Source organism: Ranitomeya variabilis, chromosome 6 (genome assembly GCF_051348905.1).
Source record: "Ranitomeya variabilis isolate aRanVar5 chromosome 6, aRanVar5.hap1, whole genome shotgun sequence".
Taxonomy (NCBI): domain Eukaryota; kingdom Metazoa; phylum Chordata; class Amphibia; order Anura; family Dendrobatidae; genus Ranitomeya; species Ranitomeya variabilis.
Window position 1 is genome coordinate 541733785 of NC_135237.1, and position 72089 is coordinate 541805873.

The 72089-nt window shown below is 45.5% G+C and overlaps 1 protein-coding gene across 2 annotated transcripts; it reads right to left on the reverse strand.

Moving 5' to 3' along the window:
• Positions 1-12035: 12035 nt before the first annotated feature.
• TBC1D31 (TBC1 domain family member 31) lies at positions 12036-50219 on the reverse strand. 2 transcript variants are annotated; one of them, XM_077271181.1, is made up of 22 exons: positions 50029-50219; positions 49170-49284; positions 48058-48204; positions 47198-47313; positions 46044-46222; positions 44664-44815; positions 43904-44063; positions 36924-37124; positions 36635-36826; positions 35902-35981; positions 35016-35162; positions 33304-33437; positions 26746-26879; positions 25584-25763; positions 19507-19739; positions 18902-19054; positions 18204-18432; positions 17916-18050; positions 16567-16761; positions 15541-15694; positions 14357-14482; positions 12036-12317 (listed from the first exon to the last, which is right to left on the reverse strand). In XM_077271181.1, the coding sequence occupies exons 2-22, from the start codon at positions 49244-49246 to the stop codon at positions 12175-12177; spliced, it is 3267 nt and encodes a 1088-aa protein (XP_077127296.1). In that variant the 5' UTR covers positions 49247-49284; positions 50029-50219; the 3' UTR covers positions 12036-12174. The 2 variants fall into 2 exon arrangements, with proteins under 2 accessions (XP_077127296.1, XP_077127297.1); XM_077271182.1 differs by having other exon boundaries at positions 49827-50035.
• Positions 50220-72089: the final 21870 nt, after the last annotated feature.

Consider the following 72089-nt stretch of genomic DNA (forward strand, 5'->3'; position numbering starts at 1 on the left):
CTCCCCCAAATATTGTATTTATTTCTCAACCTGTCTATCACATTCCCCATGAAAATACAATCCATTATATTAAAATATGTATGGCAGGAAAAACAACAGAACGTTAAAGCAGACACTTTATACATCCCAATAAAAAAAGGAGTAGTAGAGCGCCCCTCAGTGGTGAGATATTATAGAGCTGCCGTATTCCAACAATTAAGGTTTATATGGAATAATAAGGATAGACACTGGATAGAAATCGAAAAAACATTTCATAGGAACCCCAAACATTGCATCTTTTTTTATTCATGTATAGTAGAGGGGTCTATTAATAATAGGAGTAAAAAAAAAAAAAAGTGTTTGCCACCGACACTGGAGGCTGCTTTGGGGGTGTGGAGTACACGGATTAATAAGTGGAGGTCTATAACAATGGCGCTCTCTAAGCCCCCAATGAGACTTTGGAGCACTGTATTCTGGACCGCCAATATCAGAACTGGAGATCCCTGGGAATCATATTGATTGGTGATATGTAAGAAGAGGAAATATGATCCTCCTTCTCGTCACTTGGAGAAAAATACGACATTCCATATAATTATTTTTTTATAAATATTTACAAATAAGACACTTTCTACATGGGAAAAAATAAAAAAAATCTCACAACCCTCTAAACTACATGTAATGCTACTCAATCCAACATGGCAGGTGAAGGCACTGTTCTTAGGTTATAATTATATGCTTGAGGGTACGTTCTCCTCACTGGACTCCTATCTTCACCACACAATCACCCCGGGTCGATGGCAGACGTCCTTCTCAAAGATAGGTACACACTAAGTGTACAAACCACTGGAAAATGCAAAAGAAAAAAAAAAACAACCCTATTGCATTAGGTGGCATTTCACGCCATATAGACGGTCGCAACTCTCCAGATGTGTGATGTGGAGACGCTAATGCAGATATGTTGCATATTTGGTGGAATAGTGATAAAGTAAAACAACTACCCATCTTCTGATTCAGACCAGTAACATCCCACTTACTAAGGAGCAGGCACTTTTGGCCATTGACCTGGATTTCATTCCGCACAAGTTTCGGTCCAAGATTGCGCAGATCCTCTTAGCTACCAAAATCAATATCGCAAGCTATTGGAAAAATCCTAGGTGTTGGGTCACTGGCTGAAATTATAGTATTTGCGAATAATTGTCTCTCGGAGAAAATAATTGCTTCATCTGCTAATAACTATCATTCCTCAAAAAAATGGGACAGTTGGCCATCATTCAGACTAAATACTGTGGATGCAGAGATGTAAATTGGCTCTACTTCTAATACATGGATATACATGATCTGTTTGCATCACCCTTATTTCCTGCCCCGGTAATTTGTTATAAGAAGTTATTATTACTGTTTAGCTGTTAAACTACAGCGGAAAATAAGAGAATATGAGGTCATGAGGATGTAACATGATTGATTGACACTATACTGTAAATTATGACAGTATATTTTAATTGAAAAGGTTATGGTTAACAATAAGGTGGAGATAGTCACTGCAAGATGGCTTTCAAGCTCCTGTGATGATTCTGATACCAAGAAGAGGTCGTCTAAAATATAGAATGATTATTATTCCTTTCTTCCTCAGAAAGGCAACTATTTCAATTACTAATTTTGTGAAGATTTGAAGGGTAGACGATAGACCAAACAGGAGGCACCGCATTGGAAGTGATAAGATCATACCCCGATCCTCTATTGCAAACCTTAGAAACTTTTGACGAGAGGGGTCGATGGCCACATGGTAATAGGTGTCTTTTAAGTCCAGAGTAGACATTATTGAATATTTCCCTATGAAGGGAACTGTTGATCTTATTAACTCCATCCTGAATCTTTTGTATGTGACCCACTGGTTTAAGGGTTTTAAGTTTATTATGGTACAAAAGTCACCTGAGGGTTTTCTTATGTAGAAGAGACCTAATTGCGGAACAGGAATAACTGTTTTGGAGTTTACTAGTTTCCCAATGTCTTAGGAGCCATTGAAGGGTTTCTGCCAACTGAGTAGTCGTTAGCTGAAACTTCTCTGGTGGAAATGGAGTAAATCCTATTTTGGAACCCTCTGCAATAGTCTGAAGCACCCACAGATTCTGAGTAATTTTCTGCCAACCCCTTAGAAAATAACAAATCCTCCGGCCTACACTTCTGGCTTCAAGGTTTCCTTGTGCTACTGCCTGAACTGAATAGAGAGCCTCTACCTCTACCCCCTTTTGGGTAAATCCATCTGCCGGTCTTCCCTTTTATTTTATATTACTGTCTTTGAGAAGGACGGGACTTAGGAAAGGACGGGAATCTTTTTGGTCTTTCTTCCAGACAACCTCTCCTATTATCAGTGGCCCACTCTAAGATCTCATCTAGTATTGGGCCGAACACTTGGCCTGAGAAAGGAATTGAACATAGCTGGTTCTTGGTATGGTTGTCCCCAAACCAGATGTTAATCCAGATGGCCAGCCGAGGTGAATTTGAAACAATAATAATTACTGGCAGCTAATCTGACTCTGTGGATGCACCCACTATAAAATCTGTGGCCTACTTAACCAGTGGAAAAGATTCCAATATGGCCGCTATTGATTGTTAAGTGGTTCTCCAATTCATCAATCCATAAATTCATAGCCCTGCCACGAAGGTGGCTGCTATATCGGCCCCAATTATAGCTGAATAGGCTTCCCAGGCTCTTAAGAAACTGGCCCGCCTTCCTATCCATAGGGTCTCTAATGCTAGTGGCACTTTGCCACTAGCTACTGGGACATCGATTAGACCTTATCTTCTTCCCCTATTACTTTGGGTCCTCAAACCACCAAACATTTCATTCTGAATAGAGTGGGCCCTCTGAGTCTCCTCAGTTTCATGGTATTTCTAACTGCCTGCAGGAGCTTGTTCGTATTTTCTGATGAAAAGTAGTACTTTTTCTTATCCTCTGGAAGAACTTAAGTTACTTCCACTCCACCGCGCACTATGGGAGGAAGATGCAGGGAGCCCGACAGCCCACCATGAAGGGAAGCGGCTGAAACCAGGAACCTCGTCTTGCTCAACTGGCCTGGCTGAGGGACCTGTGCCCAGAGAGGTGTCAGCTACGGGCCTCTTGACACAAAAAAGGAATTGAGGCAGAGGTGTATCTAGCCTTTCCAGCACCCGGGGCAAAGGATCAGTTTGGCCCCCATATAGTGCTGCACAAACATTATGGCCCCCATATAGTACTGCACAAATATTATGGCCCCCATATAGTGCTGCACAAACATTATGGCCCCATACAGTGCTGCACAAAGGTTATGGCCCCATACAGTGCTGCACAAAGGTTATGGCCCCCATATAGTGCTGCACAAACAGTATGGCCCCATACAGTGCTGCACAAAGGTTATGGCCCCCATATAGTGCTGCACAAACAGTATGGCCCCATACAGTGCTGCACAAAGGTTATGGCCCCCATATAGTGCTGCACAAACGTTATGGCCCCCGTATAGTGCTGCACAAACGTTATGGCCCCCATATAGTGCTGCACAAAAGTTATGGCCCCCATATAGTGCTGCACAAACATTATGGCCCCCACCGCCATGCTTCACTGTAGTAATAATAATAGTGCTGAAAAGGAGAGGACAGCACTTCCAAAATTCATACATTGATCTAATGCCGCTAGGCAAAAATAGATGTAACTGAACATGAGGTTCTTAGTTTAACATTCTGATCAGACTGTATGAAGCCCACTGCCACGTCACGGCAAAAATCGTAGTGGATCCCTATCGCCCTAATGGAGCGGAGCCGTGGGCTGACCACCGCCACATCAGCAGTGCACCAGCAGTGCAGACAGTCTGGTGTCTCTAGACTGCGCCGCCAGCACAAAACCACATGTGTATGGGGAAATGGAAGGAACTATACTTAACCCCATTAACTTCCACCTAGATCTGAATGATAGGAGCAGAGATACTATTAGGCTGTGTGCACACGTAGCAGATTTTTTGCGTTTTTTTTGCGGTTTATCGCTATAAAAACGCTATAAAACCGCGAAAAAAAACGCTAACATTAAGCATCCTATGTAACAGAATGCAATCCGCATTTTTTGTGCACATGCTGCATTTTTTTCCTGAGCGGAATCGCAATCCAGAAAAAAACGCAGCATGTTCATTAAAATTGCGGAATCGCGGCGATTCCGCACACCTAGGAGTGCATTGATCTGCTTACTTCCCGCACGGGGCTGTGCACACCATGCGGGAAGTAAGCAGATCAAGTGTGGTTGGTACACAGGGTGGAGGAGAGGAGACTTTCCTCCACGGACTGGGCACCATATAAGTGGTAAAAAAAAAAAAAGAATTAAAATAAAAAATAGCGATATACTCACCTTCTGGCGGCCAGACCTTCTCAGCGGCTTCCGAGGTGTGTGTGAAGGACCTGCGATGACGTCGCGGTCACATGACCGCGATCACGTGACCGCTACGTCAATGGAAGGTCCTGAACACACAGCATTAGGAACGGAAGCCGCTGAGGTCTGCAGGTGAGTATAACCTTTTTTTTTATTTTTTTTAAACATTCTATCTTTTACTATAGATGCTGCATAGGCTGCATCTATAGCAAAAAGATGGTCACACTTGTCAAACGCTATGTTTGACAAGTGTGACCAACCTGTCAGTCAGTTTTCCAAGCGATGCTACAGATCGCTTGGAGAACGCTAGCATTCTGCAAGCTAATTATGCTTGCAAAACGCTAGTTTTCTGCGGGTATATGCATGCAAATTCTGCATGCGATATACCCGCGGCAGGAGGCGCAGAATTGCCGCGGATATTTTGCGGCAATTCTGCTACGTGTGAACTCAGCCTTATAGTTGTGTGCTTGCTGTTCTCTGCTATTCAGTTATAAGGACAGCATATGCACAGAATGTTGTGCAAAGTGAATTTAGCCTCATTCCTTTGATAGCAGTGTGTTTTGAGCTTTTTTTCTAAGTGTCTAGTTTTTTTACACTGGTTTAAGTCAACGCTATATGGCGATACATGATGCGCAATACGAAATTTTATTATTATTATTATACATTTTTATAGCGCCATTTATTCCATGGCACTTTACATGTGAAATTTGGTGATTTATAGTGTCTGACTTAGAGCTCCTTCTCACTTGCGAGAAATACGTCCGAGTCCCGCAGGTGAAAACCCTGCTCTGGCACTCCAGAGCGGAGCGTGCAGCTCCATGTATTGTTGTGCGGCCGCACGCTCCGCTCTGGAGTGCCGGCGCGAGAGCTGGGTTTTAACCTGCGAGACTCGGACGTATTTCTCGCAAGTGAGAAGGAGCCCTTACTAGTGGGCTAGTGTGCAACCTATCTAGTAACCCTAGCCGGGGTGGTTGACATATTAACCCAGCGAAGGCTAGATCTGATGCAATTCTATCTATGCTGACCCCTTGTTTGGAAACGGAGGTGTGGGTTTAGGGCATTAGTGCAATACTGAATTGAGGATCTCATTAAAGAGCCCTAGCTCAATGTTAACAAACATTCCTCATTCCCATCTTCTGGGATGGTTTAACCCATTCTGTGTTGTACCAGTTTCTGGTTATTTATCAATATCCACTACTGAAAATTAAAAAGTGAATAGACTGTACACAATTATTGGTGGTCATAAAATTACATTTTTATCTATACTATTAAAAGGTTATATTTTAGTTATTGTTTGTCCACCACAGTCAGTGAATTTTCGGTAATTTTGGTGGCTTTATATCGGTTTTTGAGGGGAACGTTTCAGTGACATTCTTATTTATTTTTTTAACCAAATGAAAAGAGTCTGTATCGCCCCACCTGATTTTTGGAGGTGCTGTCCACTCGCTTTTCCAGCAAATTGTATGTTCTATCCTTTTTTTCCTTTGGATGTGCACTCCTCCCATTTGGCACAGCTGATTTTATTTAGCAGCAGACTGCAAAGTAAGGGGTTTAGCCCATTTCTGCTCTCACTGAAGAGCTTGAGGAAGGAGAGTTCCAGTGCTCCTTTCATTTGGGGTTGGTGCTGTGTGGCAGCCATTGTTGCTGTGGTTTTGTGCTGTGTCATGGGGACTCAGTCTTGCAGCATGGGCGCTGTGAGGCACCGGGCTGGCACTGGACCTGCCGCTGTGGTCGGCACGAAGCTCCACTCCTTTGGGGCGACACAAACTCCTTTCATAGGGTGTTGGTCATACTTGCTGTGGTTATGGGCTGGTGGCGCGGCACGGTCTGGAGACACCGCTCCGCTCCCTTGGGGACGACATTGACTCCTTTCATATGGTGTTGGTGCTGTATGGCGGCCATTGTTGCTGTGGTTTTGTGCTGGTGGTGCTGCGCAGTCTGGAGACACCGGGCCGTCTGTGTTGCCGATGCATTGCCGCGGTGGCGGTGGCCGGCGCACGGCTCCGCACCAACCAATATTTGTAATGGTTTTGGGTGCAGTGAAGTTTGATGGAGAGTTAAGTTCAGAGCAAAAGTGAATGCGCTCTATATAAAAAGGACTTTGATAATGGAACATGAAAGGCAATCCTAAACAAATGCGTTTTTAAAGAGACTAAAACTGAGTAAGCTGCGGTTAGTCCTAATTTCTTGGGGTAGAACATTCCAAAGAATTGGTTCAACTTGGAGGAAGTGGTGAACCTGGGTGTGGGAGGTACAGATTAGTGCGGATGTTAGTAGAACATTGCTTGCAGAGTGTAGAGAGCGGGTGGGCCGATAAACAGAATGTATGGGGCCCACAGTGTGGAGAGCTTTGTGGGTGACAACAAGCAATTTAAATAGAATCCTATGTGCCAATAACTGGCACAGAGCAGTTAGGCATCACCAAGCCACCACCATGCTTCACTGTAGGCAGCACAGAGGCACCGCCATGCTTCACTGTAGGCAGCACAGAGGCACCGCCATGCTTCACGGTAGGCAGAGTGTACTTTTCATATACCCATTATTTATGGGAAATATAAATAACAGAGAGAATACTGCTGCTTCAAATAACACTGGGTTTCTGTCAACCTAAAAATGCATTTTTAAATGAAGGAAGGTGCCTGCCGTCCAGATGCTTGGGTTTGACAAAGGATCCATCAGAAAACTTCCAATGCCTCAAAGAAGAGAAGGATCAAAACACCTTACTAAATGCTGGAGGAAACAGAACCTCTCATGGATGAGGACTAATTGTAATCTTGATTCAAGGTATCCTGCAAGGCCACAATCTGGCTGCTAATCTGAGATGATTCCCGCTTGGCAACATCCTGTTTATACTGTACATTGACAGCCAACTGCCAATTAGTGGCGATTACACAGATTAGATGGACTGTTGTACACAAGACACCTAGTCCTGCAGTGATAATCTCCTGCTTATAAAAGAAAGATTGCATTGAAACAGCCAGCTGCTGAGCAAGTGACATCCCTGGAATAAGGCTCTATGCCTCTACATCATGCTGCTCTCAGATTACATAGCAAAAACTGCTGACAGATTCTCTTTAAACCGAACCTGAAGCAAGAGCTAAGTGAGTGGCACAGTTGATGGATGTCAGACCAGTTTAGAGATGGCATGGGAATGGGCAGGGACGATGCCATGCCTTAAAATAGGCCAAGTGCAATGCGCTGACACAACCAAGTGTGCTGGGGAGTAAAGTTACCACAGGGAGGCGTAGCAGGCAAGGATAAAGGGGAAAAGGTGTGCAGGCATCAGTGCAGCCCAACCTCCCAGAGCAGGATGGTCTGCCTCCTACAGACACAAAGCCAAAATGGATTCAGCTCAGTGCCTGCAGGGGTAGAGCTGGACTGAGGAGGAGCAAACAGAATATATATATACTGTATTTTCTGGCGTATAAGACTACTTTTTAACCCCTGAAAATCTTCTTAAAAGTCGGGGGTCGTCTTATACGCGGGGTGCTGTCTTGTACGCCGAGTGCAGACACCAATGTGTATATGGTGGGTGGGGGGGGGAGTGGTCCCGATGACGAAGAGGGGGCGTCTCACAGGAAAGTGTGAGTGGAGTATCCCCCATTACCTCATTGTAGCTGCAGCATGGGGTCTCTGTGCTGGGGAGAGGCGGCAGCTGCTGCTCCTCTTTGTGCCGCATGGGTGCTGTGGGGCGGTGGCCGCCGCCGCTCCCCAGCACCCCACACTGCAGCTACAATGAGGTAATGGGGGATACTCCACTCACACTTTCCTGTGAGACGCCCCCTCTTCGTCATGAGGACCACTCCCCCCCCCAAAAGGCACATTAGTCACCGGCCCTATAAGACGACATACGGCGTATAAGAAGACCCCCGACTTTCAAGAAGATTTTATATTTTAACTGGAAAAGTTGGGGGGTCGTCTTATACGCCCAGTCGTCTTATATGCCGGAAAATACGGGTATATATATATATATATATATATATATATATATATATATATATATATATCTAATATATAAAGCTGAATGTGTGTGTGTGTGTATGTATGTATGTATGTATGTATGTCCGGGATTGGCATCTGAACCGTAGCAGCTACAGCCACAAAATTTTGCACAGTCACACGTCTGGACCCCGAGAGCGTCATAGGCTATGTTGTGAGGTGAAATTTTAACCCCGCGCTTTCCAATTCACCAAACAATTTTGCCCCTATCTACATAATGGGGAAAAAGTGAAAGGAAAAGTGTTGGAGGCGTCGCAGCTACAGGCACAAAATTTTGCACAGTCACACGTCTGGACCCTGAGAGCGTCAAAGCTATATTGTGAGGTGAAATTTTAACCCCGCGCTTTCCAAGTCACCAAACAATTTTGCCCCTATCTACATAATGGGGAAAAAATGAAAGGAAAAGTGTTGGAGGCAAATTAACAGCTGCCAGATGTGAACAAGGGGGACTTAAAGAATGACAGCGATGGCACCAAAGAGTATATACTGTACAGTTGCTAAGGTGGGGCCCCAACATGGGATAATCACACCACCACGGGGATATGAACACACACACAAAATGCGCCACACACTACCACGTGCTCGAACACATATACCACCCTCAGTGCACATTTCACCACACATACACCAACCTCGCCACATAAAAGTAGAAACACAAAAGTCGCCGCTCAAAACTCGCCACGCGCAAAACTCTCCACATGCAAAACTCGCCACACGTGCAAAACTCGCCACACGCAAAACTTGCACACGCAGAAAAATTGCCACACGCAGAAAAATTGCCACATGCACAAAAGTTGCAACACATGCAAAAGTTGCCTCACACAAAACTTGCACATACTCAAAAGGCACCACACATAAAACTCGCCACGCGCAAAACTCGCCATGCGCAAAACTTGCTGCACACAACTTGCTACACTAACCTGTCACATGCAACTCGACACACAAAAAGTTGCTACACGCATGTCGCCACACAAAACTCATCTCACAAAAGTCCCTACATGCATGTCGCCACACGCAACTCAACACACACAACTTGACACACGAAACTCGCCCTAAAACACACACAAGTCTGGTATCCTTCAAAAATAAAAATCTGATTAATAAGCAGACAAACTACAAGAGCAACAAATGTACCATATAGGAAATACGGCAGCTGTCAGTCACATGACCAGTCTATTATGTGTATGTGTGAGCTAATATATACTGCCAGGGGGTGGGCTTACTGTTGGCTGGGGATTTATCAGGCTGCCATTTTAGCTTACAAATACTGAGGTAAAAATACTGACCAAATAACGTGTGAACGAGGGCTAATACAGGAGGAGATGGCATACAGCTATATACTATATACAGGAGATGACACACAGGTATATACTATTTACAGGGGAGATGACACACAGGTATATACTATATACAGGAGGAGATGACACACAGATATATACTATATACAGGAGAGATGACACACAGGTATATACTATATAGAGGAGGAGATGACATACAGGTACATACTACATACAGGAGGAGATGACATACAGGTATATACTATATACAGGAGGAGATGACACACAGGTATATACTATATACAGGAGCAGATTACCTACAGGTATATAGTATATACAGGAGGAGATGACACAGGTATATGCTATGTATAGGAGGAGATGACATACAGGTATATACTATATACAGGAGATGACACACAGATATATACTATATATAGGTGAGATGACACACAGGTATATACTATATACAGGAGATTACATACAGGTATATCTAATATATAAAGCTGAATGTGTGTATGTATGTATGTGTGTATGTCCGGGATTGGCATCTGTACCGTCGCAGCTACAGCCACAAAATTTTGCACAGTCACACGTCTGGACCCCGAGAGCGTCATAGGCTATGTTGTGAGGTGAAATTTTAACCCCGCGCGTTCCAATTCACCAAACAATTTTGCTCCTATCTACATAATGGGGAAAAAGTGAAGGGAAAAGTGTTGGAGGAAAATTGACAGCTGCCAGATGTGAACAATGAGGACTTAAAGAATGAGAGCGATGGCGACAAAGAGTATATACCGTACAGTTGCTAAGGTGGGGCCCCGACATGGGATACTCACCACACACGGGGATATGAACACAAACACAAAATGCGCCACACACTACCACGTGCTTGAACACATATACCACCCTCAGCACACATTTCACCACACACACACACCAACCTCGCCACATAAAAGTCGAAACACAAAAGTCACCACTCAAAACTCGCTACATGCAAAACTCGCCATATGCAAAACTAGGCTCACGCAAAACTCGCCACACGTGCAAAACTCACCTCATGGAAAACTCACCTCATGCAAAACTTGCACACACAGAAAAATTGCCACATGTACAAAAGTTGCACCACATGCAAAAGTTGCCTCACACAAAACTTGCACATACTCAAAATGCACCACACATAAAACTCGCCACGCGCAAAACTCGCCATGCACAAATCTTGCTGCACACAACTTGCTACACTAACCTGTCACATGCAACTCAACACACAAAATGTTGCTACACGCATGTCGCCACACAAAACTCATCTCACAAAAGTCGCTACATGCATGTCGCCACACGCAACTCAACACACACAACTTGACACATAAAACTCGCCCTAAAACACACACAAGTCTGGTATTGTCCTTCAAAAATAAAAATCTGATTAATAAGCAAACTACAAGAGCAACAAATGTACCATATAGGAAATACGGCAGCTGTCAGTCACATGACCTGTCTATTATGTGTATGTGTGAGCTAATATATACTGCCAGGGGGGAGGGCTTCCTGTTGGCTGGGGATTTATCAGGCTGCCAATAGCAACCAATCACAGCTCAGCTTCTATTTTGCTACAGTTAATTAACCTGAGCTCTGATTGGTTAATATAGGCAACAAAGACATTCTCAGTATAACAAAGCTAATATATGTTGTGAAATGCTTCTATTTGCTTAGTTTTTGCCTTTTAATAATTACATTTCTATCTATTTGTTTTGTGGTTTTTGTGTGCAGAATAAATTTTTGTTAACACATTCTATTTTGCTAACAGCAGTCATTAACCCGGGCGAAGCCGGGTAGTACAGCTAGTATATATATATATATATATATATATATATATATATATATATATATATATATATATATATATATATATATATATATATATATATATATGTATATATATATATATGTATATATATATATATATATATATATATATATATATATGTATATATATATATATATATATGTATATATATATATATATATATATATATATATGTATATATATATTTTTTGTATTGGTATGTATATATATATATATATATATATATATATATATATATATATATATATATATATATATATATATATATATATATACCAATACAAAAAATATATATATATATATATATATATATATATATATATATATATATATATATATATATATATATATATATATTTTTTATGCTAGACACTCTGTAATTGGTCCAAACAACTCTACATTTCCTTTATCCGGGAAGCCAGCGACGTCTAGTGCAGGTAATCCATAAAACCACGTTGAACGTTATACAATCCTCCCATTCACTCATTTTTTGCTGTCGTAGTCAAAATAAGCAACTTGTAAAACATAATGAAATAAGTAATAAAATTTTTTAATGATCATATACATTTGGAGAGGATTCAACTTGCCGTACAAAACAAGGTAAGAAAAAGAAGGAATGAAAATAAATAAAATAACCTCCACCCCCAACTCCCACCCCGTGGTAGAAGTCAAGTCCACTGTGTGCCCGGGTAGTGTGACGTGGGGTATTTCCTCCGAGCTTGTGAAGCCAATTTGTGTCTGAGTTCTCGCACTTCTGACATGAGGGCACGTTCCTTATACTCCAAGTTTTCTCTTCCTCGATCTAGAGAAACTAAACAGAGACAAAAACACATATAAACCTAGAGACTTCATATAGGTGCATCCTGTGGAAATGTACCAATGTCATCAGATGTCCTCAACTCTGCCATGTTACATTTGCGCTGCGGACATGCTGCAATGAAGGTGTCAATGCGAAAGATCGTTGCAAAAAAAAGTCACCAATTTCACCATTTGTATTGCAGAAATGCACACAGATACCTACAGCGCAAACCGACATTGAGGATTTTATGGTCACCGCCGCACTGGTCAATTTTCCCCTCCAGAAATTATTTGCAGCCTGTGCACGTGACTTGTGCTGGATTTCAACCCAGTAATAGGTGCCGATTGACTATTGTATGTACAAGTCGATGCGGCTCATTTACTGGTCTGTCACACAGGCGGACGAGCAGTGATGGGTACAGAACGAATGTTGTGCACTTATACAGAGTGCAGGTTGTCGCCAGCAGATGTCTGGTTTATGAAGGACAAAGTACTGCTGCTAAGGACTGTTGTGCCGGCAAAAAGGATCCAATCCATTTTACTTGCTCTTTAGGTCATCTCTGGGCCGATAATTGGGAACAATCGATCTAATGGAGGCTCATTCACCGATTCTCAGCCCGACTAAATGCACCTTATAGAGTTATGTGCCCGATAACGCTTTACATCTGTGTGGCATGGAGTCACCGTACATCTGCGGACAGATATTCCAGCCCGCGCTGACTGCACTACATCCCACACTTGTTTTGCATTCTTAGGTTTTGTATCAATACCAGCATTGTTTTATGTTGCTCCACAAATTCTTTATCAGATTGAGGTCTGGTGATCGGGCGGCCACTTCATAACATCAATCTTGTTCATCTCGAAACAGGATGTTGCCCGATTGCTGGTATATTTGGGGTCTTGTCCTGCTGAAAACACCCATTTCAAGGGCATTTCGTCTTCAGCATAAGGCAACATGATCTCTTCCAGTATTTCGAACTATTCAAACTAGTACAGGTATGCGATAAATGGGGCCAGCTCCATGGTATGAGGAACATCTCCATACCATTATGCTTGCACCTCCATGTTCACAGTGACCTTTGGCCTGAATTCAGTGTTTATGGGTCGTCTCACAATCCAATCCGATCTTGCTCTCATCTGTCCATTGAACGTTGCGTCATTTCTTTTGGCCGGTCAATGTGTTCTTTGGCAAAATGAAACCTTTTCAAAACGTCTATTTTTCAGCAGCAGTACTTTACATAAGTGTCTTTCACATAGTTTGGCATCATGTACAGTATGTGTCTTCTGATGGTTGCAGGACTCTCGGGTAACTGAAGATCTTCATTCATCTCCCTGGAGCTGATTATTGGATGCTTCTTTGCCATTCTTGTGATTCTATGATCTGGTAGTATTTCTTTTCCTACCATGTATTTAATTTGTCATTTTAAAGCATTGGAAACATTTTTTGCTTAGCAGCTAATTACATTCTGCACTACTTTATATGTTTTTCCTTCTCCAGTCAACGCCTTGATCAAAGTTCTCTCCTTCGGGACAATGTCTGGAACGACCCATTTTACTCACTGAACAAGGGCTGAAACCAGCTGGTACAATATTTGTTGCCCTTCTTCTTTAAATAAGGGACATAATTGACACCTGTTGCTTCACAGAATGAATGACCTCACTAAGTGAACGCTACAGGGTTATTAATTAGAACACCCCCTTTCAGTAAATGAGTCAATAAAACCTGCATGCATGTTACAACTGCTGGTTGTCCATGGCTCTCGAACACCCAAATCATGAATTTTTTCCCATGTTGTATGATCTTTTCAGCCAAAAACAGTGATTAAACACATTAGTAATGTTAGACTGCTATTATTTTTCCCATAACTTCTCCTGGTTGTTACTGGAAATAGTCAGCTTATTGTCATACTGGTCCCCAACAACCTACCTGACCTCGTGCAGTAGGAGTTTTACCTTGTCCTGCGTCACCCCTCTACATACCCATTATTGAGCAGTCTGAATCTTGGGGTGACGGAGATGAGTGCCGGATGCCTTTCTAATACCAGGACTTACAGTGGGTTGATGAGCTTGAGGACGAGACGTTGTTGAGGCAAACATTGTGTGGTTTGCTCTGAGTTTCCTTATCCTCCTGTGTAGAATTCTTCAATTGAGAACTTTGATTCAAGTCGTGAAGTCTGTCTGTAAAACAAAGCAACCCACACTGGTCCTGAAATCTGCAGCTTAGGGGTTTAATGGAAATCCCTTTAATTAGGGGTTTGTATGAAAATGAGCTGATCACATGGTTCACAACTGCTCAGACCCCCCAGTGATCAGCTATAATCTGTGAGAGACCCAGTAAGGAAGAATGTAGTCTCCCTGCAGTGCCTCCGCAGGAGAGGTGGAGCATTACATAATGCCCATCGAAATCAGTGGGCTGTATTTGTGTTGCACTGAGAAATCAGGTCTTCCATTGCTAAAGACACTGCTTGTATGGCTCTTTGGTCTGATTAATGGCGAAGTCTTTTTAAAGTTACCCTGTCAGTAAATTTTTCTACTTTTAATTAGTGGTATGGATGTATAAATGCTTCTCTCCTAATAAAAATACTTTTTTTGTAGGGATCCTGTGCCAGTCATGAGAAATCTAGAGTAGAAGACACATGCAAATCAGGCAGGAAGTGCACTGGGAGGTGTATCAATGCACTTTGACTTCTTCCCAGTGCACTGATACACCCCCATTGCACTTCAAGCTTAATTTGCATGTTTCTTCTACCCTAGATTTCTCATGACTGGCACATCAGATACCTACAAAAAAGGTATAATTTGTATAGGGTGAGAAGCACCTATACAGCTATACCACATATGTAAAGATCCTGCTGACAGGTTCCTTTTAATAATGGATCCTTGTGTATTTACTCACAGTTCCTTAGAAGTATTAGGAGCCATGATCTCAGCTTTCTAAATCCAATTGTAGGTGTGACACGAGGAGGGAAGAAAAGGTTGTCCTGAGCCGAGCTCCAAATAAGTAAACAGGGCTCAGGTGCAATACCAGACTCAACCCCTGAACAAGAGTGGCACTGTGTAACGAAGGGGGGGGGGGGGGGGGGGGGGAAGAAGAGAGGTTTTTGTTTTCCCCAATGCTGGTCAATTACTTTAAACCTTAATTATCAGATTATGGATGGAGCTGTGTTTAGAGATACATTTGTATAACACGTGCAGATTAAGTGCTGTAATAGTCAATAAACATGGTTTATACCGACCAGAGTCTTCACTCTCCGTCTCTGGCAGGACGTCCTCTGGCTTCACCTCCTGCACCATTCTTGGGTGTAATAACGTCCTCGTTTCCGGATCCCATGTGGCTTTTGAGAGCCGTTCAGTCTCCAGCTGTGACTGTCTGCTCGACACTTCTGCCCACTGAGGAGACGGAATGGCACAATATGGAAACCAGCAGTCAGTCGTTACTGGTGAAACACTCTTCTTACCCTTGTGGTACTGGCCCATACAGACATTAGCTCTCTCTATTAGACACTGCATAGGTTTCACGTCTTACCCAGAAGTTACAAAGAGGCTAAACATCAACCTTAATGCCCTGGTTTGCCATCAAGTGGCTACTTGGGGCAGCACGGTGGCTCAGTGGTTAGCACTGCAGCGCTGGAGTCCTGGGTTCAAATTCCACCAAGGACTACATCTACAAGGGGTTTGTATGTTCTCCCCGTGTTTGTGTGGGTTTCCTCCGGGTTCTCCGGTTTCCTCCCACATTCCAAAGACATACTGATAGGGAATCTAGATTGTGAGCCCCATCGGGGACAGCGATGATAATGTGTGCAAACTGTAAAGTGCTGCGGAATAAGTTGGCGCTATATAAAAATAAAGATTATTATTATTATTTCCAACTCTGTACATTTATGGCATTTCTGCAGCATTATTCATAAGTGTCTAAAAGGTGTGGGTCCCCTGACCCGGCAAGGGGGCTGCCACATCCAGGTAGATAGGGAGAGGAGGTCTTCTATGGGAATTACAGAAGCAGCAAAAATGTTTCCAGAACTCCCATAGAAGTGAATTGAGAGAGACCATCTTGGACGTGGCGATCATGTCATCAATGGGTTGGAACTGCATTAATCGGGGCAGGATCAAATGACTACCATGAGCATAAATGATGGGCTTCCAAACAAGTAACTAAATACAAGTATGTATTACAGGACAACACCGTCTGTAACGGAGCACCACTGACTGCCTAGTCTTACAGCTGTGCGCGGTATGGAGCAATGTCAGCGGATCTCCCTTACCTTTCTCGCTTCCAGTTCCTTAATGACATCACAGAGCTGCTTTTCCTGCTCCTTGATGCTCTCCGCTAATTTTGCCACGTCTTCGTATTGTTTCCCACGCTGCACGTCATCCTGTTTCTGTGTATGAAGAGCCTGCAGCTTCCACTCCGTCTCGGAGCATAAGCGGTCGGCTTTTGCCAAACTCTCTTCCAGGAGCTGTAGAGGGGAAAAAATGCTTTAGTGTGTAAAGACTTAAACAAATCTACAGACTTAGAAGAGCTGAATTTGTTGCTTTATTCTTTTTTACGGCTTCACTCGTGAATCTTGATAACATGCTGTAACACACGACTAACGGGAGGGATACATGAAACAAGGATTGTAATACAGTCTAATGACGGACAGTAGATATTTAAAAGGGGTTCTCTTCCAACAAGAATGCCTGCCTATATGGACTTTGAGGGGGCTCTCCACTCGGGATCCCCCAATATATATGCCCAAACTAAGGGCTGATCAGGGTAGGAGACAGCTTGAGAGATGTGTCCAGGCATTACATGATCAGTAGACATGTAAAGTTATAAATGAGGGCAGTAATGATGGCAGGTTTACAACTGTGAATGCACCTCAAAAAGTCCCCAAATTTGGGCACATCTGGTTTTAGACTTGTCGCTCACTCAAAAAGAAGATGCGGCTGACGATGCACCAAAATTTAGGCTCAAAAACTAAATGTAAGACAACCAAGAGCCGGTACAAAGTTATGCTAAAGATGCATCAAGTTTATCATTGAGCATGAGCTGTTGACTTTGGCACATTTTCAGAGTAATGTGATGGTCGCCTTACGTGCCAGCGGGATGAGACAATGTACTTTAATGTAATGACTAAAGCAAATCGAACTTAATCTCTAGACCAGAGGTCCCCAACATTTGACCTTGAAAGCCAAATCCAGCCTTGAGATAGGGTCACGAGCCACATTCAGCTCCCGCCCCCCTCACAATAGTGGCAACTAGGGTTGAGCGAAACGGATCGGTCATTTTCATAAGTCGCCGACTTTTGGCAAAGTCGGCGTCTCATGAAACCCGACCCGATCCCTCCTTGGACAGGTAGTGTCATCTTGTCTCCAGCGTACCATACTTAAATCATCTCAAAACCCCTAAGACCAGTATATGTGTATCCAGACTTGCTCTTCTGTGCAGGGCTGCTCACAAAATTCACCATTTTCAGATGTGCTCTTCATACCTGTTTGCTAGAACTGGAGCTAATGCACCAAGTTGACAAACAGCCGCGAGCCACAATTATTGGGACTGCGAGCCACATGTGGCTCCCAAGCTACAGGTTAGGGATCCCTGCTCTAGACTGTGGTTTTATTCCCCGACCTTCTTGTCTTTGAGATCAGCCTCTGACTCCATCAGCCTCCAGAACATCTGTTCTTCCAGGTCGGCTTTTCTCCTGTTGGCGTCATGTTCTCCTTTCACTTCTTGTGTCTCAGACTCAAGCTCTTTAGCCAATTGCTAAATATTTAAAAAAATAAATACATAAAAATCAAAAAAATGCTTCACTAGAAAGGAAAAAACTTAAAGGAATCATATGTACAACTCAACACAGTATGTGACGCTGATGATCAGTTCTATGCTCCATCCTCCTCACCGGTCACACAGAAGTACCTGCTCGTAGAAGCGCCTCTGAGCCTCCAGCTCCATCTGTCGGATCTCCACGTCTTGTACCACGGCAGCAGTTTCCCTTTCCCGTATACACATCTTTCTTTCGATCTCGTCGTCCAGACGTCGGAGTTCCATCTTTCTTTGATCCTGTTGGTATTTCATGAAACGTTTTCTGGCGGCTTCTAAAAGCTGAAGCTCTTTCAGTTTGAGCTCTCGCTTTACAGCTGCAAGCCTAAGAGAAAGCAAACACACAGCACGAGGCGTTATACAGTATAACCCGAGCATGCTAATGTAAAAGACACAAATTGTGAGATACTGGAGGACTGGTTGTGGGGTAATTAAAGTACTGAAATATACTTGCAAGGTCTGCTAAAATGGCAACCATCATTCTCGCTGTATCCGGGCTTCATTTATAACATGGGGGCCAGAACTGAGAGCCCAAATCTCTATCTAAAACATGCAAGTCTACATTAATATGTCCATTTAACGCTTAGGCATAAACAATAAATGGATTTCTCCAATGGACCCGATGCAGTCGCGAATACAGCATGTGTTTAGGCGATACCTATTTGACCCCATTTCTAACATTCGCTTTATCGCACCCTAGTAGAGAATATGGAAGAGGTGTACATCACTGCAGGCCTGATCTCAGACATGGCTGCCCCTGCAGATGTCTGCGATATCCAGATCTCGGCTCTTACCTTTGCTTCTGCTGCAGGAGCCTTTGTTCCTCCTCGATCAGTAGCTGTCGCCTCTGTTGTTCTGCTCCTCGGAGAAGCTCCTGCTGTTGGTACCAGGCCTCATCATCTGCTCTTCGCCTTAAAGCCTCGACCTCCATTTCATGGGATATCTGTCTACACGGACGAAGATAAAGTGTGAAAGCTCCAGAGAACAAGCAAGAAACAACGTCAATGTAGTATTAACAAGTCTTAAAAAGAAGGGCATTTATCTTTTTGTACCAACTAAGCAAGTTATGACCAGGAAAATAACTTGCTGATCAAAAGGTGTCCATGAAGTTCCACAGTCACAAAGACAATGAATGGAGGGCATGTGCGGCCACGGCCAATTCTCACTGGACACTTCAGAGCTCAGAATCGAGATTGCGTGTAACCCCCAGCAATCAACATTATGATATATGGAAATAATACATGCTCAATAAAGGCAGTAAATACTAATATAATACTAGCCTGCACCAAGAGGGATAAGAGGTAGCAGCACCAGCCTATGTGCCGCTTCCATTTCTCGTGAAACCATGCATCAGTCTCCAATCTGTGCACAAGATCAGAGATTGTCCCTGCTCTCTTACCTCTCTCGTAGGTACTCCAGCTCCTCCTGTCGGATCCTCTCCCTTTCTTGACTCTGATAATCCACGATAAATTTGGGGTACTTGTTGAATATAGGATACTGTCCTTTAGTAAGAGGCACAAATTCGCTTAGTAGCTGATGCGGGTGAATTTCACCCGGAGTGGCGTCCATAACATGATAAGCCTCTTTAATCATCGCATTGATATCCAGGTTATTCCGGTGATGGAAAAAATACTACAATAGTAAATTATATAGGCTATTCTTTTTTTTGTGCAGAGCTGATGATTTTGTTGATACTTATTTTAGGTACATAAAAAGGATCCAACAATGAAAAAAAAAAAACAATAAACAACCCAAATGTTGTAAGAGTAGTGGTAACTGAAAAATAGCAATTATGGCTTATACGGTATAGTATTTTTATTATTATTATTATTATTATTTTTAATGGGGCAAAAAAGAGGATTTGTGTACTTACCGTAAAATCCTGTTCTCGGAGCCTTCATTGGAGGACACAGGAGACCATGGCTGTATGCTGCTGCCACTAGGAATCTAACATTAGGCAAAGAATCAACTCCTCATCAGCAGTCTACACCTACCAATTGGCACAAAGCTAATCAGTTAGCAAGATAGCAGTAGGAGAAGCAACAAGAAAAACTTAATCCTCAACATATATACAACGGGAGGGTTGTTCCCCAATGAAGGCTCAGAGAAAGGAATTTTGTAGTAGGTATCCAAAATCCTCTTTTCTCTAATACTTCATTGGGGGACACACAAGACCATGGGACATACTAAAGTAGTCCCAAGGGTGGAAAAAGAACGGACGAACACTCAAAACAGGTCTAGGCGACTGTCGCTAGCAGAGCCTTCCTACCTAGGATCACATCAGCCAAGGCATACAATACAGACCAAAAGTTTGGACACACCTTCTCATTTAAAGATTTTTCTGTATTTTCATGACTATGAAAATTGTACATTCACACTGAAGTCATCAAAACTATGAATTAACACATGTGGAATTATGTACTTAACAAAAAAGTGTGAAACAACTGAAATTATGTCTTATATTCTAGGTTCTTCAAAGTAGCCACCTTTTGCTTTGATGACTGCTTTGCACACTCTTGGCATTCTCTTGATGAGCTTCAAGAGGTAGTCACCGGGAATGGTCTTCCAACAATCTTGAAGGAGTTCCCAGAGATGCTTAGCACCTGTTGGCCCTTTTGCCTTCACTCTGCGGTCCAGCTCACCCCAAACCATCTCGATTGGGTTCAGGTCTGGTGACTGTAGAGGCCAGGTCATCTGGCGTAGCACCCCTTCACTCTCCTTCTTGGTCAAATAGCCCTTACACAGCCTGGAGGTGTGTTTGGGGTCACGGTCCTGTTGAAAAATACATGATGGTCCAACTAAACGCAAACTGGATGGAATAGCATGCCGCTGCAAGATGCTGTGGTAGCCATGCTGGTTCAGTATGCCTTCAATTTTGAATAAATCCCCAACAGTGTCACCAGCAAAGCACCCCCACACCATCACACCTCCTCCTCCATGCTTCACGGTGGGAACCAGGCATGTAGAGTCCATCCGTTCACCTTTTCTGCGTCGCACAAAGACATGGTGGTTGGAACCAAAGATCTCAAATTTGGACTCATCAGACCAAAGCACAAATGTACACTGGTATAATGTCCATTCCTTGTGTTCTTTAGCCCAAACAATTCTCTTCTGCTTGTTGCCTGTCCTTAGCAGTGGTTTCCTAACATCTATTTTACCATGAAGGCCTGCTGCACAAAGTCTCCTCTTAACAGTTGTTGTAGAGATGTATCTGCTGCTAGAACTCTGTGTGGCATTGACCTGGTCTCTAATCTGAGCAGCTGTTAACCTGCGATTTCTGAGGCTGGTGACTCGGATAAACTTATCCTCAGAAGAAGAGGTGACTCTTGGTCTTCCTTTCCTGGGGCGGTCCTCATCATGTGAGCCAGTTTCTTTGTAGCGCTTGAAGGTTTCTGCAACTGCACTTGGAGACACTTTGAATGGTCCAGTAATTACATCTTTTTGTCCCAACACAACAGAAGCGCCAGCTTAAAGGAGCGAGTGTGAAACTGAGAAAGGAACTGCTTCAAAGGCAGCTACAATCAAACCCAAAATACTCAAAGGTCTCAAGCAGACAGTGTAATGGGCGTCTGAGAGAATGAATACCGCATAGGAGGGAGGAGACATTTCCTTTGGGAAGAACTCTGGCTTGTACAGTATCGAAGAGCATGCATAGGAAAACTAGACGGTGCAATCAGAGACGACTTTGCCATGTTGATGATGCAGCCCAGGCAAGAGAGAATGTGGAGAATCACATGAAGACTCACAGCAGTCCAGACAGGATGGAGATTTGGTCAGAAGATCACCCAGGAAGGGGATGACTATAATTCCTTTGGGGCATAGAAGAAGACTCTAGGAGCAGACGCTAGATCGAAGGCGAGCGCTGTAAATTGAAAATGAGAAGCCTGAACTGCAAAGCAAAAGAACTTTTGGTGAGATGCACATATTGGAATATGAAGGTAGGCATCTTGGATGTCCACTGAACAGGAGAATTCTGTGGACTCAATGGAGGCAATTACAGAGCAGAGGGATTCCATCCTGATGCGGAAGGCGCACTGAGGCTACGTTCACATTAGCGTTGCGTCAGGCGCAGCCGCGGCGACACATGCGTCATGCGCCCCTATATTTAACATGGGGGGCACATGGACATGCGTTGCACTTGCGTTTTGTGACGTATGCGTCAGGGCGCAGAGGACGCTGCATGATGCAGTTTTTTCTGCGCCAAAAACCATGCAAAAATGGAGCATGCATCACAAAACGCTGCGTTGTGCATGCGTTTACATTTGCGTTGTGCGTTACGTCGCCGACGCTGCACCGCACAATGCAAATGTGAACGCAGCCTTACTTGTTTAGGAGTTTGAGATCTAATATAGGAAGGACAGAACAATCCTTTTTTGGAACAACAAAAAGGTTTGAGTAGAAACCTGAGAAGCATTCCTCAAAGGAAATGATGAAACCTGACTTAAGGAGAGAGGAGATTGGTATCCCCTTTTTTTTTCTTTTTTAAAGGCAGAGAGGGATCCTTTGGGGGTAGGAGTCAAAGAATCGATAATGGGGGGAGGTATGAGAACTCTATTTTGTAACCGGTGGAGACTACGTTTCTGACCCAGGCACCGTCAACATTACAAAGCCACGCGTCCATGTATAAAAGAAGATGGCCACCCAGGTGGGGACGACCCGTTATCAGCAGGAAAATCTGTTTGACCTGGATCAGGAGATCTTGCTTTGATGGCCGAGGGTCTGCCAGGAGGGATTTGGCTGAAAAGAGAGCCTCTTCTTATCCAGCTGTGCCGGGGAGTGGTCTCAGCGGTTAGACGTTCCAGAGGAGTAAAACTGGCGAAGTAGCAAAACTGCAGGGGGAGTTTCCTGGCTGGTGGACGTTTTGGTCTCTGTTGGGGAAGTAAGGTACTCTTCCCTCCGGTGACAACTAAGATGATTTGGTCCAGTCTAGTTCATAACAGCCGTAGACACAAAGTGGAGACTGGAGAAGCATTTTTTTAAGGCTATGTCTGCATTCCAGGCCTTGAACCACATGACTCTTAATGGCCACAATGTTGCTGGAAACTAGCACCGAGCACTCTGCGGTATTATGAGACGAGGTTAGAAGGTATTACCCGCATGGGCAATCTGATCGGCAAGATCTGCCAGTTCTTCAGAAGGGGCTCTGGAAAGGATGCCTTGATGAAGGAGCTTAGCCCAGGCAGAGACTGACTTGGAGACCCAGGAGGCAGGGCAGAACAAGGTTCTCGCCACCTGGAAAGCAGACTTTGCTAACGATTCGATGTGTCCGTCTGAAGGGTCCTTGAGAGAGGCGACGTCTGAAAGAAGAAAGATCGTATTTGAGGACAGTTGGGAAACTGGAGGATCCAAACGAGAAGTTCAGTCCAGGGTTTGAGCAGCTCAGGAGTGTTACAAGATATTCATTCATCTCCTTCTCAAAGCAGTTTACCAGTTGCCCCCACTCCTGGAAAAAAATGTAATCAAACCCCTTATGGTTTGAGAAAACCCAGGGGAAAGTTTCACCTTCTTAAGAGACTGCTGGCTTTGTGGGAAGGGGATCCCGATCCTTGACGTTGAGGGTCTGATTTATGGCAAGAATCAGACTGTCCATCATGCCCCACAACTTGAATGCTTGTTCAAAATAAAGGTCAGAGTAAGTCTCAGAACCTGGAGCTGCATGGGGTCCGGGGAAGGAGCGTGAGACACAGGAGATCCTGGAGGATGTGGGGACTCCGAGATGGGTGAATGAGACCGATTCCTGGATCTCACTTGCTATGTGCCATGATGGAGAGGATATGGGATGGATTCCGATTTGTCCCAGGGAATGTTTGGAGTACCAGGGTTTGCTGCTGTACTGGGCAGACACTCAATGAATGAAACCAGAGTCTGGGAAACCTTGGTTAGGTCAACTACAGACAGATAGTGTGCAGCCCACTAGGGGGGGAGGGTGTGCACTCTCTTCCCGGGTAGTGGGGGCCTCCTGGGAGGTCTGCATCATGGGGTAGCTGCAGTCAGGGCTGAGGGCCAATTGCTGACCGGAGGGCAATTTTTTCTTACAGAAGAAACAGGCAAAGTGAACAATAATAAGGTGGGGGGGTTCAGGGGATGGCGGGAGAGAGCCTCCTGAAGGACAGACATAGGATGTACCTGGGGAGAGCTGCTGAGGAGTGCAGAGCCTGTGAGTCCAAAGAACAGTGTCTACCAGTCCTGAGGAGTACTGTGACGAGAATTAAGGCAATCCTGAGGTGGCTGCAGGTGTGAAGCGGTCGGTGACTTGAGGTAAGGCGCCAAGCAGGGGAGACGATGCAGAGTCCGGAAGTAAAGCGCATGGGGAATTGTGCCCAGACAAGCACCTCAGTGAGGATTGGCTGCCGAGAGAGACAGAGATTTGAAAAGTAATGCAACGGGGAGACACTTTCAGCATTCACCCGGGAGAGGGAACCAGGAGATCGGGAACGCCGAGAGGGGATGCCAGCACCATGGAAAGGAGGTGAGCCATGCCAAGGGAGAGTGCCCTGCGTTATGGAGGGGATAGAGATTCGGCCAGGAGCCCCCTTACTTCCCTTTTTTATTTTTCCCTTTTTTTTGCTGCGATGACATGGGGAAGGAGAGGTACATGTCCTGACGCAGTCCAGACTCCTTCTTTACAGTATGGAAAACATTCTTCAGGGGCCCACAAGTCTGTAGGGGCACTGGAAATGGTCAGTCTTCCTCCTAGGCACAATCTCGCTATGGTAGACAATTGGTCTGGGGTTAGGTGGCAAAAAGACAGACCTCCTGGCCTCCCTGAGACACTAGACGTGTTGGGAGGGGAGTACGGTCCTGCCACATATACACGAGAGGGTACGATGTGTATAAGACCACACTGTTCTCTTGGTCTCTAGGTGGGAAATTAGAGTGAGCCATTACACTCGGTTACCCGTAGATACAAGCTGACCCTGAAAAAAGGAAGAAAATACAAGTCCCTAAAGTAGAAATGGATCTCAGAGCAGAGAGCCGCGTCTGCCTCCTACTGACACCAGGTTAAAACTGATTATCTTATTGTCAGTCGGTTGGGTGTACACTGCTGGGGAGGAGCTAATTTTTTGCATACCGTCAGTCTCCTAGTGGCAGCAGCATACACCCATGGTCTGCGTCCCCCCTGTGAAGAAATATAGAAAGAAGGGTGGTTCTAGATTTTAGATTATATTTTACTTTATTTTTTAGTCCTATTAAAGGGACTTGAACCTGTGATCATCCGATCGCTTATACTATATGCAACAAAACCACAGTATCACAGTATTATAGAGAAAATTCACAATCTCATATGAAGCTCAGCATAAAATATAAACATTAGACAATGGGTTTACTTTACACCCAGGTCATATATATATTGATTATACTTTTCTGCGTGTGTAACCGCGGCTGTTCTCATGCTGCCCTTATTATTGCACATCAATACAACAGTTATGACATCGACTGTAGGATTCTGTTCATTTAAAGAAGTCATTGTATTACCTCAAAGTCTTCCTTCTGGCTGCAGTGCAGTAATGGGGAACGAGAGCACAAGATATAGGACACAACCCCCATCAGCAGGAAGGAAGGATGATTGGAGAACACATTATCAAACAGCTTCAGCCATTCTTCTCTTGTCAAAACCTCAGAAAATAGAGTTTCCAACAGAGGCCATGCGTAAACCTGCACATGAGAGCGCACACCGAAAACCACTGGGAGTTAATATAGCAGTAATATTCTTGTACATAGGGGCAGTATTATAGTAGTTATATTCTTGTACATAGGGGGCAGTATTATAGTAGTTATATCCTTGTACATAGGAGCAGTATTATAGTAGTTATATTCTTGTACATAGGGGGCAGTATTATAGTAGTTATATTCTTGTACATAGGAGCGGTATTATAGTAGTTATATTCTTGTACATAGGAGCAGTATTATAGTAGTTATATTCTTGTACATAGCAGCAGTATTATAGTAGTTATATTCCTGTACATAGGGGCAGTATTATAGTAGTTATATTCTTGTACATAGGGGCAGTATTATAGTAGTTATATTCTTGTACATAGGGGGCAGTATTATAGTAGTTATATTCTTGTACATAGGAGCGGTATTATAGTAGTTATATTCTTGTACATAGGAGCAGTATTATAGTAGTTATATTCTTGTACATAGCAGCAGTATTATAGTAGTTATATTCTTGTACATAGGGGCAGTATTATAGTAGTTATATTCTTGTACATAGGAGCAGTATTATAGTAGTTATATTCTTGTACATAGGGGCAGTATTATACCGGTTATATTCTTGTACATATGGGAGAGTATTATACTAGCTATATTCTTGTACATATGGGACAGTATTATGGTAGTTATATTCTTGTACATAGGAGCAGTATTATACTAGTTATATTCTTGCACATAGGGAGCAGTATTACAGTAGTTATATTCGTGTACATAGGGGCAGTATTATAGCAGTTATATTCTTGAACATAAGGGCAGTATTATAGTGGTTATATTCTTGTACATAGGCGGCAGTATTATAGTAGTTATATTCGTGTACATTAGAGGCAGTATTCTAGTAGTTATAAAATATGTTAGGAGCACATAATTTGCCATGCATACATATAATAATATATCCCAAGGACATGTGGAAGGTTGTATTGATTACCTGCGATGTGACGTCATACTTCACAAAGTGCTGGAGAAGCTCCTTGTCATGATGTGCCAACACATTCTCAACCATTCCAAGAATGTTAATTGGAGGATTTGGGAAATACTCAAACCAATGCTGACACCAATTAGCTAACAAGAAAAAAAAAAAAGCAATTAAAATTATTACCCACAGAGTTGCATATAAATTTTGAAGAGGATCATAAAAAATTAGTATCCAGGTGTTACAGAGGTGACACCGGATGTGGAAAATAGCGATTTTTGTGTACTCACCGTAAAATCCTTTTCTCCGAGCCACTCATTGGGGGACACAGGACCGTGGGTGTATGCTGCTGACACTAAGTAAATACAAAAAGGGTTAGCTCCTCCTCTGCAGTATACACCGCCCACTGGCTCCGGATAATACCAGTTCAGTAGCAAAGCAGTAGGAGATTAACAAAAATTAACCGTAGGTACAACATGTCAGAGACTAACGCACTCATCATAGGCAATAGGCCAAAACAAGGGTGGGTGCTGTGTCCCCCAATGAGTGGCTCGGAGAAAAGGATTTTACGGCGAGTACACAAAAATCCCTATTTCTCCATCGCCACATTGGGGGACACAGGACCGTGGGACGTCCAAAAGCAGTCCCTGGGCGGGAAATAACGACACAACAGTGTAAACTCATGGCACCTGCTGTCTACAGGTGCGCCACCACTGCCTGCAGAATACGCCTACCCAGGCTTGTATCTGAAGATGCCTGAGTATGGACATTGTAATGCTTTGAGAAGGTGTGCAGGCTAGACCAGGTCGCAGCTTTGCAAACTTGCTCTGCAGACGCTTGATTCCGAATGGCCCAGGAAGCTCCCACCGACCGAGTGGAGTGTGCCCTGAGACCCGCTGGGATAGGCTTGCCTTTGACGGGATAAGCCTCTTGAATAGCCGACCGAATCCATCTGGCGATTGTCGACTTAGAAGCGGCCGCTCCCTTCCGGTGTCCTGCCGGGAGCACGAACAGAGCTTCCGTCTGTGGAAAAGATGCCGTCCTAGACACGTACTTCCCGAGAGCTCTCACAAGATCCAGAGAGTGAAGAGCCTTCTTCACGTGGTGCGTAGGAGCAGGACAAAATGACGGAAGTGCGATATCCTCGTTAAGGTGGACGGAAGACTCCACCTTTGGGAGGAAGGTAGGGGACGGTCTGAGGACCACCATGTCTCTGTGGAATGTAAGGAACGGCGTCCGACAGGAAAGGGCAGCCAATTCAGAGACTCGCCTGATTGACGTAATAGCGACGAGAAAAGCCACCTTCCAGGAAAGGAGAGGGAGAGAGATGTCCTGCAACGGCTTGAAGGGAGATTCCTGCAGGACACCTAAGACCAGATTCTCTAGAGGTGCTCTGTAGGGAGACACCACGTGGGAAAATGGACTCCCGTCCCATGCGTCCAGCAGAGCGTGCTGGAGGGGACGGAGGTGTAGTTGCGCAAATGGAATCGCCTCCATTGCTGCCACCATCTTCCCAAGAATCCTCATGCCAAAACGGATGGAACAGGGAGACGGCTGGAGAAACTTCCAGACCCCCTGTTGAAGAGCCAGGACCTTGTCCCGAGGAAGAAGCACAAAACCTAGGGAGCTGTCCAGGGTCATGCCCAGGAAGGAGATCCGTTGGGCCGGGACAGGATAGGACTTTTCTAAAAATTGACCAACCAGCCCAGACGATAGAGAGTATCTAAGGAAATGCGGATGCACTCCTCGCAGGCTTGAAAAGATTGGCCTTTGACCAGTAAGTCGTCTAGATAGGGAAGCACGACTAGACCCCGAGAATGTAGAATGGGCATGACCGCCGCCATGAACTTTGTGAAAACTCTGGGGGTGGTGTCAAGGCCGAAGGGCAAGGCAGTGAACTGAAAATGTTCCTCTCTGACGGCGAAGCGAAGAAACCTTTGGGGAGGTGGGAAGATTGGGATGTGGAGGTACGCATCCCGGATGTCGATGGATGTTAAGAATTCGCCTTGTACCATCGAGGCAATGACGAAACGGAGGGATTCCATCCTGAAATGACAGACTTTGACAAATCTGCTCAAGAGCTTTAGGTTCCATACTTTTTGGGGACCATGAACAAATTTGAATAAAAACCGTGGAACCTTTCGTCCTCTGGGACAGGGACAATGACTCCATCTTGGCAGAGCGACTCAATGGCCTGGGAAAAAGCCAGAGCACGGGTTCCCGCTTCGGGAGGGCAGGAAGCGAAAAATGGGGGGGGGAGAGGAAAAATCTATTTTTTTCGCTGCCACATGCATTGACACGGCCGGTGTCTGCACATCCCACTTATCCACCAACGTTGATTCCAGCCACTTAGTGTACGGAACCCTAAGGACGGATCTACACCGATTCCCTCACACTGCGGGTTTATTTTGCCAAAATTAACGCTTAGTAGCTCGGGCTGGCCCCTTAAACTAGAAGCTGGGCAGATTTTCCCAGAGGACTGGTCCATCCCTTTAAAAGCACCAGGCACTCGCCTTGACAGGCTCCTCAGTCTAACAGCCTTTGATGGATATAGCAACCGACTTCTCTCCACAGCGGCCGCTGCACTAGTAAGATTAAGGTTTGTCTACCCTTATTTTTTGGCTGATACCCTAGCAGCACCAGTTACACTCTAGAGAAAAGAATTTCTACCCAAGGCGATTAAGTGATCAAGGACACGGGTTGGCCGAAACGTTTGTACTTATCGCTCCACCCGAACATTTTCTCAATAAAATTATTCACATGAATCAAGCATTTCCATCGTATGAGTGCAGTGATTATATGTTCTGCTCCATCCTGAAATGACAGACTTTGACAAATCTGCTCAAGAGCTTTAGGTTCCATACTTTTTGGGGACCATGAACAAATTTGAATAAAAACCGTGGAACCTTTCGTCCTCTGGGACAGGGACAATGACTCCATCTTGGCAGAGCGACTCAATGGCCTGGGAAAAAGCCAGAGCACGAGTTCCCGCTTCGGGAGGGCGGGAAGCGAAAAATGGGGTTGGGGGGGGGGGGGGGGGAGGAAAAATCGATTTTGTAACACCAGAGCCCTGACCCACTCGTCGTGAACAACTGCGAGCCAGGCATGACGAAACAAGAGAAGGCGTCCGCCTACTTTGCTGGTGTCGTCCGGACGAGATTGCGAGTCATTTAGAAGAAGATGGTTGGGGACTGGATCCCCTGGACCTAGGCTGCGTGGTGCGGCCCCTCCAGGAATGGTTGGGCCTGTACGAGGCCTGTGGGCTTGTGTCTCTGCAGGCGCCCCGAACCAGGGAAACTGGCCGAGGAATGCCATGCGTAATTTCCACGAAAGGACCAAATCGCCACAGCGTTTGAAGCCGTAAGTGCAGAGAAATTTGCCGCGTCCAGTGAAGCGTTTACTAAGTAATCGCCAGCCAAGGAAATTTGATTTGCCAGCTCCGCTATGTCAGAAGGAAGATCACTGTTCTGTAAGGCTTTATGCAGAGAGTCTGCCCAAACAGTCACGGCTTTGGCTACCCAGGTAGCAGCGAAGGAGGGAAAGAGTGCCGAGCCTGAAGCCTCAAAAGCTGAACGGGCGAGACTGTCCACTAGGCGATCTGTGGGATCTTTGATAGAAGATCCATCCGGCATGGATAGGAGAGTTTTAGAGGACAAACGTGAAACAGGAGGATCCACTGGAGGGGATTCTGACCATTGTTTGCGGAGATCGGGAGAAAAAGGATATTTGGACTCAAGAGATCTCTGGCCTGCAAAACGTTTGTCCGGACGCTCCCTATGTCGCTGAACTATGTGCTGGAACTCCGGGTGATTGGCAAACACCCTAGGAGTACGTTTGGTCCTTTTGAAGGACACCGAATTATCCGTACTGGAGGTCGCTGGTTCCTCATCAACCTGAAGGGACTGGTTGACGGCCTCAATGAGACTATCTATGGTGCTCTGATAACCTGGCGACTCCAGATCAAGAAGCCCATCAGACTCAGGTTCAGAGTCCTGGTCGGAAGAGGTGCCTGGGGAGCGAAAACGGGAAGCGGAGCTACCAGACGCCGAGGAACCAGAGAGCTTGGGAGACGAGCTACGGACGCGCTTCCTAGATGGCTGCTTGTGCTTAGAATGAAAGTGGCCCCTGCAGGCTGAAGATTCTGCAGTCGTAGGGGAAGCTTCTTGAATAGGCGGATTAGTGGTCCTGCTCCTGGATGGATCTTGGAGGGACTCGATAGCTTTAGTCAAAGAAGCCATAGATTGCGAAAGTGACAAAGCCCACTCAGGGGGACTGGTCACCGCGGGCTCGTATGCGGCGTGGGTCTCCTGAGCGCATTTAGGGTCACAAGCATTACAAAGCGTAACAGTATGCCCGCTTGGTAGCGCAGCCTGACAGGAGATGCAAGAAGTGAAGAACACCGTATGTGTTTTAGCAGATTTTTTGGAGGGTTTAGGCAGAGACATGTTGTGCTGCTAACTTCCGTGCAGGGCTGATGTGGGGCACTTGTGCAGCTAAAAAAAAGCGGAGCACTGTGTGCAGGAGGAGGAGGGCCTGTGTCAGTGTGCAGCGCACCTACCCAGGTCCTGTCGCGGCGCTGTGACCGGGAGGAGAGGTGCAGCCAAGCCAGAAGCTCCTCATATCCAAGATGGCCGCCAAGAGTATATGGAGCGCTTCTCGCACTGTGCGAGAAGCGCTAAACCGGTAGGCGAGGCCTCACGCGTGACGCGCGCTGTGGGCGTAGACGCAGCCTAGCTGGGGCCGAAGCCAGGGACTAAATTAGCGGTGCCCGGCCGCAAGATGTGGCCGAGCCCGAGGTGCACTCGGGTTCCCCCACCCCACCCCTGCTAGACTCCCTGCTGATGTCCTCTTCAGGCGAGGTATGAGGGGAGGTGCAGACAACCCTGATCCACCACCCTCTTGATGAGGAGGTGGAGAGGGACTGAGGAGCTCCATGCAGCACCGCTGTTCTTCAGTGGTGGTGCAGAGGGCAGCCGGACTGTGCCTATTGGAAGGTGGCCTCTGTGTATCCTAAGAGTTCTGCTCCCCTAGGATTTCACAGGGATAGTTCTCGGCTGTACATCCCACGTCGCAGGAGAGGGTACGGGGAGTAAAACTCGCCGTGCTCTCCTGTTGATGTTTTGGTGGAGCTCAGCCCCCTTAAAAGGGCCTGTCGCCCCATCATCTTCTTTTGCAAAGTTAAAAATAAAATTAAAAATAAAAAGTAAGAATGTCTGGAGAAAAACAGACGCAGTGTGCCTCCTACGGACACTAAGCAAGAACTGGTATTATCCGGAGCCAGCAGGAGGGTGTATACTGCAGAGGAGGAGCGAACCCCTTTTTGTATTACTTAGCGTCAGCCTCCTAGTGGCAGCAGCATACATCCACGGTCCTGTGTCCCCCAATGTGGCGATGGAGAAACCTATATTGAAACATCCCATTAGAGAATTCCAAGGTAATGGAATATTCTCGGATGTCTTCACTAGCTGTCATGTTGAGCACAGCTTCATTCCTGGACCGATTTCTCCTCCCCTGTGGTTACACAGTCACTGTTGTGAAGCAGTGTGTGATTTCCTTCTACCATCTCCTGCAATGTGTGCAGTACACCCAACAGCACGTGATCTATCTAGCATAACATAAGGCGTTGTGCACACTTTGCGGATTCTTCCGCAGCGGATTTGATGAAATCCGCAATGCAAAAAGTACTGCGGATTTATCGCGGTTTTTTGTGCGGTTTCCACTGTGGTTTTAGACACCTGCGGGTTTTTAACATGGAGCAGGTGCCAAACAGCTGCGGATTCCGCACAAAGAATTGACATGCTGCAGAATGAAAACCGCTGCGTTTCCGCGCGGTTTTTTCCGCAGCATGTGCACAGCGTTATTTTGTTTTCCATAGGTTAACATTGTACTGTACACCACATGGAAAACTGCTGCAGATCCGCAACGTCCAAAAACGCAGCAAAAACCGCAAAGTGTGCACATAGCCTAAATGCTTTCCATAGCCTCTCCAGACTCTGATTTTCCTTGGTTATATATGGCTAAGTTCACATTTGCGTTCGGCGCCGCAGCGTCGCCGCATGCGTCATGCGCCCCTATATTTAACATGGGGGCGCATGGACATGCGTTGTGATGCGTTTTTTGACACATGCGTCTTTTTTGGGCGCACGCGTCAGGGCGCACAGGACGCAGCAAGTTGTATTTTTTGTGCGTCCAAAAGTCATGCAAAAAAGGACGCACGCGTCAAAAAACAATGCGTTTTGCATGCGTTGTGCGTTGCGTCGCCGACGCAACACACAACAACGCAAATGTGAACGTAGCCTAACTGCTCCTTCCCTGCAGGTATCTCTAAAATACAGGAGGAACGGTGAGAGAATAGAAATGGACACAGCAGGAGTAAGGGCGCTATGGTTCTATGTTAAAGGCATCGGGATAACCAGCTATGTGAAGGAGTGACACAGTCAATCTGATAGAAAAACAGCAGGAGATTAATAAAAATTATTTATAAAGTTTAATTGTTAGGATGAAAAAGTAGTGAACATAAAAGGAGTTGAGCATTTAAAAAGTGGCATTCCCAGTATATAAAACTAATCTTACTTATCACTGTGGCCACTACTTCGAAGCAGATGAGCTGGTTGTTCTGAAAAAGTTTGACAAATGGAAATGCCAAGAGAGGAAGGTACTTTGCTTCTCCAAATATTGCGGACCAATGGGCCAAAGTAGAGAGTGTCCTGGTGAGTAAATAAGAACACAATTACTAAGTGGAAGATGGTCAGAACAACGAAGCAAGTCCAAATGTGCTTGTCTTATAACTAATATTTTCAGTTTGGGAAGTGGAAACACTTTTTTACCTCAACTTTCCAGAACTAATTTCTCATTTTTAAATTTTTCATCAAACACAGCAATGTGTTATTTCTTACAATATCCTGACATACCCGTTTTAAGTATTTCCATCTCCAAAGATCCTATCCCGATGTATAGTAGGTGTAATAATAGTATTATCAAATACCTCCAGTTAGAAATGTAGTATTCTCAGATTAGCGGTCGCTTTCCTTATGTGCAGGGCATTGCAGTAACTTAGGTATCTAAGACCACTAGGAACTAACTAACTCACTATGTGAGTGGTCGTAAACATGGATACCAAAGCTACTGTGATTGCCTGCACATGAGGTAAGCAACATGTTATCAGGAGAACTATACTACATTACTAAATTGGAGGCATTTGCTAAAATTATTCTACATATTGGGATAGGATCTTGGAAATGAGAATACCCCTTTAAGTACACTGGCATATAGTGCCTGTGCACATAAAAAGGCACAAGTACCTGTTAGATCAGTGCTGGGCACACTGCAGCCAGCGGGCCACATCCGGCATCCTATGGATATTCTACAGCCATCACTACTTTATCACAGCAGTCCATTGACCTGTAGCTAAGCGCCCTTACTGCCCCTGCAAATACCTTTTATACTTGTGGCAAATAATGCGGAAATGAAGTCGTTGCGGCACATTACAGGACTTTGTTCTTCCCTTGGTTACACAGAGTGCCTGCACTTTACCTGCGCAGGCGCAAGATTTGCAGCGATCTGTGGTTGACGTTATCCACATCAATCAAGCCAGGAGGACGGCAGCAGCATTGATCCAGATTGATGAGGTGCCGAGACATCAGACCAGACCGCGAAACACACCTGATGTGTATGAAGTATTTCTTGGCATATACGGGTGGAGTTTGGAGCTTAGATACAGGGCGATGGTCTGTGGTAGTCCAGCAGATAAAGGTGGTGGCCTTGGTTTATATTGGGAAAACCTGGTGACAGATTCTCTGACGGCCAACGTTGTCATTTTTTCTGGTCACATACACCAATGACAGCATGGGGCCTGTAGCGGTGCCCGTCTGATCCCCTTGATATAATATTATATACAAGTCATGGCGCCAGTCACACATCTAATTTATTTTCATGGACCCGTGTGCCTGATCCAAGAACTCAATGAATGAGCTATTCTGGATGGTTTTTGCAGATCATCTAATCAAGTCTATGGGAATAATAAAGAAATAAATGCACATGAAATACCTAAATATTGTATCCAATTCCACATATCCCACCTTATTTTATCAGTGCAGCAGACACCTTGATGGCACCTGACAGACCACAATCTACCTTAATTAGGTTCGTACGGTGCCTGTTGGAGTCCTCCATATCATAAATGAAGACATCATGTGAACAGACTACTCAATCTTCTCCCGGATCGCCCACTAAAAGTGGAATTCGTATCCAAAATGGATAAAGTTCTGATAGCATCTTGTTCCTACCTCTGTAAGACTCTCAGGAGCTTCGTACTCTTAAGGGGGTATTCCCGGTGAAGCAGGACGTACTGGGTATGTGTGCCCTTGTCGGTGAGGCTGCTGAACGCGGCGTGGTTCTCCGGCAGATGGAGCAGGGAACGCCAGATGAACATCCTGTGGGAACATGAAGTGTGCAGCAGTGAGAAACATTATATACTGAGCCGGGTTTTCTCATCTACACCCCAAATGCTCCAAAGTTTAACAAATGAGCAATGGTTCAAAGCAAAGGTTCACACTTACAGGGACTCGGTCCGCACAGAATCTCGGGCAACTTGACATGGCCAAACATTGCAGAGCACCTTCCCACCTGCTTGTTTTCCCTCCATCTCCCCTCTTTGATTGACAGCCCTCGCTTTATTGAGCAAGAAAAGAACCGAGACAGATGGAAAACAAACAGGTGGGAAGGGGTAAAACAATGTCTGGCCACGCCGAGGGTGCATGTGCTTGGTTTGAACAGTCATTCTCTGCCGACAGTCTCTCTAAACTCAGTCCTAAGATGCCAACACATCATAAGAATAAATGGGAACACGGTGATCCTCTAAAGGCTCCCTTACACATTAGGCTTACATTGGCCGAACCCGCCCCAATATTGAAGCGTTCTTCCGGCAGTTTAATGCATATGGGGGAAGATGGCGAGGGAGAAAACGAACCGACACTTCAGGTATTGGACGGCCGATCCTTTTGCTCTTGGTGAGATAAGCTGCTGCCAGTGGAATCTGGCAGCAACTCTATTGTATAGAACACAGGCACGATCAGCAGAGAATGGAAATACGATGGGACAAAATGGACATCCAGAAAAAATAAAAATAAAAATGTAAGAATGGTCATCTGGCCAAGATGGTTTTTTTTATACCTGTACTTTGCAGGATATTCTCCAAACCCCTTCAGGATAGCTCGAAGCCGCTGCTTGCTCAGCACACACGATGTCTCATTCTGAAGGAGAAAGCAAGATATTTAGGGGGTTAGTAACAGGCAGCAGATTGGTTGCATGTGCTTTTATGTAAGCCCCATAACTTTATAAATGGCAATATCCTCTTATTGCAACCACATATCAATTTGGGTATTTAAAATAATAATGGTTTTAATTTTTATTTGATAAATCAATAGTACATGTGAAAATAAGCAACTCTGTAAAATATTTGATCAAAGAAATCCGCTTCTTTCTCCTCCTGGACTGTTCATTCCTTCTCAATTCACCGGTAAAATCTACAAAATCTGTGTTCAAAGAAGACACATTTTCTCATTACTGTGATACAAGAAAACAATTGGTGCGTTAAAAATTCTATGTGGGAAGATAGAGGCGACACAGACATTTTACTACTGCAAGTTCTAGTTCTCCATAGAACTTTATGAGCAGTAACTCATCTCCTATAACAGTTCTCTAATAAGTTTCTTTTTTTTCCATGTGTACTATTGATTTTTCTCTTTAAATGTATGTATTTTGGGCTAGAAATACATTTTTTCAACTGAGTTTCTCTTTAACTTTTGCACCGTTTGTCTTTTGCAGACTTAGTTTCCCTGCACATCTCTGGCTTTATCTTAACACCATTTTTTTTTTTACAAGCAAAACATTTCCTCAGACGCACCTCTTTGTTATCAGATGTGTTACATTCTTCTGGCTGTAGATATTTAGTCTTCACCACTTCTTGCTTGGACTTCCAAGGCCTGCAAGGTCGACCGGCCGAGATGTTCACTTTCTCACTCGCTAGTGCAGATTTATTACCTGTCGAGTCCTTGTCTTTTGTTAAATCCACGACTTTCACCAGCGGTGGTGGCGGCTGCAATGAAGAAAGGAGCGCCTAGATTAGTAACTGGATCTCCAAAAGCAAATCACAGGTCAAAGACGTTCATCAGAACGACTGATCTAGGCCCTACCTTATTGATTTCTTTGGTCAGAGCTTGGACGCTGTAAAGGTTTATGCTGCCGTTTTCCATGATGCCGGCGATGTATCTGCCATTTGGACTGACAGATGATGTCACTATGCCGTCATCTTGGCTTCCAATGTCGAACACAAGTTTACATGTCTGAATATTGATGAATCTCATTAGCCCATCTTGGCTGAGAACCCCTAAAACCTAAAAAAAAAAATAAAAAAATATTCACATACGCGATAGTCATAGTTACTCACCGATAACGGTGTTTCTCAGAGCCCATGACAGCACACCAGAGAGAGGGGAGCCGCCCTTCAGGGACAGGAAACCTACAGGATAAAAGGGCTGTACCTCTCCCCTGCATCAGTTTTGTTTACAGAGCATCGGAGGTCCTCCAGGTTAGTCACAACAACAAAAAATATACAATTTTATCATATTGCTTAACAAGTAAACACCGTGTCTATATGGAAAGGCACTTCACACAAAATAATGTGCTCACCGCACACGTGATGAGGGGGGGAATAAGCAGGTGCTGTCATGGGCTCTGAGAAACACCGTTATCGGTGAGTAACTAGGACTTTCTCAGTCGCCCATGACAGCACACCAGAGAGAATTGCAGAGATATATTGGCTAGGGAGGGACCACAGCCTGCAGAACCCTTCTTCCGAAGGTTAGGTCAGATGAAGAGGCTAGGTCTAAGCGGTAGTGTCTGAAAAAGGTTGAAGGTGATGACCAGGTGGCCGCCTTACAGATTTGATCTAATGGTACCTCTGACCTTTCGGCCCAGGAGGTCGCCATAGCCCTTGTAGAGTGGGCCTTCAGTTCCTGTGGAATGGCGTTCCCGGTGGATGAGTAGGCCAAGGCTATTGCGTCTGTTACCCATCGCGCTATAGTGCTCTTAGAAGCTTTGAGTCCTTTCCTAGGCCCCTGGAAGCAGATAAAAAGAGACCCTTCCTTCCTACACTGTTGGGTGGATTTAATATATTGGATCAGACACCTTCTCACATCTAGTGTGTGGAATTTTTCTTCTTTCCTATTTTTAGGGTCTGGACAGAAGGAAGGAAGGATTATTTCCTGGGACCTGTGAAATATGGATGCTACTTTGGGTAGATAGGCAGGGTCTGTCTTTAGTACAACCTTATCATCCAGGATTTGTGTAAAGGGAGGGTTTGCGGACAGGGCTTGGAGATCACTTATTCTACGGGCCGATGTTAGGGCTATTAGGAGGGCAGTTTTAAGTGATAGAATCCTAAGAGGTATTGACTCTACAGGCTCAAACGGGGGTTCTGTCAGGGCTGACAAGACTAAGTTCAAGTCCCAAGTTGGTAATTTTTGTACTGTTACAGGTTTAGACCTTGCGGCTGCTCTGATAAACCGTATCACCCAAGGGTTTGCTGCTATGTTTTCACAGTACAGTGCTCCTAGGGCTGATATCTGTACTTTTAAGGTACTTATTGAAAGGCCCAGGTCTAACCCCTTTTGTAGAAATTCTAATATTTCAGTCACTGGATCCCCGTCTTGCAACCTGACCCCGGAGGACAAAAATTTTTGCCAAGTTTTACCATATATTTTTGTGGTCACAGGTTTTCTACTTTTCATTAGTGTAGAGACTAGTTTGTTAGAAAAACCTCTATCCCTCAATAGTGACCTCTCAAATTCCACGCTGTTAAGTGGAGATTCTCTGACTGGGGGTGGAACACCGGTCCCTGAGACAGAAGGTCCGGAAGATCCGGAAGGACCCAGGGATCGGTGATCGATAGCATCCTCAGCCAGGAGAACCAGGCCCCTTTGGGCCAGAAGGGGGCTATTAGGATAAGTCTGGATTTGTCCTGCCTGATTTTCCGCAGAACTGCTGGAATGAGGATGATGGGAGGAAATGCATACGCAAGAGTTTGTGTCCAGGGAATCGTAAATGCATCTACTGCCTGAGGATTCCCTCTGGGATCTAAGGAGCAAAAGGTTTTCACCTTCCTGTTGTGCATGTTTGCAAAGAGGTCTATTACAGGGATGCCCCATAAGTCTGTGATTTTGTTGAAGATCCCCTGATTCAAGGACCATTCTCCTTGTTTTAGTTGGGTACGACTTAGAAAGTCGGCTTCCTGGTTCTCTACTCCTTTTATATGTAGGGCTGATAGGGATAGGAAATTGTTCTGTACCAGGCTGAAAATTTCGGAGGTAGTTTCCATTAAAGTTTGAGACCTGGTCCCCCCCTGGTGGTTCAAGTAAGCTACAACTACTTTGTTGTCCGAAAAAATTCGGACATGATGCCCTTGTAATTCTCTTAGGAAAAAAAGTAGTGCATGATTCACCGCTCTCAGCTCTTTTTGGTTTGAGGAAGTCCCGAGTTCCCGACTCGTCCATACCCCCTGAGTGACTTTGTTGTTCAGATGAGCCCCCCACCCTGTGGGACTTGCATCTGTTGTTACTATCTGAGGGCCTTCTATCACCCATGGAATCCCTTTTGATAGATTGGTGGGATTTAGCCACCAGGTTAGGGAATGAATAACAGGCGAACTTAGAGTCATGCGACCCTCTAACCGACCCCTTAGTAAAATGGTTTTTTAAAATGTCCCACTGGAGGGGTCTCGTGTGGAGCTGCGCCCACTGAACTGCTGGAAGACAAGCAGAGAGGGACCCCAGTAACGACATCGCCTTCCTCAGAGACATGGATGGTTTTGAACAAGCTTCTGACACTAGATGTAATATCTTTTGTCTTTTCTGAACTGGGAGGCGACATTCTTGGGAACTTGAGTCCAAAGTGAGACCCAAAAATTCCTGAACCCTGGTTGGTTCCAGTTTTGACTTTTGAAGGTTCACCAGCCAGCCTAGTTTTTTCAAAATGTCTATCACTCTTTGACATTGCTGACTGCAGAGTTGGGCCGAGCTGCTTACAATCAAAAAATCGTCCAAATATGGAACGATTAAAATGTCCTCTTCTCTTAGATGTGCCATCATCTCTGCTACCAATTTGGTGAAGATGAGAGGTGCGATTGATATGTCCAAAGGAAGGGCTCTGTATTGGTATTCCCTTATCTACCCCTTTATGACTACTGCCAGTCTGAGGAATTTTTGAGAATCCTTGTGGATGGGGACGTGATAATACGCGTCGCTGAGATCTAGAACTATCATAAAACAGTTCGGAAACAGGTTTTTTATTGTTGACTTTATTGATTCCATTTTGAATCGTTTGTTCTTTACGTAAGTGTTTAATTTCCGTAAGTTTATTATGGTCCGGAAAGACCCGTCTGGTTTGGGAACCAGGAATAATGGGGAGTAGAAACCCTTCTTCCTCTCCAGAGGGGGAACTTCCAGGATGACATTTTTGTCCAATAATTTTAGAATTTCGAGTTCTAGAGCTTCTTGTTGTTGGGTAGAAGACCTCAGTGGAGTTACTACATAGTGTCGGGGGGGGGGGTAGGGAAAAAAATTCTATTTGAAGCCCTGCGTTTATCAGATTTAGTATCCAGGGGCTTGTAGTAATTTTTTCCCAGGCCGGGAGGAATTGTGACAACCTTCCTCCCACCCTGGGGGAGACGTCACTTAGGGGGGGGGGGGGGGGGGGGGGTTTCTTGTCTCGTGGGGAACTACCGAAGAGGAAACCTCTTTCTCTTCTTTTCCCATCGTCCCAGCGGTTTTGTTCTCTTGGCGGTCTTTTCCTAAAAAATTTCCTACTCCGAAAGGGCCGCTTATTGAACGTTGGAGTCAGGATGGGGAACCCCTTCTTTTTATCACCTGCTTTTTGCAGGATATCGTCTAGAGTCTCTCGAAAAAGAAACTTGCCCTCACACGGGATAGAACACAGTTTGTGTTTAGTTTGTAAATCTCCTGGCCAGCTTTTTAGCCACAGGGTTCTGCGTGCTGCATTTGAGAGGGCTGCAGATTTAGACGTTAACTTAATTGAGTCGGCAGACGAATCAGCTAGAAATGCCGCGGCGCCTCTAATCATAGGAATAGAGTCTAACACCTTATTTCTGGGTACCCCATCCCTCAGCTGTTTCTCTAAGTTGTCAATCCAGATCATAAGGGAGCGTGACGTGCAAGCAGCTGCTATGGCCGGTCTCAAGCATCCTCCTGCCGACTCCCAGGCACCTTTAAGAAAGGTGTCGGCTCTCTTGTCAAGAGGATCTTTTAGGGTTCCCATATCTTCAAATGGTAACGCGTATCTTTTTGAGGCTTTAGCTACCGCCACGTCGAGTTTGGGAGCCTTATCCCATGAAGTGGAAGCTTCCTCTTCAAAGGGATATTTTATTTTAATAGAGGGAACTGATGCATTTTTCCTCTCTGGTTTTTCCCACTCTTTTTTGATTAATGTTTGTATATTTTCATTTAGGGGAAAAACTTTCCGCTTTTTTGGCATAGTCCTCCGAACATAACATCCTGAACTGTTTTGTCAGGACGAGGGTCCAATAACCCCATTGTCGACCTCACCGCTTTAACAAGGCCGTCAACCTCATCTAAGGGAAAACAATGACGACCTCCCCTTTTGTCATCTGAGGAAGAGAAAGAGGAGTTCTGTGTATCTGAGTTTACAATATCAGAGCTGGAAGAATCAGAATTCCTATAAGGATTAGGTTTTTCCCTACTGACTTTCCTTTCTCCTTTAAGGGTTTTAAACACAGATTCCACCTCTGTTTTAATTACGGACCGTAACTCAGAGGCAAAGTTTGGAGTCTCCTCGCAGAGGACTTGACCAATACACGAATCACATAACTTTTTATCCCAAGATTGCGGTAATTCTTTATCGCACAATGGGCAGGTTCTGTGCTTTGTTTTGCCGTTCTCTTCCTTGCCTAGGATAAAGGAGAAGAGGGACCCCAATTACAAAAAAAATGAGCTTTCACGAAGATCACTCACCAATCAGACTCAGCCACAGGTACCGGTTCTGGAGGAGGGGTAGGATCTTGAAGAGAGAGATCCGTAGATGGTAGCTGATTCACCACGCTGGAATTCTTGCTACGTTGCGTGGAATGACTACCAGACCGAGAACTCCGGGTGCCAGCAGAGGTTCGCTTTTTTTGTGCGTCCGGTTTCGGTCGTTGATGGTGGCGCTGCTGCGGCGGTAGCGGCGGCGGCTGGAGCTGCTGATCGCTGTCTTCCATGACTTTATTACCTTGGAACGGCATGCAGCAAGGAGTCTCCATGTGCACCATCTTTTAAGCAGAGCGCTCATTATTAGCCCCTCCTCTGTGGCTGCATCGATGAGGAAGCGTTCATTTATTTTTGCCGAAAATGCTACTGCGCATGCGCGCGCAGTCAGGGACCCGGAAATGAAGTAATCCGGTTCCGGGGCAGCGCCACCTTGGTACACCTTGGTTACAGCGCTGCCCCTGAACCGGAAGCTGTCCTATCACCTCCGGTGCGGCGCCATCTTGGAACGCCGACGTCCTGACTGCGGCCGAATGCCGGGAGCCCCAACACCTATCCGGAGTGGCGGCTGCGCTTCCCCCCGCTCACGCTGAGGACCCGTCGGTCGTAGCCGTGGCGGCTTCGGACACCGCACCAGCCATGGCAGGGGCCTCCCCGCTGCCAGGACTCGGACTGGCCGGTTCCGGATCTTCACGGTTCCAGTTCTTCTCAGGTACCGTCCAGAAGGTTCCCCGTCAGGGACAGGAAACCAAACTGATGCAGGGAGAGGTACCGCCCTTTTATCCTGTAGGTTTCCTGTCCCTGAAGGGCGGATCCCCTCTCTCTGGTGTGCTGTCATGGGCGACTGAGAAATCCTTGTCCTGCCAGATATCACTCCAGAGAGGCCAATTAACAATCCTGGGAAAAGCTGCAAGAGGACGACACGGGATGAAAGAGCACGGTGCCCTAATAAATGTCACAGGTCCTTAATTTTAGCAATTAGTAAAGAGAACAGCAATGACGACATCTAATATGCTTCTTCCATTCATAGTAAAAACTTAAAGAGCACCCATCACTAGAGATGGATGAACCCAAACAGTAAAGTTTGGTGTCAATACCAAACACCTACTGTTCGGGCACAGACTTCACCAGGAAGTCTCTTACTGTTCGGGTTCGGCGTCCCAAACACCGGGTGTTTCTGATCAGTGGCAAGATTATCACCGTCAGAAAGACGCGGCTCCTTTGCTGTCAGATGATAGCATAAGCACGCAGCTGTGACCGGAGGTAAAAAGTTTACCTACGGTCACAGGCATTGGCTGATGGGACTACTACTCCCATCAGACTACACCTGCTGCCGCTAATAACAGTGAGAGAAGGCTGTGGCTGATGAGAGTATTCCTCAGCCGGCGACTGCGATGTAAATAAATTTCAATAGAAAAATGCTAACGGTAAGAATTTAATAATGTTTGCAACTGTAAAAAAAATAATGACACTTGATAAAAAGTATATGTTATTTAAAATACCTTGAAAAAAAAAATAAAAAAATTCCCTTTCATGATTGTCCGCTCTTTCCCATTTTGTGCCGCATCGTTGAGATTTTCACATTTGTTGCTTTTGTAGCGCAGTATGTGAAATCTCTGCTTGTAGTGCAACTGAGTGTTTCTTCAAAGGTTTCTCTAGGGACGTGACCTTTCACCTCAACCTCTCAGGTGCTGCCAATCAAAGCTGACCTAAAAGTCTAGCACTGCTGGGCTGTGAGTGGCAGCATCTGGGAGGGAGGGGTGAAAGCGCACGCCACTGGAGAAGACTCTGAAGAAATGCCCAGTTGTACTGCAAAGCAAAGGTTTCACATTGTTGCTTTTGGAGCGCACTAATATTAATATCTCTGCGATGGAGCGATCGATATCAAGTTTAGACAAAGTCACTTTAGGTGAGGCTTCGTACCTCTCGAGTCAATTTTTAAAGAAATTGTGATAACTTCTCAGTTCATACAAAGATGATACAAAAAGAAAATGAAAAAAAAAAATCATGAAATTGCAAATCAAAACCAATAGAAAAGAGCCACTTTCTCACTTTCTTTTAACAAAAACATAGGAAAAAGTACTATATGCAACCCAGGACAATAGCGGCTCACTGACCTGGCTGGAGCCACCATCAAAGTTGTCAGGCAGGAATTCCACCTGGCGCACGCTGCGCACCGTACCGGGCATCTGGAGAATTCTCAACAGCTGCTTGGAGCTCAAGCACCACAGATGCAGATTGTTGGATTTTCCTCCAGCTGCCAACATCCTGCCGTCCCTGCAAGAAAAACACCAAGCCACTAATTGTAATTTAAATCATTAATATCATAGTTGTGAACAACTCCTTTAATTATTTTAAAAAATACAGCAATATTACACATATTAAGGATTTTATAGTGGAATCAATATCCATAGAATTCTACTAAAAATACCTTAAAGTTTAAAGAAGTTGTCTCAGTAAAAATGTATTTCCATAATTCCACCTAAAAATAAATGTGCAAATATATTAAAGTACTTCCCGATCGCCATCTTCTCCGGTTTCCTGAGCAGCTCCGCTCCTTTTCTTTCCCACGTGACCTGAAATCAGAGTAGCTGGCTCACACGGGGTTTATGAATGGAGCGGAAGTCACTTTGTCAATGTAAGACTATGGGGCCTCGTGCTGAGTCCATAGACTTACACTGATGGAAGTAGCATGCCCCGCACAGTGTGAGCCGGCAAAGCTGAAGAGCGGTCATGTGGGCCAGAAGAGGACCGGAGCAGCGCTGGAGACCAGAGAAGACAGCAATAGGTAAGCATCTTAATACAGTTGCAATGCAGAGACATCTTCTTTAAGAATCATACTGATTTTTTTCCACAATGTCGTGAGGTTATAAATACCTTGTAATTGCAAAAGCTTTATATGGGAAAACAGATCCCCCATCTGGAGCTGGCAGCTGGAATTTGCAGGTCAAGGTATCACTTTCCCAGGCAAAGATGGAATTATCCTTAAAGCAACTCAGGATTGTGTTAGTTAATGGAAGGAAAAATACCTATAAAAAAATAATTATAAGAAGGAGAAATTACAAATTGTAAAAAAATAAAGAAAGCACCAAGTGTCCTGGCTGTGAGTACAATCCAGCAGAGGGCGCTCATAGTCTATCCTATGACGGAGGGGCAATAGAATCAACTGGATAAATAAAGTCATGCTTTGTGCAAAAAGAAAAAAGAGCATGAACCGCACATCCCAAAATCATACGTTGATCTAAAGCTGCTAGGCAAAAATTTAAATACTGAACATGAGGTTTTCAGTTTAACATTCTGATCAGACTGTGTGAAGCCCACTGCCCCTTCACGGCAAACCTCGTAGTGGGTCCTAACGCCCTAACGGAGCGGAGCCGTGCAGCGACCACCGCCGCAGCACAAAGCCACAGCAATGGCGGCCATTGTTGCTGTGGCTTTGTGCTGGTGGGGCGGCGCGGTCTGGAGTCATGGGGGCTCAGTCTCGCAGCATGGGTGCTGTGGGGCAACAGGCCGTCCGCCCTGCTGGTGCATGGCCGCTGCGGCGGTGGTCGCCGCACGGCTCCGTTCCGTTAGGGCGTTAGGACCCACTACGAGGTTTGCCGAGAAGGGGCAGTGGGCTTCACACAGTCTGATCAGAATGTTAAACTGAAAACCTCATGTTCAGTATTTATATTTTTGCCTAGCGGCTTTAGATCAACGTATGATTTTGGGATGTGCGGTTCATGCTCTTTTTTTTCTTTTTGCACAAAGCACGGATAAATAAAGTCACTTTTAGGAGTCTGGTACTCCCTCGTTGTCCCATTAAGCCCCACTATAAACATTAGCCCAATGTTGGCAGAACACTGATAGTAACAGGTTCATCCGACAGTCTGAGGTGTACAGGGGCCCGGACAGAGACTTGTTGAGGAAGCTAATCTAAGGACGCATTCAGATGTTCATGCAAATCGGTCTGAGATCTGCACGGACTTGTCACCGGTCTCCTGACCACAGAGCTTCATGTATTTCTATGAAGCCTTCACACTCGGGTTGGGAGAGTTGCGGCCAGACTGAGCATTCCTGTCTTATCTTAAGGCCCATTTGCATGGACGTCTGAACGCGTCCCAAGGTGTATGGGGGTGGAGGGTTGAGACTTCACCTTGCAGTTAATTCAATGGACAATCTACGTTTGCTGTGAAACATGATGTCCCTTGATTGACAAGAGTGGTTGTGTGATGGTGCATATCCCTTCAGTAATGCACAGAGGGGTCACATGCCCACCTTTTGTATCCCTACAGACTGGCTAACATTCAGCTTTCTTTTTCTCTGGAAAGTGTCCAAGTCCCAGAGCTGAGCCGTCTCGCTGGATGTGGTGACGGCGTGTCTGCCTGACCCGTGTATAGAGATGGATGTGACGGTGGAATCGTGGCCTCGCATCCAGCTCACCAGCTCCTTGTTATCTGCAAACCAAAAATAAAAGTCATCAGATCAATAGCAAATAACCTGCATCCTAAGCATCGACATCGATCATTTCCCAGACAACAGCAATGGATAAGGAGCTCATTGTATTAGGATTCAGCGGTTACTACACACCTACAGACTCCTGCTGGAGGAGCTGGCACTTCCTGACCTAAATGGCCGAGGTTCTTTGTAACACATGTATTGTGGTTATGACTGGGGTGGTGCCTTTTGGGCAATTGAGCCAAGATGTGAAATATTCATGGCGTAGACAGTTTATACCCATAATTTGTTAGTTTAGCAATTTCTGGAAAAGGTGGGGAATAATCAGAAGGGCAGCCATTGATGCCACAGAACCGGTCAACCAAAACATACACACTGCTGAATGCAAAACTTTGCTTCTTATGCATTTATAGAGGAGGAAGGAAACTGTAAATTATACAGCAGTTGTCTGAGCACGACAAAAACCTGTGCATATTGAAGGCGGCCAAAGAGTCAGCATCAGGACAGGTCACACTGTCAGATTGGTGGAGATAAGACAACCCAACTCTGGTGTAGGCAAGAGAACCCAACTGATCAACTCTCTGCAGTTCAGTGACGCTGGAAGTAATCAGTATATGGGGCCAGAACAGCGCAGCTCTGTACACAATATATTGGCCATTTTTTCGGGTACTGGAGCTGAGCTCCTGTTGAAGTGAATGTGATCTGAGCTGCAGCACCCGGGCACGGCCATCACCGCGGACCAGCACCCGGGCACGGCCACCACCGCGGACCAGCACCTGGGGAACGGCCACCAACGCAGACCAGCACTGCTGCACCTCAGCACATCTGTCCACCGCTGACATGTCAACATGTCTATCTGAGCCATACCGCACCCTCCACAGATTGAAGGATACGTCATCAATATCATAGTCCCCAAGACAAAAAACTGTTTGCCCACACCGGCCCCAAAAAGTGTTGTTAGATATTGCAATTACCTGCATCAAAACACTTCACCGAGTAGTCAGCCAGAGCCACCAGGAACTCAGATTTCCTATGCAGATTAAATGCCAACGCTGTGCACGCCTGCAGGGTTCTCTGCACCAGATCGAACCTAAGGGAATAAGGGAACGTGGGACAGAATATTTAGCTCCGGAAATATTAGCACTTGGGTTGTTACACACTATCTCTGCCACTATATCAGGGCTGTGAAGACCACCACAACGCTGGAGCACATTAACCCATTGTCAGCCATAAGCTTGTGAGGAGCAGGAGGCCTGTCATCACGGTGTGGAGAGGATGATGAGCCTCCTCCCTCTGTATCCTCCGCACATGGAGAGGACAGGGAGAGACAACAACTGTATAGGAACAGAGGCAGGAGGTACTGAGCGTGCTCAACCTGTGAGTGAGTGTACAGTAACAATAAGGTGGAAACACAAAGCAGAAATGGGATGTGTGAGAAGTCAGGGATGGTACAAAACAATTGCCCAAGGAGAAAGGGAACACTGGAGAGTCTACACCAAAAGTGTGCAACTTCTTACAAAGTCACAAATAAGGAATAAGTCAGGGGAACAGCTGGATAACAAAAAAAAAACAAACAAAGGTCTACAGGGGGAAACGGGATAAAACACACAAACAAAGGACCTGGGAATGTTTAGCTGACAAAAAAGAAGGCTAAGAGGAGACTTAGTAGCTGTCTACAAATATCTGAAGGGCTGTCACAGTGTAGAGGGGTCATCATTATTGTTATTTACTCATGGAAATACGAGGAGCAATGGGATGAACCTGAAAGGGAGAACATACAGGCTCTACGTGGTTTGTTTTGTAAGTCATTTTCCGAGGACAAGGACATTTTTACCTGTTTCTGTTAAGGTTGAAAACATAGATGTTTCCTAAGTGATCTCCGGCCAGGAAGCGATCGCCGGAGCTGTCAAATGCAACTTGCAAAAAACGCATCGTTTTTGACGGAGGACCCGCAGCTCCATGGACTATATTCACTATAATCCTGCAAAGAAAATTAAAAAAAAGTTATAAATTCTAGTCACAGGGATAAATGAGGACTACTAGATCAGTGATCGCCGAGACCCTCAGCGAGGCCAGAATAAGGGGTAGAGGTCACACGTGACAGCGGCCGCTCTATTACCTATAGTACTGCCGGAGACAGCCTAACGAGACATCGGGGTCTCCACAGTCGCTCCCTTACTGATCTAGTAGTTACCACCTATCCTGTGAATAGGTGACAACTTATAGAAACCCCTAGGAAAAGTGTGTGTGTAAAGCGCTGTTCTGTGTCCTACTTTTAGGAATCGCTCGTGACAAGTGTGCGATTTATACACTTCTGGCCACAATCCGACTAGACGTATCCAGCATCACTCGTGTTCAATGAAGCCGCGCACGTCTAGTCGGCAAGTGACCGTATGTATGCAAATCACACGCTAGCAGTCACACGCCTGCTGCTCCTGGAGAATCCTGACAGCGTTCAAGTCCGCAGTCACACAGAAGCCTGGACAATCCCTTTAACGAAAGACATTAGCTATTACTTACCGGATTGATCCACCACCGTTCTGATGCCCCCACCATTGGTTGGTACAGCTGCAACGACGTCCCTGACTACCCTTGTGAACCCGTCGTGTACATAGATGAAAAGTATTAACTGGTTGCAAAAGCCAAGAAAGTAGTTGAGGACATCGTTACTGCGAGTAGGACCGATGGGGAGAGCCGGAAAGTTTGGTGTTTTTTCATTACTTTCATTCAATTGCCCCAATTTTTTAAGAAGTTTGAAAGCCCCTTTAATAAATGTATGAGAACAGCATTCAGCGCGCCGTCCTCAGCCAACTCTTAGGGTGTATGCCCACGATCAGGAATCAGCAGCGCTTGAAATCCCCTCCACTATGCTGTAACATCTGGACGCTGTGGATGTACGCAGCATCCAACCCGCAGCGTTTACTGACCGTGAGCACCTACACGTACCCATCGTTAGTAGCCGGGGTGGGTTTTCTGTGCCAGATCTTCCCCGTCTCTTTGCTTCCCAGATCTGTAATCTGCATGACGCCAGATTAAAAAGGACAATGCTTTTCAGGACGAGCTGTAAAAAAAAAACAACAAAAAACATGAAACAGAAGCATTAGAGGGGAACCCTGTATTGGGACCTGAGGCTAGAAGATGGGGGCAGTGCCCCGGACCCCCTGCTACTGGTCAACGTGAGATACCCTGCAAAGAGCCCATTCATTGGGCAGGAGCAGAATCGGCGATATCAGATCAGTGCGGTGCTCCTGCCAGTCTAGCGTGTGACCGCTGCAGCCAATCAGTACGCCTGGCATCACCACTCAGCGATGGGAGGCATGATGGCAGGAATGTAGCATGTGACTGCAGAGGCCACCGATTGGCTGCAGCGGTCACATGCTGACCGATTGTAGGACCGCCGGTGCTTATATATACACTATATATATATATATATATATATATATATATATATATAATAAAAAGAGACCAGAAAGTCAGACAGATGAGCCTGCAGCTCGTGCCGCCACCCCCCGAGCCTGAAACCGCGCTGTCTGCAGAAATATTGGAGAAAAAATAAAGTTACATCATGGAGGTACAAAGCTAGCTGCCCTGGGGGCCACACACCTCTCAGGATTTCCAGGCACATGGGCCGCACAGGACTCTGGGAAAGCTGAGTGACACCCATAAGTGACAACTGTCATGGCGGCCACGTTGGTTGTCACCCAGCTTTCTTATATAGAGCTGAAAGCTTAAGAGTTCAGCTAAACACTGTGTCTATCGTGACATATCGTCCGCAGTCGCGGCCCCCGTGCAACATGTACTGTACCTGGTCTGCAGCGCACTGAGGACGGCAGGGAGCTGAGGTAACTCTAAGGAGAAGGAAGCCCCGCCCCCTTCCCGGCAGCTTCACCTGTGCAGTCGCCGGGCAACGCAGCGGGAAGGTAAGCCACGCCCCCTTACCGCTACAGTGCCCATACGCTCTGCAGTGGAACTGCTTGGAATCCTGGGTAATGCTTCAAGCTGAACGTGTGACGTCATGTTGACCGTTAAAAACATAGACGCACGGGGCGAGGTATGACGTATGCACATGTCTCCGAGACCGCCATCTTAACTGTGGGAAAATTGCCAGTAATGTAACTGGATTAATAATATTGCATAGTCAGACTACAGTCTACTGACAAGAGGGGTCGTACATGCAGACTTGAGGGGGATGGATACATTTATAAATACTGGCGTTAGGGAAAATAAGAGTAGTTAAGCATAGGGATCGTGTCAGCTTTCATTATGTTATGTATGCATAGCAACCAATCAGCTATTAGCTTTCATTTCATATTATGCATAGCAACCAATCAGCTGTCAGCTTTCAGTTTACATTATGCATATTAACCACTCACCTGTCAGCTTTCAGTTTACATTATGCATAGCAACCAATCAGCTTTCAGTTTACATTATACATAGGTACCAATCACCTGTCAGCTTTCATTTTATATTATGCCTAGCAACCGGTCAGCTGTCATCTTTACTAAAGAGAAAGTATAAACTTTAGTCCCGCTGGTATTAAAATGCTTTGAAAATGTGCTGTACTGCATCCACAACAACCCGAACCGTAAAATTATGTTATTTATAGAGCTCGGTGAGCACCATTATAAAAAAAAATGGCAACGTCATTGTTATTTTATCTCCATCCCCCACCCCCACCCCAAAAAAAGAAGGAAAAGTGATAAATAAGCCGTACGTACTGTAAGATGGCAGCAATAAGTTTGGGGCCGCACGGCAATATTTTTTGACCCATCAAGAAATTTACCTAGAGGTATGTTCACATGGTGCAGTTTTTTCTTTCATGCATTTTACAGTAGCAGTAAAATAAATGAGATTTCTAAAATCTTATTCACTCTGTTCCTTTTTTTTCTTGCAGGCATGTCCGTTTTGACCGGGATGCAAAACGTGCGACACACGTGCACACGGAGAACAGTGCACACTGTCCTCCTTGTGCACGGATGGCCGCTGGGGAAGAAGCGCTACAGTAAGCACTGTTCCCCTGCGTGTGGTGCTGAACGCGGCTGTCATTAGTCTCCCCTGCTCTGCCGGTGAGTAGGGGTGAATGAATGAATAAAAAACCCGACGTGGGGTCCCCCTGTGTTTTTAAACCAACCCACCAAACTCACAAGTGTGGGCTGCTATTCTCAGGCTGGTAAAGGGCCATGGCTATGGGCCCCTCCAGCCTGAAAACAGCAGCCCGCAGCTGCCCAGAAAAGGCGCATCTATTAGATGCCCCAATTTTGGAGCTTTGAACAGTTCTTCCCACTGCCCTGTAGTGGTGGCAAGTTGGGTTAAGAGGGGTTAATGTCACCTTCCTATTGTAAGGTGACATTAAGCTGGATTAGTAACAGGTGTCACACCTCACCATTACTAATCCTATAGTAATGACCTTGGGATTTTCCATTTTTCCATGTTCGTTTCTCGCTCCCCTCCTTCCCAGAGCCATAACTTTTTTATTTTTCCATCAATTTGGCCTTGTGAGGACTTATTTTTTGCGGGACGAGTTGTACTTTTGAACAACATCATTGGTTTTACCATGTCCTGTACTAGAAAACGGGAAAAAAATTCCAAGTGCGGTGAAATTGCAAGAAAAGTGCAATCCCACACTTGTTTTTTGTTTGGCTTTTTTGCTAGGTTCACTAAATGCTAAAACTGACCTGCCATTATGATTCTCCAGGTCATTACCAGTTCATAGACACCTAACATGTCTAGGTTATTTTTTATCTAAGTGGTGAAAAAAATTCCAAACTTTGCTAAAAAAATTGCGCCATTTTCCGATACTCGTAACGTCTCCATTTTTCATGATCTGGGGTCGAGTGAGGGCTTATTTTTTGCGTGCTGAGCTGGCGTTTTTAATGATACCATTTCGGTGCAGATACGTTCTTTTGATCGCCCGTTATTGCATTTTAATGCAATGTCGCGGCGACCAAAAAAAGTATGTCTGGCGTTTCAAATTTTTTTCTCGCTACGCCATTTAGCGATCAGGTTAGTGCTTTTTGTTTATTGATAGATCGGGCGATTCTGAACTCGGCGATACCAAATATGTGTAGGTTTGATTTTTTTAATTGATTTATTTTGATTGGGGCAAAAGTGGGGTGATTTAAACTTTTATATTTTTTTTTTTTTCACTTTTTTTTTTACTTTTGCTATACTTCAATAGCCTCCATGGGAGGCTAGAAGCTGGCACAACTCGATTGCCTCTGCTACATAGCAGCGATCATCAGATCACTGCTATGCAGCAGAAATGCAGGTGTGCTATGAGCGCCAACCACAGGGTGGCGCTCACAGCTACCGGCGATCAGTAACCATAGAGGTCTCAAGGACCTCTATGGTTACTCTGCAGAAGCATCACTGACCCCCGATCATGTGACGGGGTCGGCGATGCGCTCATTTCCGGATGCCCGGCCGGAAGCGCCGGTTAAATGCAGCTGTCTGCGTTTGACAGCGGCATTTAACTAGTTAATAGCAGCGGGTGAATCGCGATTTCACCCGCCGCTATTGCGGGCACATGTCAGCTGTTCAAAACAGCTGACATGTCCCGGCTTTGATGCGGGCTCACCGCCGGAGCCCTGCATCAAAGCGCGGTATCTGACCTTGGACGTACTATCCCGTCCGAGGTCAGAAAGGGGTTAAAGGGTTAGTAAAACACAGTAAGAATAAAGTCTTTTAATCAAATAAAACAACACAGTTTTGCCATCTTTATTATACTGGTAATCCAATCGAAGCCCTCGATCTCCTGCAAAAAATAAAAAAACAACAATATACCCATACCTGTCTGGCATACAGTCAGTTCCAGACTGGGGAATGTACAGTTTACAACCGGAGTGATGCTAATGCGAGCGTCCCGCCTGTAAACTACAGGGGAATGAATGAACAGCAGCGCGCACAGGCTCAGTAACTAGCGGTGACTTCACCTAGTCTGTGCTCGCTGCCGCCATGAACTCCTGTGACCTCAGGACCGTGGGAGAATGCAAGAGATGAGGTCACTGTCACAGAGCTTGAACTGCCGTGACCGCATCTCTTGCATTATCCCACAGGATAAAAGCTGCGTTCAGCACCACACACAGGGGAACAGCGCTTACTGTAGCGCTTCTTCCCCGGCGGCTGTCTGTGTGGTCCTGATGCGGCACACAGTTGCCACACATGTGCCGCACATAGTATACACACGGACACTGATATCTCCGGTACCGGTTTTTCCGGTACTGGAAATATCAGGACGTGTGAAACCGTATTGGGCTCTTTTCCTTGATTTGAGAAATACCCCCAAAGAGGCACAAATCTGTAGCCTGGACACATGGCCGGGCCTGAAAGTGAAGAAGAGATAGTGGGATTTTGAGGCCTATAAGGGAATAATAATAATAATTTTTATAATATAATAATAATTTTTATTTATATAGCGCCAACATATTCCGCAACGCTTTACAACTTATAGAGGGGACTTGTACAGACAATAGACATTACAGCATAACAGAAATCACAGTTCAAAACAGATACCAGGAGGAGTGAGGGCCCTGCTCGCAAGCTTACAACCTATGAGGAAAAGGGGAGACACGATAGGTGGATGGTTACAATTGCTTTAGTTATTTGGACCGGCCATAGTGCAAGGCTCGGGTGTTCATGTAAAGCTGCATGAACCAGTTAACAGCCTAAGTATGTAGCAGTACAGACACAGAGACTATTAACTGCATAAAGTGTATGAGAACATGATGCGAGGAACATGATTGTGTTGTCTGTTTTTTTTATTAATAGGCCACACAGGGATAATTAGGTTAATGCGTTGAGGCGGTAGGCCAATCTGAACAAATGAGTTTTTAGGGCACGCTTAAAACTGTGGAGATTGGGGATTAATCGTATTAACCTAGGTAGTGCATTCCAAAGAATCGGCGCTGCACGTGTAAAGTCTTGGAGACGGGAGTGGGAGGTTCTGATTATTGAGGATGCTAACCTGAGGTCATTAGCGGAGCGGAGGGCACGGGTAGGTTGGTAGACCGAGACCAGAGAGGAGATGTAGGGTGGTGCTGAGCCATGGAGTGCTTTGTGGATGAAGGTAGTAGTTTTATACTGGATTCTGGAGTGGATGGGTAGCCAGTGTAATGACTGGCACAAGGTAGAGACATCGGTGTAACGGTTGGCGAGGAATATGATCCTGGCAGCAGCATTCAGGACAGACTGGAGCGGGGAGAGTTTGGTAAGAGGGAGGCCGATTAGTAGAGAGTTACAATAGTCCAGACGAGAATGAATAAGTGAGACAGTAAGAGTTTTTGCAGAGTCGAAAGTAAGAAAAGGGCGAATTCTAGAAATGTTTTTGAGATGCAGATAAGAAGAGCGAGCCAGTGATCGGATGTGGGGGGTGAATGAAAGCTCGGAATCAAGGATGACTCCAAGGCAGCGGGCATGTTGCTTTGGAGTGATGGTGGAACCGCACACAGAGATGGCAATGTCAGGCAAATGTAGGTTAGTAGAGGGAGAGAACACGAGGAGTTCAGTTTTTGACAGGTTCAGTTTCAGATAGAGGGAGGACATGATGTTAGAGACAGCGGTAAGACAATCACTGGTGTTTACTGTTATGATCCCAATGGTAGAGGATCTCAGGGTTTTCAGCAAAGTCTGCAAACATAAAAAACCAGCTCATAGGGAGGTGGTAACTGAGCTGACCGCATACCTGATCCTAGCCCACAACTAATAGCAGCCGGGGAACGTACCTACGTTGGTTCTAGACGTCTCGCGCCAGCCGGAGAACTAACTAACCCTTTCAGAGAAAATCAGACCTCACTTGTCTCAAGAGAAAGGTACCCCAAAGTAGATACAGGCCTCCAACAAATAATAACGGTGAGGTAAGAAGAAAGGACAAACGTAAGTATGAACTAGATTCAGCAAAGAGAGGCCCAATATATAATAGCAGAAATATAGAAAGCGGACTTATGCGGTCAGCGAAAAACCCTACAAAAATATCCATGCTGAATATCCAAGAACCCCCGCACCGACTAACGGTGTGGGGGGAGAATATCAGCCCCCTAAGAGCTTCCAGCAAAAACAGGAATCACATTATGAACAAGCTGGACAAAAAACTGAACAATACAAATGAACAAAAATAAGAAAGCAGGACTTAGCTTATCTTGCAAAAATCAGGACCAGTAGACAGGAGCAACCAGACAAGGACTGATTACATTGATGCCAGGCAATGGACTAAGAATCCAGGAAGTTTAAATAGGAACACCCAGGGTATAACGAACCAGGTGACTACCAACCTGGGGAAAGAACTCCAAGTGCCATACCGCTAGTGACCACAAGAGGGAGCCAAAAAGTATAGTTCACAACAGTACCCCCCCTTTAAGGAGGGGTCACCGAACCCTCACTACGACCACCAGGGCGATCAGGATGGGCAGCGTGAAAGGCACGAACCAAATCGGCCGCATGAACATCAGAAGCGACCACCCAGGAATTATCCTCCTGACCATAGCCCTTCCATTTGACCAGATACTGAAGCCTCCGTCTAGAGAGACGAGAATCTAAGATCTTCTCCACCACGTACTCCAACTCGCCCTCAACCAAGACCGGAGCAGGAGGGTCAACAGCAGGAACCACAGGCACAATGTACCGCCGCAACAAAGACCTATGGAACACGTTGTGGATGGCAAACGACACAGGAAGATCCAAACGAAAAGACACCGGATTAAGGACCTCCAAAATTCTATAAGGACCAATAAAGCGAGGCTTAAACTTAGGAGAGGAAACCTTCAGAGGGACATACCGAGAAGACAACCAAACCAAATCCCCAACACGAAGTCGGGGACCCACACCGCGGCGGCGGTTGGCAAAACGCTGAGCCTTCTCCTGTGACAACTTCAAGTTGTCCACCACATGATTCCAAGTCCGCTGCAACCTATCAACCACGGAATCCACCCCAGGACAGTCAGAAGGCTCAACATGACCTGAGGAGAAACGAGGATGAAAACCAGAGATGCAGAAAAATGGCGAAACCAAAGTAGCGGAACTAGCCCGATTATTGAGGGCAAACTCAGCCAATGGCAAGAAGGTCACCCAATCATCCTGATCCGCAGAAACAAAACATCTCAAATAAGCCTCCAGCGTCTGATTAGTTCGCTCCGTTTGGCCATTAGTCTGAGGATGAAAGGCAGACGAGAACGACAGATCAATGCCCATCTTAGCACAAAAAGATCGCCAGAATCTGGACACAAACTGGGATCCTCTGTCAGACACGATATTCTCAGGAATGCCGTGCAAACGAACCACATTCTGAAAAAACAAAGGAACCAGATCGGAAGAGGAAGGCAACTTAGGCAAGGGCACCAAATGGACCATCTTGGAAAACCGATCACACACCACCCAGATAACAGACATTCCCTGAGACACCGGAAGAACTGAAATGAAATCCATGGAAATGTGTGTCCAAGGCCTCTTCGGGACGGGCAAGGGCAAAAGCAACCCGCTGGCACGAGAACAGCAAGGCTTAGCCCGAGCACAAGTCCCACAGGACTGCACAAAAGAACGCACATCCCGTGACAAGGAAGGCCACCAAAAGGACCTAGCCACCAAATCTCTGGTACCAAAAATCCCAGGATGCCCTGCCAACACCGAGGAATGAACCTCGGAAATAACTCTGCTGGTCCATTTATCAGGAACAAACAGTCTGTCAGGTGGACAAGGGTCAGGTCTACCAGCCTGAAATCTCTGCAACACACGTCGCAAATCAGGAGAAATGGCCGACAAGATTACTCCCTCTTTAAGAATACCAGCCGGCTCTGAGACTCCAGGAGAGTCAGGCACAAAGCTCCTAGAGAGAGCATCAGCCTTCACATTTTTCGAACCAGGCAGGTATGAGACCACAAAGTCAAAACGGGAGAAAAACAATGACCAACGAGCCTGTCTAGGATTCAGGCGTTTAGCAGACTCGAGATACATCAGATTTTTGTGATCAGTCAAGACCACCACACGATGCTTAGCTCCCTCGAGCCAATGACGCCACTCCTCAAATGCCCATTTCATGGCCAACAACTCCCGATTACCAACATCATAGTTCCGCTCAGCAGGCGAAAACTTCCTGGAAAAGAAAGCACATGGTCTCATCACAGAGCAACCAGAGCCTCTCTGCGACAAAACAGCCCCTGCGCCGATCTCAGAAGCATCCACTTCAACCTGAAAGGGAAGTGAGACATCAGGCTGGCACAAAACAGGCGCCGAAGTAAACCGACGCTTCAGCTCCCGTAAGGTCTCCACGGCCGCAGGAGCCCAATTAGCAACATCAGAACCTTTCTTGGTCATATCCGTCAGAGGTTTAACAACGCTAGAAAAGTTAGCAATAAAACGACGGTAGAAATTAGCAAAACCCAAAAACTTCTGAAGACTCTTAACAGACGTGGGTTGAGTCCAATCATGAATAGCTCGGACCTTGACTGGGTCCATCTCCACAGCAGAAGGGGAAAAAATAAAACCCAAAAAGGAAACCTTCTGCACTCCAAAGAGACACTTTGAGCCCTTCACAAACAAAGCATTATCGCGCAAAACCTGAAACACCATCCTGACCTGCTTTACATGAGAATCCCAATCATCAGAAAAAACTAAAATGTCATCCAGATAAACAATCACAAATTTATCTAGATACTTCCGGAAGATGTCATGCATAAAGGACTGAAACACTGAAGGAGCATTAGAGAGCCCAAAAGGCATCACCAAGTACTCAAAATGACCTTCGGGCGTATTAAATGCAGTTTTCCATTCATCTCCCTGCTTAATGCGCACAAGGTTGTACGCACCACGAAGATCTATCTTGGTGAACCACTTGGCACCCTTAATCCGGGCAAACAAGTCCGACAGTAGTGGCAAAGGATACTGAAATTTAACAGTGATTTTATTCAGAAGCCGATAGTCTATACAAGGTCTCAAAGATCCGTCTTTCTTGGCCACAAAAAAGAATCCCGCACCAAGAGGGGAAGAGGATGGACGAATATGTCCTTTCTCCAAAGACTCCTTTATATAAGAACGCATCGCGGCATGCTCAGGTACCGACAGATTAAATAATCGTCCCTTAGGAAACTTACTACCAGGAATCAAATCTATAGCGCAGTCACAGTCCCCATGAGGAGGAAGAGCACTGGACCTGGACTCACTGAATACATCCTGATAGTCCAACAAATACTCAGGAACTTCTGAAGGAGTGGAGGAAGCAATAGACACTGACGGGGAATCGCAATGAATACCCTGACAACCCCAACTTGACACAGACATAGCCCTCCAATCCAAAACTGGATTATGGGCCTGTAACCATGGCAGACCCAAAACGACCAAATCATGCATCTTATGCAGAACAAGAAAACGAATCACCTCCCGATGTTCAGGAGTCATGCACATGGTCACTTGTGTCCAATACTGCGGTTTATTCTCCGCCAATGGCGTAGCATCAATCCCTCTAAGAGGAATAGGATTTTCTAAAGGCTCCAGGACAAAACCACAGCGCTTGGCAAACGACAAGTCCATAAGACTCAGGGCAGCACCTGAATCCACAAACGCCATAACAGGGTAGGAAGACAATGAGCAAATTAAAGTCACAGACAAAATAAATTTAGGCTGCAAGTTACCAATGGCGACAGGACTAACAAACTTTGTTAGGCGTTTAGAGCATGCTGATATAACATGTGTAGAATCACCACAGTAAAAACACAACCCATTCTGACGTCTATGATTTTGCCGTTCAGTTCTAGTCTGAATTCTATCACATTGCATTAAGTCAGGTGTCTGTTCAGACAACACCGCCAGAGGATTAGCGGATTTGCGCTCCCGCAAACGCCGATCAATTTGAATGGCCAGCGTCATAGAATCATTCAGACTTGTAGGAATGGGGAAGCCCACCATCACATTCTTAATGGTTTCAGAAAGGCCATTTCTGAAATTTGCGGCCAGAGCACACTCATTCCACTGAGTAAGCACGGACCATTTCCAAAATTTTTGGCAATACACTTCAGCTTCATCCTGGCCCTGAGAGATAGCCAGCAAAGCCTTCTCTGCCTGAATTTCAAGATTGGGCTCCTCATAAAGCAATCCGAGCGCCAGAAAAAACGCATCAATATTTGCCAATGCCGGATCTCCTGGCGCCAATGAGAAAGCCCAATCCTGAGGGTCGCCCCGCAAGAAGGAGATAACAATTTTAACTTGTTGAGCTGAGTCTCCAGACGAACGAGGTCTCAAAGATAGAAACAATTTACAATTATTCCTAGAATTCCTAAATTTAAATCGATCTCCAGAGAACAGCTCAGGAATAGGTATCTTCGGCTCTGACATAGGACTGCTAATAACAAAATCCTGAATGCCCTGCACACGTGCAGCAAGCTGATCCACACTAGTAATCAGAGTCTGAACATTCATGTCTGCAGCAGAGCTTCAAGCCACTCAGAGGTAAAGGGGAGGAAGAAAAAAAAAAAAAACAACTCAGAACTTCTTTTCTTTTAATCCCACTTCTGCAATGCATTAACTATTCACTCGGCCTGGCATTCTGTTATGATCCCAATGGTAGAGGATCTCAGGGTTTTCAGCAAAGTCTGCAAACATAAAAAACCAGCTCATAGGGAGGTGGTAACTGAGCTGACCGCATACCTGATCCTAGCCCACAACTAATAGCAGCCGGGGAACGTACCTACGTTGGTTCTAGACGTCTCGCACCAGCCGGAGAACTAACTAACCCTTTCAGAGAAAATCAGACCTCACTTGCCTCAAGAGAAAGGTACCCCAAAGTAGATACAGGCCCCCAACAAATAATAACGGTGAGGTAAGAAGAAAGGACAAACGTAAGTATGAACTAGATTCAGCAAAGAGAGGCCCACTATATAATAGCAGAAATATAGAAAGCGGACTTATGCGGTCAGCGAAAAACCCTACAAAAATATCCACGCTGAATATCCAAGAACCCCCGCACCGACTAACGGTGTGGGGGGAGAATATCAGCCCCCTAAGAGCTTCCAGCAAAAACAGGAATCACATTATGAACAAGCTGGACAAAAAACTGAACAATACAAATGAACAAAAATAAGAAAGCAGGACTTAGCTTATCTTGCAAAAATCAGGACCAGTAGACAGGAGCAACCAGACAAGGACTGATTACATTGATGCCAGGCAATGGACTAAGAATCCAGGAAGTTTAAATAGGAACACCCAGGGTATAACGAACCAGGTGACTACCAACCTGGGGAAAGAACTCCAAGTGCCATACCGCTAGTGACCACAAGAGGGAGCCAAAAAGTATAGTTCACAACAGTTTACTAAAAAGGTCGGCGTGATAACAGGAGAAGAGTTGTATAATTGGGTGTCGTCAGCATAGAGATTGTACTGGAAACCAAATCTACTGATTGTTTGTCCAATAGGGGCAGTATACAAAGAGAAGAGGAGGGGGCCCAGGACTGATCCTTGAGGAACCCCAACAGTAAGTGGAAGGTGAGAGGAGGAGGAACCAGCAAAACATACAGTGAAGGATCGGTCAGAGAGATGGAGAACCAGGAGAGAACGGTGTCCTTGAGGCCGATGGAGCGGAGCATAGTGAGGAGGAGCTGATGATCCACAGTGTCGAATGCTGCAGAGAGATCCAAGAGAATTAGCATGGAGTAGTGACCATTAGATTTAGCTGTTAGTAGGTCATTAGAGACTTTAGTGAGGGCAGTTTCAGTAGAGTGTAAAGAGCGGAAGCCAGATTGAAGAGGGTCGAGAAGAGAGTTATCTGAGAGATAGCGGGTAAGACGGGAGTGGACCAGGCGTTCGAGGAGTTTAGAGATGAAGGGAAGAATAGAGACAGGTCTATAATTAGCGGCACAATTTTGATCGAGGGAGGGCTTTTTAAGTAATGGATGTATGATGGCATGCTTAAATGAGGAGGGAAAAATACCGGAAGTGAGAGAAAGGTTGAATATTTTTGTTAGGTGAGAGGTGACAGCCGGAGAAAGGGATTGGAGGAGATGCGACGGAATGGGGTCACTGGTGCAAGTGGTAGGGTGAGAAGATGCAAGGAGCCTGCTTACTTCTTCTTCTGTAACTGGTTCAAAGTCAGAGAGTGAACTAGATGCAGTGGGGGAGGGAGGACAGTGCTTGGTATGAAGAGATTGGGAAATGATTTCCTGTCGAATGTGGTCAATTCTTTCTTTGAAGTAATTGGCCAGATCGTCAGCGCGGAGATCTGTGGTTGGGGCCTGCTCTCTTGGGTTGAGTAGGGACCGGAAAGTGTCAAAGAGACGTTTAGGGTTATTGGACAGCGAGGTGATGAGGGTGTTGAAATAGGTTTGTTTGGAGAGGTGAAGGGCAGAGTTGTATGTTTATAACATGAACGTATAATGGATGAAATCTTCGGGCAGATTAGATTTTCTCCACAGACGTTCGGCGCACCTGGAGCACCGCTGCAGGAAACGCGTTTGCAGTGTGTGCCACGGTTGTCGCCATCTGTGCCGAGTTGTTCTATTTATAGGAGGTGCAGCTTCATCCAAGGCACTTTGCAGGGTTTCATTGTAATGCTTCAGAGCAGAATCAGGACATGAGATGGAGGAGATTGGGGCCAATGAGGACTGCAAGTTCTTCATAAGTTTCTGGGTTAATGGCCTGTATGTTTCTATAAGTGTGGAAAGTGGGGGTGACCTGAGCGGGATGGCAGTTCTTGATAGAGAATGAAAGAAGGTTGTGGTCAGAGAGAGGGAGAGGGGAGTTTGTGAAATCATCCAGTGAGCAAAGCTGGGAGAAGACCAAGTCAAGGGAGTTTCCATCTTCATGCGTTGGAGAGTTAGTATGCTGAGAGAGGCTGAAAGAGGATGTTAGAGATAAAAGGTGAGAAGCAGATGGGGATGTTGAAATCACCCTTGATGAGGGTGGGGGTGTCACAGGAGAGAAAGTGTGGAAGCCAGGTGGCAAAATGATCCAGGAACTGGTGAGAGGGGCCGGGAGGACGGTACACCACCGCCACTCGCATGGAGAAGGGGACGTAGAGTCTAACAGCATGGACCTCAAAGGAAGGGAATACAAGTGAGGGTACTTGGGGGATAACTTGGAAAGTACATTTGGGTGAAAGGAGCAGACCAACGCCTCCACCTGCTCTGTTGTCTGATCTTGGGGTATGAGAAAAGTGTAGACCACCATATGAGAGAGCAGCAGCAGCGGTGGTGTCTGACTGCTGGATCCAGGTTTCAGTAAGAGCCAGGAGATTAAGAGAATTAGAAAGGAAGAAGTCATGGATGAAGGAGAGTTTATTACACACAGAGCGAGAATTCCAAAGGGCACAATTGAAAGAGACAGAAGGCATGCATGGAATATTAATAAGGTTAGAGGGGTTTCTGGGGGTAGCAGTTGGGAGGTTTGACTGGCTATAACATGGGGGGGCCGGGGTTTGGAGAGATGTCTCCAGCCACTAGGAGAAGGAGGATAGAAAGAGTGAGCAGATGGTTAAGTGATTTGTGAGAGCGTCTCTTGTGTTGGATGGTGGGACTGTGTGGATCTGCGCTGTTAAGCAATGTGAACAGAGCATGAGTGCTATACATAGGAGAGGCAAGGACAGAGGGGCCGATATGGATGGAGTGTAAAGAGTTAATGCAAGGGCGGTGAATGTGAGTGAATGCAGCAGCCAGGATATAGATTATACAGATACATATTGTGAGTATTTGTTCTGTTTCAAGTGAATAGGGAATAGATTTAGTTTTTCTTACCTGTCTCCTGCCCTGTCTAACTGCCATGTTATAACTGCTGAATACTTAGAAAAAAGATACTTTAAATAAAACTACACGAATAATAGTGTACGAATGCACCCCTGCATGAATGCATCCCCAAGCTATGTCTACATTTATAGAAGGCTAGCTGTTAGATCTATCTTTTTTTTTTTTTCTCTCGTCACCAATCAATCTAAGGGTACCGTCACACAGTGCAATTTTGATCGCTACGACGGCACGATTCGTGACGTTGCAGCGTCGTATAATTATCGCTCCAGCGTCGTATACTGTGGTCACACGTTGCAATATACTGCGCTGGAGCGATAATTTCATGACGTATTTGCGATGTAGAAGCCGTTGGATACTGTGCGCACATCGTATACAACCTGTGTCACACGATGCAATCATGCCGCCACAGCGGGACACTAGACGACGAAAGAAAGTTTCAAACGATCTGCTACGACGTACGATTCTCAGCGGGGATCCGGATCGCAGTAGCGTGTCAGACACAACGATATCGTAACGATATCGCTAGAACGTCACGAATCGTGCCGTTGTAGCGATCAAAATTGCACTGTGTGACAGTACCCTTACTCAGTTGAGACAGCAGGACACAATAAATGTAGTGATCAGATAAACAAATGTCCAGGTCTACATGGATCATAAACCCCTTTGAAAACAGTTACGTGAACTCTTGGCATAAGGACAAGCAGAAATGAGTTAAATATCTATAAACAAAAACAATTGCATAATAAGCTGGCTAAAAAATATAGATATATGCAGGATTCAATGCCGAAGGTAGAAGGACTCTGATACCATTCAAGCTTGCTTGCTGTCAGTGAGTGGAGCAATAGACATGCAGGATATTTCAGTTCAGAGAATGAATGATATGTTTACCATTCATGTGCACACAACATATTTTTGCTTCAGAGAAAAAAACAAAGAGAGAGATGACCATAAAGTTCAATCGTAGTATTGTGAAAAAATCATTAGTATTTATTCATTTCCATATTAGGCAGGTAGTAATCATAGGAACAGCAAATCAATGTTTGCAAAGAATTAAAAACAAGGCCGCACACCCAGATAAGAAAATTGACCATGAACAATAAGATGTAATCAGGCCAAATGTAAAGTGCCAATCTCAATATTAATACAAAATTATAACTAATAAAAATAAATAAATAAATAATAGGCAAGGAACAACTACAGAGTGGTAAAGTGCATACAAGGAGTTGTATAGAGTAAATGTCAAGTAATAAAGTGCTTAGTGCAAAAACAGCTCCAGTGAATATCAACATAAATCCTTGGTGTAAGTATGAATAATCTTTAGGATGGTATAAAGGCACATTAGAAAAGCACGAGTTATATATTAAATAGAGAAGAGACCCAATGTAATTATGTGAAAAATCGATCCAAGAATAGAAGAGTAGTAAGACAATATGAGTCTCACTCTCCTGGATGGCGTCCTCCCCAGCGCGCGTTTCAGCATGCTGCCTTCATCAGGGAGCTCCTTTGTTTTTGTTTTTTTGTTTGATCTTTTTGCTTCAGGGAATGCTAGTGTTTTTGTTTCTGCAAGAATCTTCTTTTTTAACGTTTTTCTTTTGTTGTTGTTTCCTTGGTGCTTTTCCAAAGTCCTTGACTGCCAGCAGGGTTTTTTTTTTAGCGTTTTCCAGCATTTTTGTGGCTTTTATTTTATTGCCATTTTCTGGACGTTTGTTTTAACTCCATTCAACAACGATAACTATGGAAGAAGCAAGTACCGAAACGCCCGTCGGTGTGGGGACGCTGTGCTTTTTTTTCCTGATCTCACCTGTCATCTCTGATCCATTGTACAGGTATTATCTTCAGAGCTTTCCCTCTATTATATGTGGGTTATGTGATGTACCTTCCTTGACACACTTATAAGTAAGGTTACCACTGGACTAAATGTAATATACTGGGCAGAGGCGTAGCTAGGGTTTTGGTTCAGGGAGAACAGAACTTCTGAGTATGCCCCTAACCAGGTAACCCTTATTACAACTTGGTGACGCACCCTAATAGTGGATGTAGGAGAGCCTCGACAGATGACAGCGATGTTACTGAAAGTAATCTCTATATAAAGACCAACATGGATATTACCGCCATATAGTCAGTGGTAGATACCAGTCCTACAGAACATATAAGAGAGCACAGCACAGTTACAGATAATGACTTACCGCTGACGATCTGTCTGATGACGATTGTTCATTTTTCCCGTCTTTTCCATCTGGCCCAGACCGACATGACAACTTTTTCCAGCCAGGACTCGGCTGCAGAGAATACAACAAAGACATGTTTTACTTCTCATATACCAGCCATCACCATCTATTCCCAACCTGCACAAACTCCTCATCCTGCTGATACCCCAATACTGAGCCGCTGCTGCCGTATGTGTCCATATTACTACACCTCATACCCCAATACTGAGCCGCTGCTGCCGTATGTGTCCCTATTACTGCACCTGCTGTGTGGTTCTCTGTGCCTTCTGAAGCAAGCCTCTATAATATTATAATGCCGGGTGCAAGTGCCCTAGAAAACAGTGCCCACATTTTGCCCCCTAGAAAGTAATAATGCCCTGTGTGCCCCTTTGACACTCACAGTAACCCGAGTTCCCCTATAACAATAAGTGCCCACTTTACATTTAATAATGTACCAAGTCTCCCCCTGTACAGCTCCCCTGTACACAGTATAATTCCCCCTCACTGTATAGTACCACCCACACAGTATACTGACCCCTTAGTAGCCCCCAAACTGTTTGATGGCTTCAACACTGTATGATGACCCCCTCACTGTAATCTTCACACTGTATGATGGCCCCCTAGATAGCCTCCATATAGTATAATGCACCAGATCGTCCTCAATATAGTGTAATGCACTCCCCATAGGCCTCCACACAGTATAATGCACCAGATAGTCCTCAATGTAGTATAATGCACTCCCCATAGGCAGACTCTATAGCATAAGGCAACCCCCATAGGCAGACTCTATAATAAGGCAGCACCCCCATAGTCAGACCCTGTAATAAGGCAGCACCCCCATAGGCAGACCCTGTAGTATAAGGCAGCACCATATAGGCAAACCCTGTAATAAGGCAGGACGCCCATAGGCAGACCCTGTAATAAGGCAGCACCCCCATAGGCAGACCCTGTAATAAGGCAGCACCCCCATAGGCAGATCCTGTAATAAGGCAGCACCCCCATAGGCAGACCCTGTAATAAGGCAGCACTCCCATAGTCAGACCCTGTAATAATGCAGCACCCCCATAGTCAGACCCTGTACTAAGGCAGCACCCCCATAGTCAGACCCTGTAATAAGGCAGCACCCTCATAGTCAGACCCTGAAAAAAGGCAGCACCCCCATAGTGTTATGGACCTGGTGGTTAGGAGCACTAGCAATGACTTGATGGTTAAACTGTAGAACAGGACAAGCTCTGGGAAGTGGGAGCTCTGCTGACCGCAAACCCTAATCGATATCACACACACTAGAAATAGCCGTGGAGCGTACTTAACTCTGCCTAGACGCCTCTTCACAGCCTAAGAGCTAACTACCCCTAAAGATAGGAAATAAAGCCTTACCTTGCCTCAGAGAAATTCCCCAAAGGAAAAGGCAGCCCCCCACAAATATTGACTGTGAGTTAAGATGGAAGTCACAAACACAGGAATGAAACAGGTTTCAGCAAAGGAGGCCAGACTTCACTAAACAGACAGAAGATAGAAAAGGTATCTTTGCGGTCAGCACAAAAAACTACAAAATACTACGCAGAGTGTGCAAAAAGACCCCCGCACCGACTCACGGTGCGGAGGTGCCACTCTGCATCCCAGAGCTTCCAGCTAGCAAGGCAATATCATGATAGCAAGCTGGACTAGAAAACAATGAACAACAAATTAACTAGCAGGGACTTAGCTTTTGCTGGAGTAGACAGGTCATCAGAAAGATCCAGGAGAGATCTGAACCAGTACTAAGACATTGACAGCTGGCATGAAGTAACGATCTGAGTGGAGTTAAATAGAGAAGCCAGCCTAGCACTAAACGAAGGCAGCTGAGGAAGGAATCTCAGAACCAGCAGCTCCACTCACAGCCACCAGAGGGAGTCCACGGACAGAACTCGCCGAAGTACCATTCATGACCACAGGAGGGAGTTCGAGAACGGAATTCACAACAGTACCCCCCCCTTGAGGAGGGGTCACCGAACCCTCACCAGAGCCCAAAGGCTGATCAGGACGAGCCAAATGAAAGGCACGAACTAAATCGGCAGCATGGACATCAGAGGCAACAACCCAGGAATTATCTTCCTGACCATAGCCCTTCCACTTGACCAGGTACTGAAGTTTCCGTCTCAAAATACGAGAATCTAAAATCTTCTCCACCACATACTCCAACTCCCCCTCGACCAACACCGGAGCAGGAGGGTCAACAAAGGGAACCATAGGCGCCACATATCTCCGCAACAATGACCTATGGAACACATTATGGATGGCAAAAGAAGCTGGAAGGGCCAAACGAAATGACACAGGATTGAGAATTTCAGAAATTTTATAAGGACCAATGAAACGAGGCTTAAACTTAGGAGAAGAAACCTTCATAGGAACATAACGAGACGACAACCAAACCAAATCCCCAACACGAAGTCGGGGACCAACACAGCGACGGCGGTTAGCGAAACGTTGAGCCTTCTCCTGGGACAATGTCAAATTGTCCACTATGTGAGTCCAAATTTGCTGCAACTTGTCCACCACAGAATCCACACCAGGACAGTCCGAAGGCTCAACCTGCCCTGAAGAAAAACGAGGATGGAAACCAGAATTACAAAAAAAGGCGAAACCAAAGTAGCCGAACTGGCCCGATTATTAAGGGCGAACTCAGCCAAAGGCAAGAAGGTCACCCAATCATCCTGATCAGCAGAAACAAAGCATCTCAGATATGTTTCCAAAGTCTGATTGGTTCGTTCGGTTTGGCCATTTGTCTGAGGATGGAAAGCCGAAGAAAAAGACAAATCAATGCCCATCTTAGCACAAAAGGACCGCCAAAACCTTGAAACAAACTGGGAACCTCTGTCCGACACGATGTTCTCCGGAATGCCGTGCAAACAAACCACATGCTGGAAAAATAACGGAACCAAATCAGAGGAGGAAGGCAACTTAGGCAAGGGTACCAAATGGACCATCTTAGAGAAGCGATCACAAACCACCCAGATGACCGACATCCTTTGAGAGACAGGGAGATCTGAAATAAAATCCATGGAAATGTGCGTCCAGGGCCTTTTCGGGACTGGCAAGGGCAAAAGCAACCCACTGGCACAAGAACAGCAGGGCTTAGCCCGAGCACAAGTCCCACAGGACTGCACAAAAGAACGCACATCTCGTGACAAGGATGGCCACCAAAAGGACCTAGCCACCAAATCTCTGGTACCAAAGATTCCCGGATGACTAGCCAACACCGAACAATGAATCTCAGAGATAACTCTATTAGTCCATCTATCAGGGACAAAAAGTTTCTCCGCTGGACAACGGTCAGGTCTATCAGCCTGAAACTCCTGCAGCACCCGCCGCAAATCAGGGGAGATGGCAGACAAAATTACCCCCTCTTTGAGAATACCAGCCGGCTCAGGAACTCCCGGAGAATCAGGCACAAAACTCCTTGAAAGGGCATCAGCCTTCACATTCTTAGAACCCGGAAGGTATGAAACCACAAAATCGAAACGGGAGAAAAACAGTGACCAACGAGCCTGTCTAGGATTCAACCGCTTGGCAGACTCGAGATAAGTCAGATTCTTGTGATCCGTCAAGACCACCATGCGATGCTTGGCTCCTTCAAGCCAATGTCGCCACTCCTCGAATGCCCACTTCATAGCCAACAACTCCCGATTGCCAACATCATAATTATGCTCAGCAGGCGAAAACTTCCTAGAAAAGAAAGCACATGGCTTCATCACAGAACCATCAAAATTTCTTTGAGACAAAACAGCCCCTGCTCCAATCTCAGAAGCATCTACCTCGACCTGAAAAGGGAGCGAAACATCTGGCTGACACAACACAGGGGCTGAAGAGAAACGACGTTTCAGCTCCTGAAAAGCCTCAACGGCTGCAGAGGACCAATTCACCACATCCGCACCTTTCTTGGTCAAATCAGTCAATGGTTTAACAACACTAGAAAAATTAGCGATGAAGCACCGATAAAAATTAGCAAAGCCCAGGAATTTCTGAAGGCTCTTCACAGATGTAGGCTGAGTCCAATCATAAATAGCCTGAACCTTAACAGGATCCATCTCGATAGTAGAAGGGGAAAAAATGAAGCCCAAAAATGAAACCTTCTGAACTCCGAAGAGACATTTAGACCCCTTCACAAACAAGGAATTAGCACGAAGGACCTGGAACACCATTCTGACCTGCTTCACATGAGACTCCCAGTCATCCGAGAAGACCAAAATATCATCCAAATATACGATCATGAATCTATCCAGGTACTTTCGGAAGATGTCATGCATAAAGGACTGAAACACAGATGGGGCATTAGAAAGCCCGAATGGCATCACCAGGTACTCAAAATGGCCCTCGGGCGTATTAAATGCAGTTTTCCATTCATCGCCCTGTTTAATACGCACAAGATTATACGCCCCTCGAAGATCTATCTTGGTGAACCAACTAGCCCCCTTAATCCGAGCAAACAAATCAGACAATAGAGGCAAAGGGTACTGAAATTTGACCGTGATTTTCTTGAGAAGGCGGTAATCTATACAAGGTCTCAGAGAACCATCCTTCTTGGCCACAAAAAAGAACCCTGCTCCCAACGGTGACGACGACGGGTGAATATGCCCTTTCTCCAAGGACTCCTTTATATAACTCCGCATAGCGGCGTGTTCTGGCACAGATAAATTGAACAGTCGGCCCTTAGGAAACTTACTACCAGGAACCAAATTAATAGAACAATCGCAATCCCAATGAGGAGGTAGGGCACTGGATTTGGGCTCATCAAATACATCCCGGTAATCCGACAAAAACTCAGGGACTTCAGAAGGAGTGGAAGAAGAAATTGACAACAATGGAACATCACCATGTACCCCTTGGCAACCCCAACTGGACACAGACATTGATTTCCAATCCAATACAGGATTATGGACCTGTAGCCATGGCAAACCCAATACGACCACATCATGCAGATTATGCAACACCAAAAAGCAAATATCCTCCTGATGTGCAGGCTTATTCTTGGCCAAAGGCGTAGCATCAATTCCCCTCAATGGAATAGGATACTGCAAGGGCTCCAAGAAAAAACCACAGCGCCTGGCAAACTCCAAGTCCATCAAATTCAGGGCAGCGCCTGAATCCACAAATGCCATAACAGAATAGGACGACAGAGAGCAAATCAGAGTAACGGACAAAAGAAATTTAGGCTGTACAGTACCAATGGTGACAGACCTAGCAAACCGCTTAGTGCGCTTAGGACACTCAGAGATAGCATGAGTGGAGTCACCACAGTAAAAACACAGCTTATTCTGACGTCTGTGTTCTTGCCGTTCAGCTCTGGTCAAAGTCCTATCACATTGCATAGGCTCAGGCCTCTGCTCAGAAGATACCGCCAAATGGTGCACAGCTCTGCGCTCACGCAAGCGCCGATCGATCTGAATGGCCAAGGACATAGACTCATTCAGACCAGCAGGCGTGGGGAACCCCACCATAACATCCTTAAGGGCTTCAGAAAGACCCTTTCTGAAAATTGCCGCCAGGGCACACTCATTCCACTGAGTAAGCACAGACCACTTTCTAAACTTCTGACAATATACCTCCGCTTCATCCTGACCCTGACACAAAGCCAGCAAGATTTTCTCTGCCTGATCCGCTGAATTCGGTTCATCATAGAGCAATCCAAGCGCCAGAAAAAACGCATCTACATTACGCAATGCAGGGTCTCCTGGCACAAGGCAAAATGCCCAGTCTTGAGGGTCGCCACGTAACAAAGAAATAATGATTTTTACTTGCTGAATGGGGTCACCAGAGGAGCGGGGTTTCAAAGCAAGAAACAGTCTACAATTATTTTTGAAATTCAGGAACTTAGATCTATCCCCAGAAAACAAATCAGGAATCGGAATTCTAGGCTCTAACATCGGATTCTGAACCACAAAATCTTGAATGCTTTGTACCGTTGCAGTGAGTTGATCCACACAAGAGGACAGACCCTGAATGTCCATATCTGCACCTGAGTCCTGAACCACCCAGAGGTTAAGGGGAAAGGAAAGACAAAACACACTGCAGAGAAAAAAAATGGTCTCAGAACTTCTCCTATCCCTCTATTGAGATGCATTAACACTTTATGGGCCAGCTGTACTGTTATGGACCTGGTGTTAGGAGCACTAGGAATGACCTGATGGTTAAACTGTAGAACAGGACAAGCTCTGGGAAGTGGGAGCTCTGCTGACCGCAAACCCTAATCCTATCACACACACTAGAAATAGCCGTGGAGCGTACCTAACTCTGCCTAGACGCCTCTTCACAGCCTAAGAGCTAACTACCCCTAAAGATAGGAAATAAAGCCTTACCTTGCCTCAGAGAAATTCCCCAAAGGAAAAGGCAGCCCCCCACAAATATTGACTGTGAGTTAAGATGGAAGTCACAAACACAGGAATGAAACAGGTTTCAGCAAAGGAGGCCAGACTTTACTAAACAGACAGAGGATAGAAAAGGTATCTTTGCGGTCAGCACAAAAAACTACAAAATACCACGCAGAGTGTGCAAAAAGACCCCCGCACCGACTCACGGTGCGGAGGTGCCACTCTGCATCCCAGAGCTTCCAGCTAGCAAGGCAATATCATGATAGAAAGCTGGACTAGAAAACAATGAACAACAAATTAACTAGCAGGGACTTAGCTTTTGCTGGAGTAGACAGGTCATCAGAAAGATCCAGGAGAGATCTGAACCAGTACTAAGACATTGACAGCTGGCATGAAGTAACGATCTGAGTGGAGTTAAATAGAGAAGCCAGCCTAGCACTAAACGAAGGCAGCTGAGGAAGGAATCTCAGAACCAGCAGCTCCACTCACAGCCACCAGAGGGAGTCCACGGACAGAACTCGCCGAAGTACCATTCATGACCACAGGAGGGAGTTCGAGAACGGAATTCACAACACATAGGCAGACTCTGTAATAAGGCAG

What these genes read in the sequence shown, in the direction of transcription:
- TBC1D31 (XM_077271181.1), bottom strand. Translation starts at nt 49,246, where the DNA reads ATGCAGATTACAGATCTGGGAAGCAAAGAGACGGGGAAGATCTGGCAC. An exon ending in AGGAACTGGAAGCGAGAAAG is followed by an intron (nt 15,695 to 16,566) that starts GTAAGGGAGATC and finishes CCGTCTCCTCAG; the next exon opens with TGGGCAGAAGTGTCGAGCAG. An exon ending in CTCAAGCTCATCAACCCACT is followed by an intron (nt 12,318 to 14,356) that starts GTAAGTCCTGGT and finishes GTCTCTGTTTAG; the next exon opens with TTTCTCTAGATCGAGGAAGA.